This window comes from Podarcis filfolensis (assembly GCF_964270895.1).
Source record: "Podarcis filfolensis genome assembly, chromosome: 5".
Taxonomy (NCBI): Eukaryota; Metazoa; Chordata; class Lepidosauria; order Squamata; family Lacertidae; genus Podarcis; species Podarcis filfolensis.
The window spans coordinates 63784273-63856361 of NC_139608.1; the positions used below are offsets into that span (position 1 = coordinate 63784273).

Sequence of the window (72089 nt, forward strand, 5' to 3'; positions counted from 1 at the left end):
TTTGAAAGCAAGAATACAAATATCTAGCCAGTTTCGCAACATTGCTTGTTGGGGGGGGGGGAATAAATCTGTATGTTTAGGGAGAAGACCAATGCGTTGTGGGTTCCTGTGTGGGTTCCACTGTACAATTCTATGGTTCCATACGTGCAGAACTGGTATTATGGGGTACCTGTAAAATGCAACAGGGCTGGTTCAATAGATCAAACTGCTGGAGTGGACATATACAGTATGGGGAAAGGCAATCCTGGAAGTAAACTGCTCCCTAGCTGTGACGGGCTTTATACAGTATACAGTACTAATAATGATACCTTGAGCTTGGCCTCGTAGCAAATGGGGAAGTAGCGCTGATCTTCCGCCGCAGGTGTTCTATGCTGACAGGATCTCATTCATGAAAGCAGCACGTTGTAATATACAATCCAATGCAAATTTAGCGGGGAATAAGGGTCATCGAAAGCCACGGGACTTACAGTGGTACCTCTGGTTACGTACTTAATTAGTTCCGGAGGTCCGTTCTTAACCTGAAACTGTTCTTAACCTGAAGCACCACTTTAGCTAATGGGGCCTCCTGCTGCTGCCGCGCCGCCGGAGCACGATTTCTGTTCTCATCCTGAAGCAAAGTTCTTAACCCGAGATACTATTTCTGGGTTAGCGGAGTCTGTAACCTGAAGCGTATGTAACCTGAGGTACCACTGTACTTGCAGGACCGGCGGACTTGGCGGTGGGGGTGGTTGCTGGAGCCTCGTCTGTCCTTTCACCCCCGCACCCACCGCGCACCCCTTCCTATGCCACTGGTAGCTAGGCGAGGCGGGGGGCAATGGGCGCCACACCTCAGTGCCTGCAGCGTGCCTGAGCCATGCGTCTGCGGGCGAAGTGCCCGCAAGCTCCGCGCTGGCCTCTGCCCACCGCCTCAGCCGCCCTACAGCTGAGGGGGAGGCTGCAGCGAGGCTCCACGCAGCGCGCCCTGCCTTGGCTCGCCCCCATGACAGCTCGCCCCTGGCTTCGCGCCGCCCCGGGCACCCGAGCAGCTACGCCGCTGCGCGGAGGTGCTCGTGAGATGCCGTCTCCCCGGGGCGCATGGAAAAGCCACCCGCCCCCTGAAGGAGCCCGAGTGGCAGCGCCGCCTCTCCCTGCCTGCGTCGCGAGCAGCTTCCCTTTTCCCTGGGGCAGCTTGGGTCTTCATGGAGCTGCAGCCGCCAAGCGGAAATGCGCTCCGACGGGGCGTTTCAGTCTGGTGCTGCCGACGCGAGCAGCGGGAATGAAGTGGCTTCTCTCTCTCTCTCCTCCGGAGCGGGGGGTACGGAGGAGCCGAGCGGGAGGAGCTTCTCGGGCAGGAGGGCTGGGAGGGAGCGTTGCCTGCTAAGGAGGCGAGAAACCGAGGGGAGAGAGCGAGCGAGCTTCTGAGGGCTCCCGCGGCAATTTCGGTTTCATGGGCTTGGATTTGCTGCCAGAGTACTGTCAAGGCCGGAGGCAAATAACGGGGTCGGAGGTGGGTGGGGAGGAAGGGGGGCGTGGGGTTTCCCAAATCTCCCACTACAATCCTAACCATGTTTACTCCGATGACTGCCGGGCAGGTGGGGTGAAGTCACCTTGCAGTTGTAACCATCCTCAGTCAGAAACCACCCCCATTCAGTTTGTAATGTGGCCTGCAATTGCAGCCTTGTAGAAATGATAATCTCACCACTTTAAGGGGAAACTTTATTTTATAGCAACCAATTTTTTTTTTAAGTGTTTGACGTTTCATTATGCTTTTATGTGTTGGAAGCCACCCGGAGTTGCTGGGGCAACCCAGCCAGATGGGTGGGGGTATAAATAATAAAATTATTTGACTGGAGGACAGTTACTAGACAATAAAATTATTTGATTGGAGGACAGTTACTAGACAATTATTTGACTGGAGGACAGTTTGACTTTTTAATGTAAATGGCACAATCCTTCACACATCTACTCCGAAGTGAGTCCCTCTGTGTCTTAATGGGGCTTATTCCTGAATAACTGAGCATAGAATCACAGCCTTGAACAACTGAATTCATTCTCCCCCTCCCTTTTATTGATGCATCAATAAATAATATAGCATTTAAAATAGGTCTGTTAAAACTTCATTGTGTCATCATGGGACTCTTCTGCTACTTTCCAGAATCGCGTTATCAACAGATTACATAAATGCTGCTTAAAACAGGTTCTAAACCCATGTGACATGGATAATAGCTGTTGTCACAACTGTAAGAACTTGATGGTTAGGCAACACAGTGCATGGCAGCCATAAAAAAAAATATTGGAAGCTTTGGGCTTTGTTGGACAATAGTTACTGCTTGAAGTTGAGATGTGTCTCAACAGGTTTGCTCAAAAATAACTTTCATCATTCAGCAGAGCTTGCTCTCAAGTAAATGTGCGTAGGATTGTAGCCTTATTTTTTTTAATCTTTCCTTTTTATCACACCTTTCCTAGAAAGAGCTCAAGGCATCATACGTGCCCCTCTCCACCACATTCCAAATTAAGTCACATATCCCAGCAAAGTGAGCTCCAGTTTCCAAAAGCTGAAGCTACCACATTTGTTACTAAACCTATGCAATTTCAGCCACTATTGAATGCTTAACAACACGGGGGGGGGGGTCAAGTCTTTGGTCCTCCATATGCTGCTGGAAATTGGGTAAGGCCAAACTAATCATATTAACTGGAGAGAACTGGCTGGGGTTCCCCCACCCCATCCAGGAAAGCACTGTCTGTTCATGATGAACAGTTAATTGCAAGCTATGTAAGCCATGTTATCTGCCACTTCTTTCTGTGAAATATAATATAGCTTTCAGTGCATCTTTTTGACAGCTGGTTTAATCTAGCTGTGTGGAGGACCAGTCTTGTATATTTGTGTTGAAAGATGGATTTGTTTCCACACAGATCAAGGATGTGGTTCCTCATAAGAGGGGCAGCTTTGGTCCAAGCCCTTGTTACTTCCAAAACACTTCCAAGAAGAAAATACCTGGATCCAGAAGCTGCTATGAATATTGTAAGCTATTTATCTTTTTGTGTTGTATTTGCTTTAGTTAAGGCATATTTGGCAACAAGTGCTGGATTCTACAACTATTCACTCTGCCTATGCTATCATCTATCTATCTGTCTGTCTCTCTCTCTCTCTCTCTCTCTCTCTATCTATCTATCTATCACCCGTCTATCTATCTAATTTCAAAATACTATTCCGACCATCCAAATACAAATGCTCAAGACAGCTTACAACATGTTTTCTTCTTTTTCCCCCTAAGCCAGTCCAAAAGGGTTACCAATCTGTGCTCTAGTACGGTATATTGCAATTATTCAACAAAAGGCAGAAAAGTAATTTTGTAGCCCACCGAGACCCTGAGCGATATTCAGGTGGTCAGGGGTTGGGAACCACGGCCAGCACAACAACGAAACAGCAGAAATAGGCTGGGCTACAACAGAAGGCTCATAGTTCCAGCAGGGGGAGACAGGTGCCAGGAAAGTTCTCTGCCCTTGAATATCACACTTCCCTGAAAAGCCAGAGCAAGCTGCGGAGCTCTCGCTCTTGCTGTTCTGGCTTCAGTGATAGCTGCACAGCGCCTCTTCAGCGAAGCGGGAGGAGGAACGGAAGGGGCTCCGTAAGGGCTCCCTTCCATTCCTCCTCCTGCTTCACTGGGAAGCCAGCAGAACAAGAGGTGCTGCACAGCTCTTGCTCTGCTGGCTTCAGCAATAGCTGCACAGCCTGCATTCACTCCATAAGATGCACACACATTTCCCCTTACTTTTTAGGAGGAAAAAAGTGCATCTTATTGAGCAAAAAATACGGTATATTTTTCTCACAGTCCAGCTGGGACATCAGTCCAGACCATGCTTCACTGGGCTCAGGTAGCACCTAAATCCTCAGTTATGTTAAAATAAGTTTTGTTTATAGATTTCAGCTTTAAATGGCTGATCATATTCATGAGAACAGGCTGATAAAGAGGTGCAGGACTTCTCTGACCACATATGGCACATGTCGTGGACTTGTGACAGTGAAGGATATGGATCTGTATTTCCTCTGCCCGTGAGAATTTGAGTGTTTTTGTAGAGAGGTATTGGAAATTGGCTTGTTTCTTTGAGCCATCTGGAGTTGTCTCTTCCTAAATGCGGCTTGCCATGAACCTCTTCTCTGTTTAGGATCAATTGTGGTACTGTAGGATGATCCTTACGGCTCTGGTGGCTGCAGTAGGGTTTGAAGGAGTTGGTCTTTTCTGACTCTAATTTTGTGACTTGGGCTGCAATCCTAGACATGCTTCTCTGGGAGTAAGTCCTGTTGAACTGTTTGGAATAGGCACAGAGAGATTTGTGCTGGTGGGGCTCTGTTTGCTCCACCACTTTCCCCTAGGGAAACCTGATCTTTAGAGCTGAATCAGAACAAATGGCAATCAGGTGTTCTGCAGATTGTCATTTGTTGTGATTAATAATAAAAATAATTTATTATTTATACCCCGCCCATCTGGCTGGGCTTCCCCAGCCACTCTGGGCGGCTTCCAAAACAATATTAAAATACTATAATACATCAAACATTAAAAGCTTCCCTAAACAGGGCTGCCTTCAGATGTCTTCTAAAAGTCTGGTAGTTGTTGTTCTCTTTGACATCTGGTGGGAGGGCGTTCCACAGGGAAGGTGCCACTACCGAGAAGGCCCTCTGCCTGGTTCCCTGTAACTTGGCTTCTCGCAGTGAGGGAACTGACAAAAGGCCCTCGGTGCTGGACCTCAGTGTCTGGGTAGAACGATGGGGGTGGAGACACTCCTTCAGATATACTGGACCAAGGCCGTTTAGGGCTTTAAAGGTCAGCACCAACACTTTGAATTGTGCTCGGAAACGTACTGGGAGCCAATGTAGGTCTTTCAATACCGGTGTTATATGGTCTCTGTGGCTGCTCCCAGTCAGCAGTCTAGCTGCTGCGTTCTGGATTAGTTGTAGTTTCTGGGTCACCTTCAAAAGGTAGCCCCACGTTTATAGCTAAAGAGCAGGTTTTCCGGGGGGGGGGGGCAGTGAGGCAAAGGCAAAACCACTCAGACCTGTACCTAGAAAGTGCAGGATAAACAGAAAACTTCTTTTCTGTGTACGGGACAAGACGAAGTGTGGACAAGCCCTTAGACTAAAGTCCTAAATACACTTTGAAATGGCTCTGTTTAAGATTTTTATTCCTGTATGTCAGGATTGGGTAACCTATTTAGCTCCACAGGCCAGATTCTTATTAAGATAAGTTTTATAGGCCAAAATTAAGAGCGGGGTAGGACCACGCATTTGTCAGTAACCTGATGTAACAATGAATGACTTCAAAACACTTTGCACAATGCTCTTGAAATAATTCTCTCTCTGTTTTAGTTGAAGATTCCAATGCAAACCTCTTCCTGATTCATCTGAATGAAAACTCCTTACTCATTCAGGATCTGATTTACATGGGATCCCACTCACCAGCTGGCTTATCCTTAAGTATCCCTAAGTAATGTGGGAGTCCCTAAGTAAAATAGGAGACATAGGTGAATGAGCAATATAGAAGAACACCAAAAGCTTTAATAAACCTGCTTTCAGATGGTTTTTTGTATCTTTGGGTGGTTAAAATACCAACCTTTGTTTTCCCAAAGGGAAGAAGCTAATACATTATTGCATAGCCTTAATTATAGCTTGAACATGGAAGCATCCACTGTCCTTGTTCCTGTTTGTTTGTTTTTAAAATTCAACACATCTCTTTTTCAGGGTGTGAAGACTGGGAAGTTCAAAGCCTTTGACTTGGGGTAGCAAGGAAGAAAATCTGGCTCACTACAACCAGGGAAAAATTTATCAGTAATTGCTCATGTCCCTCCCTCTGTTTACATAATAGTAAAAAATGGAAATGTATCACACAGCTACTGGTGACAAAGACTGCTGTCCAAACTTAAATGAATTTTATAATCAGGCTAAATACTAAATATTTAGTTGACTATAGAAACCTCTATAATACAGTAATGGCAATAGATGAAACCATGAACTGAACACACACAATAGAGCTACAATGTGTGAGGAACCATGCAATAATCAGAATAAAAAGAAACAGCAGATGGGATTCTCTCAATGTTCTTCAGTTAGATTTCCTGGATAACTGAAATGCAAAATGTATTTTAGCTCACAAGCCTTTTTCGGTGGACTATTCTTTTATGTAGCATCCTTTATGCATGAGCTCAGTCTATCACAAATTTGTTTTATTTTTTAATATGTGTAATTAATATCCAAATAAACAAATGCTTAAACTAAAAAAGACCTTAATCAGATCCAACTAGCTGCTTTGAGTCCAGGTCAAAAACCAGTATCTCCAGTTCATACAGGTTTGCAGCAATTTGTACTCACCTGTCAGAAACAATGTATACAACATAGATGTCATGGCTAAAAATTGGTCGCTGTTTCTTTAGTGCTTAAAAAAGCTGGGTCAGCATGAGTCAGCGGCCTGCACCAGGTTGTATATATAGAGTGAGAAATGTTAGTTTGGTGTTGAGTTGGTTGGGTTGGTTAGTGAAAGCTGGTAGTGTTGAGGTGTGTACAGTTGGTCAGTCGCTTTTGCAGAAAGATTTTAAGAATAAAAGCAGAAAGTACTCTGCAAAGATACTCTTCTTGTGGACTCTTTTATGCCGACAAGGGTCCGAGGACCAGGCTGAGGCAACAAAGGGAGGTCAGAACCTTTTTTTTTTTACAAACACTGACAGGTTATGGGCCCATTGTTTCTGAGCGTGTGCAGACTGCAAAACAACTGACAGCATCTCAGCAGGGAGCTGGTGAGTCCTGGTGGTGTATGGAGCCAGTGGCTGTGTGTTGGAGCAGTTGGTGACAAGCTGTAACTGTCTGCAGCAATGCTGGAGCGGCTAGGATCTGAGGATCAGGAAAGCACTCAGCGTCGGCTACTGGAACAGTTTGAATTGCTAAAGGACCACAGTAGGTGACTCACAGAGCGGCTACACCAGTTGCAGAGCCAGGCGGGACCTGAGGGTCAACAGAGGCAGCAGCTAGAAGCCAGTGAGCGCCAGCCAGGACCATCCAGTAGGACTCTAAAGAGAGAGTCAGGAGAGATTGCTGGAGGCCCCACAGAAGGGGCTCAGCAAGCACCAGCAGAGATGGCAGATTTCTAGTCTTCCTTAGTTATAAATATTGGGGGAGGCATCCCGTTTGAACTTCTCTCAGAGACCAACTAGCTGAGTTGGTTAATTAGAATACAGCAGTTGCTAAGGAGAGATGGACTATGGGACTGTGTTGAAACTGAGGTTTTGAGACGGGACTCTGCTGAGAAAAAACGGCTGGATGAAAGGGCTCGTGCCCAAATTATGCTGTGTTTGAGCAACTCTCAGTTGTTGCATGTAGCAAATGCCAGCACAGCGTTTGAGTGCTGGAATTTATTAAGGGCAATGCATGTCAGAGAAACTGCTGGAACTATAATTTCTCTGACCAGAAGGCTGTTCAGGACTGTTATAAAAGAAGGTGAGAGTTTGGCAACTCATCTTCAAACGCTGAAATCTCTGTTTCTTCAACTACAACAGAGAGGTAAGCATTATGAGGAGACAGACCAAACCTACATTATCCTTTCAAGTTTGCCTGAAAGTTGGTTGCCTGTGATTAACAGCATGGAGAGTATGCATCCCCAAGATCTGGCCCTTGAGTATGTGGTTGGAAGATTGACTGAAGAAGCAGAAAGAAGGTCAGATAGACAGGCTGAACTCCAAGGTTTGGACTTGGCTATGGTGGTGAGGAGGTGCTATAGATGCAACCAACCTGGGCATCTCCAACGTCAATGCAGGGTGAGGCTTCCAGGAGACGACGTGGAGCAGAGACAGCAATCAATGCAGAAACGTAAGCAGAAGGGGTTCTCTTCAGGGAAGAAGAACACACATTCCTCTCAGTTTGTGCCTGCATTCTCTCGAGAGGAGAGAAAGATACGTCAAGGAACATGGTTGCTGGACTCTGGGAGCAGCAGGATTTTCTGCAACAGTTGAGAGGACTTTAAGACCCTGGGGAAGCCAGCCGATGGAAAAGACTCAATCTATCTTGCTGATGGTCGTAGAAGCAAGATTGATGGCAGGGAACATGTTTCATGCAGTGCTTGAACACTACTCTACCAGAGACTCTGTTTGTCAGCAGTTTGGACTATTGTTTACTGTCTGTAAGCTGTTTGATTAATGCAGGGTATAGTGTTAAGTTCACGCAGGATGGTTGTCTGATAAAGAATGGAACTCAGGTATGTGGCCATGCAAAGATGGAAAATGGGTTATATGTAATGCAGGACAAGCCTGTTAAAGCAGCCCAGGTTGTTCAGGATAATTTGCCAGTTCATAAGGGGTGTGTACATGAACCGCACAGGAAACTGGGTCACGCAAATTTTCGTGTGCTTTCAGAGATGCAAAGGTGTGCAAGAACCTAAAAGTAAGGGGGAAGCAAGATGGCGTCGTCGTTAGTAGTAGCGTTGACTTGAGCTCCGCATCAGTTGATGCTGTTTTTATTATTTTTATCAGTTTTTATTAGCTTTTTATCAGTTTTTATTAGCTTTTTATCAGTTTTTATTAGCTTTTATCAGCCTCAGTATTATCTTTGTTAGTTGGCAGCTATTAATTTACAAAGCCTAGGTCAAGGGCCTGAGTTACAGAAAGTCTGGAAAGCGCCAGAGAAGGCCCTAATTAGCTCCGGCTCAGCAGGAGTGGAGATCAGACGCCCTATTGTGGGTAGACGCCGAGCTTCCTGATTTACAGCAGAAGCTGCTCTGATTTACAGCAGCTCGAATCTCTCTCTCTCTGGAAAACCAACTGCCGTTGGTCTCAGCACAGCTGAGCCTCGCTGCTTCCCCTCTCCTTCGGCGGCTGAAACTGAAGGCAAGTTCTGCTTCATTTTATCCCCTGGCACAAGCCCTATTACTTTGCTGCAGTAAACAAGCCCTATTACTTTGCTGCAGTAAACCATTCTGACTTATTAGTCATTTATAACTTCTCTGAGGGTGACGAGGGTACTGGAGACAGCCTCGGCATTTCTGCTCGCAAATATAAGGGGGAAGGCACCACAGGACAGAAGCATTAAAAGCCCTAAAGCTGAGAACTAAAGACGGAAAAGGAGCAGAAACCCTAGAGGCCCACCGAGATAAGGGACAAGCACGAATCCTTGCTTGTAAAACAACCCTCCCCGCCTTTCGAAGGTGGGGAACTGGAAGATAAACATAATCCGTCTTGTGATTGAGCCAAGTGAAGCCAAAAAACCCAGGACTAAGAGATCCCAACAAACGGCTCCCAACTACCTTTTTCCACGCTCAACATGGTCCTCACAAGAAAGAACTATATGGACCTGGGAATTGCACCAATATCACCTCAGGGGGAGAGGGAGCCCCGAAGGAAGCAAAGTAAAATCACCAATTACTTCCCCCATAAAGAAGGGAATAAGAATCCACAGCACGAGAGCACTCCAAAGGAAATTGCCCCTACTGTGCTGGATTGGTCATTACAACGCAAAGACTTACAAACTAAGCATGAAAGACCAAATTATTCCATGAGTTGGGCGCAGGAACTGGACCTAGCTGAGAACGCCTTGATAACCAATTCCCCCCTACCCCAATGACCTCGAGCACCAAAAATCAACTCAGAATCTCAGGGAAAACCAGCAAGACCCCCAGAATCTCAGGGAAAACCAGCAAGACCCTCAGCCCTCAGCAAATGCCAACAGTATAGAAGAGAGGGGTGACCAGTTACACAATCAAAGAGATCAGATACGCACAGACCTCTACAATATAAAAAACTTCCTAGCAGTAACAAATGGCCTACTCCTGACGCTTGTGGAGAATTTCAAACAAGCAAAAAGAGCCACAGATCAGACCCTGGACACAGTTGCTAGAATCCACATACCACCCAAAAAGAACTCACACAAAAGAAAACCGGAACCCAAGACGAAGAAAACTAAAAACATCAAAAACTTTAAGCCGTCTAGAAAAACCCAACATATCAGCAAAAAACAGTGGCAGAAACTCTTCAACTTATTATCATCACCTCCTATAGCCACAAAAAAATCAAAGCTCAAGGCACCAAAGAGATCAACAAGGGAGACTCGTCAAAGACCAAACCCCTCCCCATATGTGAAAATAATTCCCCAAGAACATTCCAAGAAATAAGCCCCCCCACGGCTGTTCTCCCCCTATGTTCGCCCAGCCTGACAAAAGCAACCAAACCACAGCTGAATGCTCCTGTCTTGAACCCACCTAGGACCCCAGTAGCAACTGCAAACAGAAGTAAGTCGGGGATCTCCAATACAGACGGGAACCCGCGGGAACTCCAAGCCCCCAGCAGAAAGAAAGAATGGATCCTGGTCCTAAGCCCGGAAAAGATGGTATTCACGAACTATCCAAAACCACTGGGTCCTCGCACAGGGACAGACCGCGTGAGGCACCTGCTGACTATTATAAACAACATTCTACCTGGGGCAGTTAAAGCAACCGACATAGACAGTATAGACTACCTATATCAAGATGGTCATTCAGTCCGTGCCCTGATCACTTTCACAGATCATAATCTGGTCAACTTCATCTTTAGAACAAGAAATCTATTTTTAAAGAAAGGAATAGATTTATTAAGAATCTTTGAAAACAGAGCTCCGCTAACTTCCCTACTGGCGGTCAAGGGGGAAGGGAGACCAGGAACAGAGGAACAAAATGATAGAGTGCATATGCAACAAAACCAGCAAAACCAGAGCCTAGTGCACCAGCAGGAAAACATAGCCCCCACTGAGACTCAACTTCATTTGAACGACAGAGAGGACTTTTTTTCCATAGAAGAACATGCCCTAATAAATCGGTTCTGGTCACTGCAGATGCCAGCCCAAAAGGAAATCTTGGTTAGACTGGACACCCTGAGAAGCAGACTGACCAAAAAGGAGACCCATGTTGAGACTACGGAAGGCTCACACACACAGCCTATATCCCCCAAGTGCCTAGTGGACAAGAGGACGGTGGGAGGCGCCTTTAAATGTGTAGATTCGGAAGACCAATCGCAGCCCCCGCTGGTGTATGGTAAGGCAAAACTAAAACAGACTGTCACACCTCCGAGTACCTGGTTCAACTATCTAAAACTCTCCCCAAATGAAATAGCTACTCCCCCAAGACCAAAACACCCCCTTAAGTCCCCAAGAGTTATGGATAATCATTCCCTTATGCAGCAGATGCCTATTGACAAACTTAATGGGAGTGTTTTTTTAGATGTAAAGGGGTCACTGGACACCGTGGACCCAACAAATCTACACCATGGAGGGACAAAGAATTAAAGCTGCTGTCCTGGAACATTGCAGGATGGCGCGCTAAGAAAAACAATCAACAACTTGCAATGTTTCTTAAGCGATTTGATATCATCCTCCTGCAGGAGACCTGGCACAGCGACCCCATTCTGTTTAATAGGTATTCTAGTCACTCCCTATTTGCTACTCCATCTGCGAGGGGAGGTAGGCCTAGTGGAGGTTTAGCTAGCCTTATCTCCACAGAGCTTGAACATTCCTTAAAAGCCCACCCAAACTGCAATTCACTAGCCACGGCAGTCCTACTCAAATTTAAGAGAGATGCACTGGTAGTGGTCAATGTCTATCTGCCCCCCTGCCAAAAGAAATCTATAGTGAAAGCTAACTGGGCAGAGTTAGAGGCATTCCTAGAGTCCACAGAATCTTCCTACCCTTCTACACCGATTATAATTGGGGGGGATTTCAACGCCCGTATGGGAATTGATGATAACAATCTTTACAGCCAATATAATCAGATTCAGGAAAGTCCAACTGAAGCAGGCGTTTCACGACTTTCTAAAGATAATAAATGCAACTTCTCGGGGCTATGTCTAGCCCAGGTCGCAAAAAGAAGGGAGCTGATGATATTAAACGGTAGTAACGAAGAGGATCGCCCAGGGGAGTATACCCATTTTTCAAAAATGGGAGGAAGTGTGATAGACTATATACTGATATCAAGATTCGCCTATAACTCTGTGTCGAAGTTTCAAGTGGGACACAACACCGAAAGCGACCACCTCCCACTAATTTTAGCACTCAATGGCCCATCGTTCAACAAACCCACGGCTAACCTTTACTACACCCCCATCGTTAATCTGGGATCACTGGCCCCCAGAAGAATTAAATGGACCCCCATGCTCAATACAGAGCTAACTTATCTCCTCCATTCGGAAGACGTGAAGACCATCTACTCAGCCATTGTATCAGCTAATACCGGGGAAAAGGCCATGGACTCGTTCAATGAGTTATTAGCAAGACTAAAGACCTTCATAACAACTGAGATACTTAATTCTGTTACAAAGCGGGCAAAGGATCAAGAGAGATGGTTTGATTTGGAGTGTAGACAAGCAAGGAAATGTCTGAGATCAACCTATCGGAATTATAGAAACACCGGAGCACCCTCGCTATTTATGGCTTACATCTATTTAAGACGAAATTACAAACAGCTATTAAAGGTAAAAAAACAAAAAGCTGAGAGATTGGCCTGGTGTAATTTAGTGAAGGCCTCGAATGAGAAAGACTCAACCTCCTTCTGGCGTACCATTATGGGCCTCCTGGGCCAGGAGCGGATTGGTCCCACATGTACTGTAGAACCCCAGGAGTGGATGAAATATTTTCAAACCTTCTTCTATGACGACAAAGCTCAGCACAATGATCCAAGTGCCTACCCCGAGAATTTACCATATTGGCCTCCTGTCTCCATAGAGGAGGTGGGGAAACTAATTGCCCAACTGAAAAACAACAAAGCCCCGGGCATAGACCACATTCCAGCAGAGCTCATGAAGAACAATATCAGTTGGTGGGCTCCTATAATGGCGTCAATATTTACATACATCGATTCAACAGGCATAATACCTGGTTGCTGGACAGAGGCAGTAATTATTCCAATCTATAAAAAGGGCCCAATGGCAGATCCAGCGAGCTATAGACCCATTAGCCTCCTTACTATCCCCAGCAAACTGTATGCCAAACACCTCCACATCAAACTAATTGACTGGATGGAAACTGAGGCAGTTCTGGCAGAGGAGCAAGCCGGCTTCAGACAGGGCAGAACAACAATAGACCATTGCTTCGTATTAGCACACCTCATTGACAAATACGTCAATAAAACACGTGGGATTCTATACGCAGCATTTATTGACCTGAAGGCGGCCTTTGACTCGATCTCACGAGTCAAACTTTGGGCTAAACTCAATGCTACCAACATTGACAAAAGATTACTTTTCTTGATAAAAAGCTATATAAAGACTCCACGTTATATGTAAGAACCTCAGTAAATGGGCAACTAATTGGCCCTGTACCAGCCACCAAAGGAGTCAAGCAGGGCTGTATTTTAGCCCCGGCCCTATTCTACTTATATATAAATGACATGGTCAAATACCTAACATCCCCGGAGTTTCATGCCCCCAAATTGGCCGAAAAATCAATTTCAGCGCTCCTCTATGCGGACGATGCGGTTCTCTTATCACGAACTAAAGTAGGCCTCAAAAGGCTACTAAGAGAATTCTCAGCCTACTGCAGGAGAGATCAACTGGTGGTTAATCACCAAAAAACCAAAGTCATGGTCTTTGCTAGGAGACACAGATATCACAGATGGGAGATGGACAATCAGCCAATAGAACAGGTCAAAATTTTCAAATACCTTGGAGTAGTTTTCCAGTCAACAGGGGCCTGGGAGGCCCATCATAAATATGCTAGGGGAAAAGCATCTCAAAGTGCCAAAATACTGTCTCGCTTTTACTTTACGAAGGGGGGCAGACATATTCCAGCAGCTCTGGAGGTCTTTCAAGCAAAACCCTTGGCGCAATTACTCTACGGGGCCCAAATCTGGACAGGAAATCATTGCCGCACACTTGAAACGGTCCAGTCTAAATTTTTAAGACAGATTCTAGCCGTTCCACCATGTGTAGCAAATGCGGCCCTACGGCTGGAGACTGGCCTCCTCTCCGTCAAAACCCGGACCTGGCTAAGAACATTCAACTATTGGCTTTGCTTAGACTTAAACCCATCTGGACTACTACCTCTAGTAGCACGAGATGCTCATAGAAGTCGGTGGTCCAAAGTAGTGCATCAAAAACTACTTACATGTGGCCTCCAAGCACAGCATCTCCTGAAAATGGGTCTACCCAAGGCAAAAACCGTTATTGACCAGCGCATGAAGGATATTGAGCAACAGAATAATCTGGCCTATATTAAGAAATTTAGTGCTTGGTACACTTATCTGCCCCCCCTCCCACTTTGATTTTTGGGCACCTTATTTGTCTACCTTAACTATTCCAAAACTTAGGCGGGCCTTTACACTGGCCAGACTAAATATGTTACCATCAGCTGTTCTTGAAGGTAGATATCAAAAAATTTCATTCGAGAACCGGCTCTGCCCCTGTGGAGCTGGTTACGTAGAGACCGTGTCACACGTTCTCTTGTCCTGCTCCCTATATGAAATGAAATGAAATGAAATTTCATTTATTACGGCCATAGGCCCATACAGGTAAAAACAACACATAAATAACAGCTTGTGCCGTAGGGGAAAAAAAGCAATCGCTAAAACACCACTATAACAATAAAATACTATAAAATGGAAAGGCATACTACGCCTTAATTAGCTTGTAGTGCTCCTTGGCGTCGCTTTTGGGAAAGGACAGCAACTAGGAACCTAGCCACCTTCAGGGTCGTGTGGGTATCCTTGTCCTGCAAGATTTGGGCAAGGTGGAATTTTGGTGGGGTACCCTCTAGTTTCTGTATGATTGATCCCAACAAATTTGCCCGTGGCACATTAAACAAGGGGCAAGTGAACATAATGTGCTGGAGCGACTCCAGCGTCACCTTATCACATTCGCACACGGCGGGGGCTTGGCCCTTTGAGAACCTATGTCTCAGGACATTGGAGGGAAAAACGTTAAACCTCGCTTTGGTGAAGGCCAGTCTATGGGCAACAGTCGAAAGGGAGGAGAGGTATGATGGAACGCAGTAAGTTAAAGTGATACCAATGTTCTGGGGCGAACAAACACCTCCCCCCAGCGTATAATTTCGCTGTAAATCGATGTCATCCAGTCTTTGGCGGATCAGTCTTTGAGCAGTGATTTGGTCTAGTTTTAGGGAATCTGAGGGAGAGATTCCATAACTCAGGAGTTTGGCATGAATTCTACTAGTCCAAAGGCTAGAGAATTCGTCTCGCCATAAGCATTGGACAAGGTAATGGTTTGGTAATCTATGCCACAATGATAACCAGTAATTGAAGACTTGCTTCCACAGGCAAGCCTGCTCCCTATATAAAGATCTCAGGGACGAGACCATCACGCCGCTACTATCTGCCATCCCGGGCCGCTCTTGTGAAGCCAAATTGTTCTCACTCCTAGCCGACCAGAACAGCTCGACAACAGAGAAGATTGCCAAATTTATCGAGAGAGCAATGAGACTGAGAGCTGCTATCTGAATGACATCAGTGCCGTCACCTGGATTCCTCGCCTAGGATCTTATTATTATTATCATTACCCCTGCCAAGTTTTAAGTACTGAGATTATTTTATGATTTTTGTTTTTGTCTGTCCTTTGATGCTATGGCCTGTTGGCTATGCAAATAAAGTCTATTCTATTCTAACCTAAAAGTAAATAGCTGTAACTGTTTCCTAGATTGCAATATATGCAAAATGGTCAAATCTAAGAGGAAGCCTGTGGCTTCTAAAAGTTACAGAGTATCTAAAGAGGTTTTTGAACTTGTCCATTGTGATGTGATAGGCCCTTTTCCACAGAAGACTGAAGGGGGCGTCATATATGCTTTTCTGGTAATAGATGATAAATCACGTTTTAGTTGGTTGTTTTTGTTAAAGCAGAAATCAGAGTGTTTCCCCACATTCAGAGAATGGGTTGCCCAAGCTGAAAAGCTCTTCGCTCCCCCTGTTGTGCAGTTGCAAACAGATAGGGGCAGAGAATTTCTGAACAAACAATTTGGGGCATGGTTGTGACGTAAGGGGATCACTCACTGTTTGACTAATCCTTATAGCCCTGCTGAAAATGGTCTGTGTGAAAGACATGGGGCTGTAATACAGTGGATGCAGGATTGGGTCACAACCATGGGCTGTGGGGTGAGGCTTTCCTCACAGCAAACGTTTTGATTAATAGAACCTGATCTAGCTCTATAAAAGATATTCCTTATTGTGTATTGTTTGGGAAAGAACCAGAGTGGACAATGCTCCATAACTGGGGTTCTTGGGCACATGTAAATAACCCCAAAGCTCAGAGCCAGAAAGGGGGCGCTAGAGCACAGAGACTGCAGTTTGTGCGATACCAGCCCTATGGGAAAGGGTGGTGTTTCAATTTACACCCAGGACACGTGGTTCTGTCTAATTTGGCATATTCTGTCAGCTTTTGGATCCAATCTTGTATAGAGGGGATTTCATTACTCTTCCATTTTGCTGCGATCAAAACTCTTGCTGCTGCTGTCGCATATATAAAGATACCCTTCCTCTTTTGTGGAATGTCCAAATCTGTTATTCCCAGGAGGTAGGCCTCTGGTTTTTTATTGAAAGAGATCTTCAGCATTTTTTGCAGTTCTGCATGGATGCTCTCCCAGAATACCTGTATTTTCCTACATATCCACCACATATGGTAGAAAGTTCCTGAGTCTCTGCATCTCCAACAATTACTTGACACATTTTTATACATTTTTGAAAGTTTCCATGGTGTTAGAGACCATCAATGTTGCATTTTTTGAAAGTTCTCTCTAATCGTGTAACAATTTGTGAATTTCCAATTGATCTTCCATAAGTTGTCCCATTGGGCCATGGTTATTGAATAGCCAAAATCCTGGGACCACCTCACCATTGCCACTGTTACCTCTTCCTCCTTGACTGTCCAGTCAAGGAGGAGTCGATAAATTTTGGATAGAGTTTTTCTTTTAGAATTTACAAGATCAGATTCGAATCGGGAAATTTCTGTTGAGAACCCGTTTTGGTTATCAGATTTAAATTTTTCAAATAACTGATGGTATTGGAACCAGTCTGAGATGTGTTCTCTTATTTCCTCAAAGTTTTTAAATTTTATTTGGTTATCTTCATTTTTTAAAAGTGTTTTATATGTTGGCCAGCTTTCCTGAGTATTTTTCTGTTTTACTGCTATGGCTTCTATTGGAGAAGTCCACCACGGGACCTTAGGCTCCATCAGGTCTTTATATTTTTCCCATACAGTGACTTTCTTATTATATGGTTGGTAAATTTTTTATGAATTTTCGCTTTTCCATATATCAGGTAGGCGTGCCATCCCCAACGGTTGTCAAAACCTTCCAGGTCCAGGAGGTCTGGATCCTGCAATGTGCACCAATCTTTTAGCCAGGTGAAACAGGCTGCCTCGTAGTAAAGTTTTAGGTCGGGTAGAGAAAAGCCTCCTCTCTCTTTTATGTCTATTAAGATCAGGTGTTTAATCCTAGGTTTCTTCCCTTCCCACAGGAGTTTGGAAATTTCTTCTTGCCATATCTTGAGACAGCCTGCTTCGCCCAGCATTGAAATCATTTGAAATAAAAAGATTAATTTTGGAAGCACATTCATCTTTATAATGGAAATCCTACCCAGAAATGTTAATTTTAATTTACTCCATGTTTCAAAGTTTTTTCTAATCTCTAACCAAGTTTTGGTGTAATTATCCTGAAATAAGTTTATGTTCTTGGGGGTGATCCAAATACCCAAGTATTTCGCTTTTGAGGAGATTTTCAGGCCCAATATTTTTTCTAAGTCGTCCTTTTCTTCCGTGGTTACATTTTTAACAAGCATAATAATAATAATAATAATAATAATAATAATAATAATAATAATAAATCTTATTTATATCCCGCCCTCCCCAGCTGAAGCCGGGCTCAGGGCGGCTAACAACACTAAAACAGTGCAACATTATAAAAACATTATAAAAATTAATTAAAATCAAAATTGATGGCAACCATAAACTAAAGTTTTGTAAAGATTGCCAAAGGAGGGAGTCAGGCTGCGCCCTGACCAAAGGCCTGGTGGAACAGCTCTGTCTTGCAGGCCCTGCGGAAAGATGTCAAGTCCTGCAGGGCGTTCCACTAGGTTGGAGCCGCAGCCGAAAAAGCCCTGGCTCTAGTTGAGGGCAGCCTAACCTCTCTGTGGCCTGGGACCTTCAAGATGTTTTTATTTGAAGACCGTAAGTTCCTCTGTGGGGCATACCAGGAGAGGCGGTCCCGTAGGTACGAGGGTCCTAGGCCGTATAGGGCTTTGAAGGTTAAACCCAGCACCTTAAAGCTGATCCTGTACTCCACCGGGAGCCAGTGCAGCTGGTATAGCACCGGATGAATGTGATCTCTCAGCGAAGACCCCGTAAGGAGTCTCGCTGCGGCATTCTGCACTCGCTGGAGTTTCTGGGTCAGTCTCAAGGGCAGCCCCATGTAGAGCGAGTTACAATAATCCAGTCTGGAGGTGACCGTCGCGTGGATCACAGTGGCTAGGTCAGGGCGAGAGAGGTAAGGAGCCAACTGCTTAGCTTGGCGGAGATGAAAAAATGCCGCCTTTGTTATAGCTGCAATCTGCGCCTCCATGGAGAGGGAGGTATCGAAGATTACACCCAAACTCTTAACGGACAGTGCTGGCACTAATTGCACCCCCGCAAGAGATGGGAGTTGCCCCCTCAATCCCATATCGTCCCGTCCCAGCCAGAGGACCTCTGTCTTCGAAGGATTTAACTTCAACCGGCTCCCACGTAACCATCCAGCCACAGCTTCCAAGCATCTGATCAGTGTGTCTGGGGCCGAGTCAGGATGGCCATCCATCAACAGATAGAGTTGGGTGTCATCAGCATACTGATGGCAGCCCAACCCAAAACTCTGGACAAGCTGGGCGAGGGGGCGCATAAAGATGTTAAAAAGCATCGGGGAGAGTATCGCACCCTGGGGCACTCCACACACCAAGGAGTGGTGGGGTGACAATTCCCCCCCAAGCGCCACCCTCTGTCCCCGACCAGAGAGAAACGAGTGCAGCCATTGAAGGACTGTGCCCTGGATCCCCACGTCGGCAAGGCGGTGGTCCAGGAGTTCATGATCGACCATGTCGAAGGCTGCTGACAGGTCTAGAAGAATCAGCAGCCCCAACCAGCCTCGATCCAGCTGCCTGCGGAGATCATCTGTTAGGGCGACCAGAGCCGTCTCGGTCCCATGACCAGCGTGGAAGCCGGACTGGAATGGATCCAGAGCCGATGTTTCATCCAGAAACCTACCAAGCTGTTCAGCAACCGCTCTCTCAATCACCTTACCCAGGAATGGAAGATTCGAAACCGGGCAGTAATTGGATAGATCTAAGGGATCTAATGATGTTTTCTTTAAAAGCGGGCGCACCACTGCCTCCTTCAGTTCCCCTGGGAATGTCCCGGTGCCAAGGGACAAATTGATGATATCCCCCAGGGGGTCCCGCACCTCGTCTGGACACGCTCTAATCAGCCAGGACAGGCACGGGTCGAGAGGACAAGTGGTGGGCTTTCCAGCTCGGAGGAGTCTGTCCACATCGGCTGGGGATATCCGGTCAAAGTGGTCCAATATTGGACCCGTGGACAGTCGAGGGGCCTCCAGTTCCTTTATTGTATCCAAATTGGCAGGGAGGTCATGGCGGAGCAACAGGACCTTCTCCGCAAAAAAGCTCGCAAATGCCTCACAGCTGTGTGTCAAATTGTTATTTAAATTTGGCTGTCCTTCGAGGGACGTTAAAGACCGAATTATACTAAATAATTGCGCTGGGCGAGAGCTAGCGGATGCAATGGAGGCCGAGAAGTAGGACTTCTTAGCGGCCTTCACTGCCATCTCGTAGGTTTTCATAAAAACCCTATAAGATGTTCTTGAAGCTCCGTCACGGGCACCCCACCATACTTGCTCTAGCCGTCTGAGGTCCCGCTTCATTTTCCGGAGCTCCTCGGTAAACCAGGGAGCCCAGTTTCTGCGGGGTCGCAGAGGGCGCTTAGGTGCGATCTCATTGATGGCTGCCAGGAGCTGGGTATTCCAGCCCTCAACAAGCTCAGTCAATGAGTCGCCAGGGGGAGAAAGGTCCCGCAAGGCTTGACGGAATCTATCAGGGTCCATCAGCCTCTGCGGGCGAGCCCAAATCGGCTCGCCACCTAAGCAGGGTGGGGGTGGAACATCAATCCTGGCTTTCAGAGCGTAGTGATCAGACCATGGCACCTTCATCGAAGGAAACATGATCACATCTATACCGACACCAAAGATCAAATCCAGCGTGTGGCCTGCTTGATGTGTGGGGCCCGAAACAAACTGGGAGAGCCCTAGTGTCGCCATGGAAGACACCAGGTCCAGAGCCTGTGAGGAGGGAGTGGCATCAGCATGGATGTTGAAGTCCCCCAATACCAATAGGTTAGGGAACTCCAAGGCCCAGCCGGCCACCGCCTCCAGCAGGCCTGACAGGGTGGCTGCTGGTGCGCTACCAGCATTTTTGTTTTTGTTATGTTCAGCTTAAAGCCTTCCACTTCTCCAAATTCTTTAATCAATTCCAGCACTCTTTTCAGACTTTCTTTAGGGTTTTCAGTCATAACAAGTAAATCGTCCGCAAAAGCTTTAATTTTGTATGTTTTGTTTCCCAGAGTGATGCCTTTAACAAGCTGATCCTTTCTTATCTGATTGTTCAAGACTTCCATCACCAAGATAAATATCAGTGGTAACAGTGGGCAGCCCTGTCTGGTTCCCTTGTTTATTTTGCACTCCTCAGTAATTCTTCTGTTGATGATCAATTGTGCTCATCAGATATCTAAAGGGGACATTAAATGTATGTTTGAAGATATCTAGTACACAAGACGAAAAGCTAGAAGTATTTGTTGATGTGGACTGCGGAAGCTGTGTAGCTGCTAGAAAATCTACAAGTGGAATGGTTATGATGTTTGCCAATTCCATAATTGGATGAAGGTCAAAGAAACAAGGATTTGTTGTGACCTCATCCTGTGAGGCAGAATATGGGAGCCTGTCGCTAGCATGCAATGAAATCATGTGGTTTATACAGATACTAAAAGATCTAGATTGTAAAGTAGATGTTATGCCTATGAGGGTTGCCTGCATTCAGCATGTATGTTCTTTCAAATTTTTCTATACATTGATTAGCTGACTCAGATGTAAATGTGATACTTGCTGGAATAGGTAAAGGTAAAGGTACCCCTGCCCGTACGGGCCAGTCTTGCCAGACTCTAGGGTTGTGCGCTCATCTCACTCTATAGACCGGGAGCCAGCGCTGTCTGCAGACACTTCCGGGTCACGTGGCCAGCGTGACAAGCTGCATCTGGCGAGCCAGCACAACACACGGAACGCCGTTTACCTTCCCGCTGGTAAGCGGTCCCTATTTATCTACTTGCACCCGGGGGTGCTTTCGAACTGCTAGGTTGGCAGGAGCTGGGACCGAACGACGGGAGCGCACCCTGCCACGGGGATTCGAACCGCCGACCATGCGATCGGCAAGTCCTAGGCGCTGAGGTTTTTACCCACAGCGCCACCCACGTCCCACTTGCTGGAATAATGTTGTTTAAATTGAAATTTTGTTTGGTTAGTGCTAGCTCCGCTAAAGCACAAATGAAACTGGTGTGTATGTGTGTGATACCTGCATTTTGCTTTGAGGATCCTCAGTCACTAGTGTGACTTCCTGCTGTGGAACATTTGTGTGACATGAAAATCCACAAAACACTTTGTTAGAAAGAGAATGATGCAATAAAGGACATAAACAGACAAATTTTGCCTACAACAATGTCCCTAAAGCTAGTTACATAATTTTCCCATAGCAGTTAGTGAGATGAATGATATTTGGGTGGAAGGCAAATTGGAGGAGAATGGGAACAGTGCGGCATGTGATGAACATAGGGTGGAATGGAAGATGATGCCTTCTTACATCCATAGGTTTTATACATGCCCTTTGAAAAATGTAGAAAGAAATGAGCTGAAATCCAGTAACTCTGCAGTTCTGTCTCAGGATTCCCCCTCCCCTTCTTGTACATTTGTCCAGTGGAAAATAAACAAAACTGGTGGGACATGGAGGAACACAGAGATGGGTATTTCTTGTCATCAGTCAATGACATTGAGCTAGTTTGCAGGTAATGGTAAGCCAAACCATGGCTTGGTGTAAATGCTGGTGTGGGAGGGTTCCTAGAGAGGAGCACATGGCCTCTGCATACCTCCCTTTGATCGCCTACTGAGCTAAGCCATAGTTTGTCTTTCCCAAGACACTCAATGAGTTGTAAATCCAAGAACAAACCTTGGTTCCACAGCTTGTGGTTTGTTTGGAGTGAGGCAGAACAGTACATACCCGGGATGTGTGATTAATGTTAAGCAAACTATGGCTTACCTCACAGCAGAGCAGCAACACCGGGACCAGAGAAAGTTCAGTGTCCTCTTTAGCAGGTTGCACATTCATTCTGTGTCATAGTTGAGCTTAGTGTCACATGTAAGTCAGTTCATTTCTCCAGAATGCCCAGAGAATGTACAAAATGCAGTTCACATATGGACATGCCCCAAGGCCTGTTGAAATATATTAACTGGGTAATGTACACAATTTATTTTTTATGGTTGGATTATGTTCTCATTCTTCACAACACCATGTGAATCTGCACAATGGTAATTTCTTATGCACGTTAACTGCTCAACTTACATTCCTCTTAACATATATGTGCTTGTGTGTGTTTGCTTTGATCGGGAGGTCTTTGCAGAGTTATAAACAATGAACTGTTTTTAAAATGGTTATTTCTCCCTTCTCTTTTAGTCAACACCACCTTTCTGCAATGTAAAACAGATGACTGTTACAACAGCTTTCTGGAGTCGTGGTCATGAATGGCTTGCAGACCAAAGGGCATTGCCCTGCTGCTACCTCAAGTCCCAAACTTAGTTTACCACAAGTATATTCCTGAATGGGAACATCTGGATTTCATTTGGAGCCTTGATGCCACACATCGCACGCACATAGAGATAATTGAATTAATGCAGAAGTATCATTGAGTCTGTGTCATCTCTGGAGCTCGGATCCTGAAACATTCCTTCAAGAAACTAGCACTCTCAGTCTATGGCGAAGACGATGACGACTACACACAGGTCCTGCTTTCCAAACACAATGCATTCCCAGGAAATCATTTGTTAGGCGAGCATTTGCATAATGAACTGATGATTTCCATTATTTCCTATGGAAGCATTTCTAATCCATGCTTTCTGCCTCAGACTGCTGCAGCTAATCAGCAAAAGCCAAACAAAGGAAAAACTGACTTGTCCGATCTCTGTCCCTCCCTCCTTACTTTTTTCCTGAAATGGCTGCTACCAACCTGCAAATCACAAATAGGTAAAGAATTGGGAAACTCCAGCTGTTTGGATATCTGAATCAGCCATTTGTGTAGCAAGGTTTGGGTATTATTCTTTGTGTTTGGCTAATTGAGATTTCAGATAATGACCATTCCAATAGTGGGTACTTGAAAACAACAACACCATCACTATGGAAAGAAGTCACTGCCATCTTAAATACATAAAATATTCTAAGTTGTCTATGTGTGGTTTAGTAATCCATCAGACACTTACATTTTTACATTGCTCTTAGGTATTTAGATTCATACATCTTGGATGGAAGTATTGAGATGGTATTCTCATCACAGTAGGAAATGAAGTGCTTTCCACTAAACTTGTATAGTAGTATATATCTGAAAGTAAATCTGATATCCCCAAACTCTGTTATGGAGAATGGGATTGAGACAAGTTCTTATTATAGTGGTACCTCGGGTTAAGCACTTAATTCGTTCTGGAGGTCTGTACTTAACCTGAAACTGTTCTTAATCTGAAGCACCACTTTAGCTAATGGGGCCTCCTGCTGCTGCCATGCCGCTGGAGCACGATTTCTGTTCTCATCCTGAAGCAAAGTTCTTAATCTGAAGCACTATTTCTGGGTTAGCGGAGTCTGTAACCTGAAGTGTATGTAACCTGAAGCGTATGTAACCCGAGGTACCACTGTAATTTGAAAGCTATTTTTAGGAAGCTTTTTAAAAACAAGATGATGTGTGATAGTCAACTTAAGTTTTACTCAGAGTAGTCCCATTGACAATAATGAACACAATCATATTGGGGGCCACCCCACTTCCCATAACAGAGTTAGCAATACCAGTTTTTCGCACAGACAACTGGGAAACACTGGCCTGCGAGCGCTCCAATTGGAGAACAGCCTTTACCAAAGGTGTCATGGGTTTTGAAGATGTTTGAACTCAGGATGAAAGGGAGAGGAAGGCACGTTTGGCAAACCCTCACCATGATCAACTCCCACCCCGAAACCTATGTCCCCACTGTGAAAGAACGTGTGGATCCAGAATTGACCTCCACAGTCACTTGCGGACTCATTGTTAAAACCGTGTTTATGGAAGACAATCTTACTCGGCTACAAGTGATCACCAAAGAAGAAGAAAGGAGCAGAGTAGTGGTCAACATACTGTGGTTCTTCACATCCTACAGCTCCTTTCTATTTGCGATGACTCTTGGCACAATTTGTGAATGGATTATTATTAATCTTAATCACATGAAAATATTTAAAAAAGAAAAGGGAAACTTTTATTCCTTAAATTCCTGCTTTATTCAGAAAATGTTTATATGTTTATCACTGCCAAAACACAACACTCAAACTATGACAGATACACTCCTTTGTTTTTTAAATGAAACACAGTAGGAAGTGCAACCCAAACCCCAGTTCCCTGGGAATTAGAGCAACTGAATTCAGTGGGGCGTCTAGTCATCTAGTCATCACATAAACAGTTCTAGATCAAGGGATGCTTTTCTTCCTTTCACAATATTAATTGCAAGTAACTTTTTATAAACACCTCTTTCTGACGGAAGACCAGCCGTCATTAAAATGGTGCTTAGCATAGAAAAAAGACACAGAGAGGCAGCAGTATTCTCAGGATGGATGAGCAGCTCCTTCGACTTACTCTCCTGTGCAGTAATTTTTTTTACCCTTTGTCTCTCTCTCTCAGCCTGCATGGCTGTCTGTCAATGTCTCACGTTACATCATCCGGTCATGGCTTTTACTACACCCATCACCATATAAGGTAATCACTGCCCAGAGGGAACACAACTCCATATAAGGTCAATACATTCAATACATTACAAGGCACAGACATGCTGGTCACCGAGGTCAGCAGGCACCAGGCAGCATTTACAAGCCTCTGCCATGGCTTTATGACTCCCACATGCCCCCTTTCTTTATTTTATTAATCAGAGTCATATATTTCATTACCAATACGGTTATACCGAGCACGATAGGCAACCCTTGTGAGGCCGGAAGCAGGCCGCTGACGGGAGAACCATGCAGTACATACAGAGATTAAAGAAGGAATACATTGTATACAGCAACACAAAATAACGCAAATAACTACTATAAGGATCACTAAAATCAATAAATAAGCCAACTTCCATCTGGAAGCCAAGAATATAACCATGCCCATGGATAAATGGAAAGGGGGGCGAGCGGATTGTGGGCTACCATGGTTTCCATATGGTCGATCGTCACAGATATGCTGACATTATTATCAGGAATAAACATACAACAATGAGAATGAACAAGTGCACATACGCCTCCTTTTGAGGCTAAAATGACATCCAAAACATAACGATTTTGTAAGACCACCTCTCTCATTTCAGACACCTCCTGGTTGAGATTCTTCAAAGCTTTTATGGTATCATTGAATAATCCTTCTGTCCAATTTGCTAGCCGATGGAGGTCCCTATAGTTCATTGCTGCGCCCACTGAGGGCAGCAAGGCCCGAGAAATCTGGGTACCGGTATATTGATTTATGGGTGAATTAACCTCCCGACGATTTCGTAGTCTAAGAGAAGATGGTAACTTATCAACCTTATACAACAACGGAACCATGATACCCAAGGTACATGTGCCTGTGAGGTTTTGAGGAATGGCTTTGTATGCTTTTTTGCCACAAAGCAACCATAACTCTCTTTGGAGTAAATAGCTGATATTACTACTCTGTTGGGACCAATTAAAGGCTGCAGTAAATAAAGAACTGATATGAAATTGCTCATCTGTGGCATTTGCTAAGCCAGGGATAGAAGAATTCAGACTCCAATTTGCATGGTACGTTTCTTTTCTAGTTTTTAGCCATGCACTGGTGTCACTCCTATAGCACTGAGATTGGTCACTGTATGTTCCTGTAAGAGAACAAGAGCTATTAAAAGTGAAATTCAATGTATATTGACAGTTTGGATATATGCCCCACGATTCTTTTCCCTGTTCAATTTGAAAACAAATGGGGGCAGGCTCATGGAGGGTCAATTGTACTGGAGGCCAAAAAGATTGCTTAGGGGATATAACATTTGTAAATTGAAAGGATCCATTAACAGGCACACCATGAAGCATTAAGCCTGAATGACGGGCAAAAGGGGGCATGTGCATACATAACCAACATTTAGAAGCATGCAATAAACTGGCAAACATAATCATATCTTGTACAAAAATATTATCCCTCCAAATCTTATGATAATTTTCTCCCCTAAAAGTCTTACTCAACAACGCTGTTCTTCTAATTCGAGAGTGGCTGAGCTGTGGATACTGCCAGCCAGAGTAGGATTCTGACGACAGCGGCTTGCCAGCTGATAAGGTGAAATATGGTGGTTTCAACTGGACTGGGTCGTCTGCTTCTCTTCCTTGTATAACGGTGCGGCAAAGGATGGCGAGGCAGATGGTGAGGAAGGCGCTTCCGAAGTTGAAGGGACTCGCCATGGCCGTACGCATCGAGCTGGAACCCACAAAGGCTTGTCCTCGACGTCCACTGCCGCGTACCCTCGCCCCATGTGATCAGCGGAACAGGTCCATGCCATGCGGGATCAGGCAAGCGTCGGTACACCACCAAGGGGCGGAGGAGTGCCTCCTCCTTCCTAAAATGCAATTCAGCGGGGGTATGGGTCCTATTATGTGGATATAAAATATGATTAAGTACAAAAAAAACCTGGTGGACTGCCAAAGGGATACCTGCTGTTGGTATGCTTCGGCCGCCAAGCTGCTTAAGCAATAGTGCTTTGAACGTCAGGTGGGCTCTTTCCACTATAGCTTGCCCTGTGGAGTTAAAGGATATACCATGAGTTAATTTCACATTCCACAACATACAAAATTCCGAAAATGTTTTAGAAATATATGCTGGACCATTATCAGTTTTGATGCGCGCAGGTTTACCCATGACTGAGAAACAGTGAATAGTGTGCTGGATGACATGCCGAGCTGTTTTCCCCCTCATGGGCGTAGCCCATATGAATCCAGAGTGGGTGTCCACCATGAGGTGAACCTTGGAGAGTGGAGCCAACACAGGTGTGTGTGTGACATCCATCTGCCAACACGCCAATGCAGACGTGCCCCTAGGATTGACAGCATCAAAAGGAATGGCCAGCGGTGATTTAGAACAAGAAGCACATGGGAAACAATATCCCTTGCTTGGGCCAAAGGAATAAAAAACTGCTTTGCCAATGCTTTCGCAGGGAGGTGAAAGGTGTTATGACATAGTACAGGATCAGAAAAGAGAGAAAAGGCAGAAATGTCCCTCAACGCTGCATCTGCTCTTGCATTGCCCTCTGCTAAATACCCTGGGTGTGATGTGTGGGAGCGAAGATGTGCAACATAATAAGGGAACTCTCTGTGCTGAAGTAAGGCCTGCAGGGCAAGAAACAAAGAAAACAAGTCAGAATCCAAGGAAGGAGTTATATAAGATATTGGTAAAACAGTAAAAATGCGATATACATACTGTGTATCCACAATAAGATTGAAAGGTTGAGTAGAAACGGATTGAAAGGCAAGAATCACAGCCGCTAGCTCAGCTCGCTGAGCAGAAGACTGTGGAGGGGTAAATAAACATTTCCATTTTCCTCCCTCCTCCCATGTCACCACCCCCTACTTTTTGTTCCATCCGGGAGGAGGGTCAATGCAGAGGGGAGAGGTGTTAGAGATAAGGGGGTGGCCAAAACATAGGTGACCTGTGTCAGAAATGTCAAACGGTCATCCTTTGGAGGGTTAAAAATGATGACACCTATAAAATCAGCCAAATCGATTTGCACGGCAGCATTAGTTATGAATAAGTGCTGCTGTTCAGTCTGCGAGAAAGGCAAATAAATTGATGCAACATCAAAACCGCTCAAGGCCATGGCACGAGAACGTCCTTTAATGACAATGTCTGATGTGGATTCAATTACTGAATAAATGTTTTTTGGTGGAGTATTTGGTAAATGTAACCACTCTATAATGCAGATAGTCTTCCTCTTGTCCGTCTGAGCATATAAAATTCCTGTTGGCAACAATGGTGTAGCAAACACTGCCAGATGCAGCTTGTGTGCAGAGGCTTCTGTGATCCTGTCCACGAGAATAGATCGCAGGTGCTGATTAACGGTTTGTAATGCAGTGATCATTGCCGAAGTGACCTGGATTACATCTGCTGGATCCTTGTGTCCCGCGAGCGCCGAAAACAATGGTGATAATGTGCTGGTAGGTAATGCAAGGAAAGAGTGAGCCCAATTCAAATGCCCAAGAAGTTGCTGTAATTGCACAAGCTTCATGCTTGAAGGGATAGTCAATTGGGGAACAATAGGTAGCGCTGCTTGTGCAGTGACTTTATGTGCCCAGTAGGTGGCGGGCAACGTCAATTGAATTTTTTCAGGCGCTACGCAGAGTCCCGCTTCCGCTAACGTGGCAGAAAGTTCTTGAAAAATGCCAGGCAGGAGTTTCTTCGCAGCAATTAAAATGTCATCCATGTAATGATAACATATCACCTCTAGGTGGCGCATGCGGAAAGGTTTCAATGCTTCACCCACAAAATGTTGACAAAGTGTAGGGGAGTTCCGCATGTCCTGAGGCAGGACAACCCACTGATATCGCTGGGTGGGCTGCGAATTGTTATATACTGGCAATGTAAAAGCAAACCGTTCCCTGCCTGCTGGGGTCAGTGGGATAGAAAAGAAACAGTCCTTTAAATCAATCACTGCCAACTGATATTCTCGCAGGAGCATATTTGGATTTGGCATGCCAGGTTGTAAAGTTCCCATTGGCTGCATTTGTTCATTGACTTTTCTCAAATCCTGCAGGAGACGCCATTTCCCTGATTTCTTTTTAATGACGAAAATTGGGGTGTTCCAGGGGGGATGAGGACGGTTCAATGTGGCCGAAAGTCAATTGTTCAGAAATAAGCTGGGCCACCACTGCTGATTTTTCTTTTGGTAGGGGCCACTGTTCTACCCATACTGGGGTAGTGGTGATCCATCGTAACGGCAGTGCCGTGCGTGGAAGTGCAGAATAAATTTGACTCCAATTTGGTGTCTGCAATAGCCAAAATATCGCGCCCCCATAAGGAGACTGGAATGTCCATTATTAACGGATAGAGGGTGATCTGAACCCCACTATCACTTTGGATGAGTATTGGGTGGAGACTGCGCCGTGCCTGTGATTCACCTCCCACACCAATAACTTGAGTGGCTGGACAAGTGGGCCAACTGGATGGCCAAGCAGATATTGCCACGACTGTTACATCTGCCCCTGTGTCCAGAACTCCCTCAACGCGTCGACCTCCCACTGTCAGAGACACAGAAGGGCGTGAGGCTGCAATGTTCATGGCTGCTGCAATTAGGGGTGGTTGTTCGGATGGGGGAAAAATGATAATCTTCGCCACTGAAGTATTTGACTGTATTCTGCATGGACGATCCGCGTATAGCGTGATCTCAGGGAAATTCACATACGGTCCGTGTGTTAGCATTGGTACCGCATGAATTCCTGCTGCTTGTGCAGATAATAAAGGCAATACCAGACAAGTGGCATGATTGTCCAACCCTGCTTCAGTGAGGACATGAGTCTTTAAAGGGCAGAAAGGCAAATGGAATTCCACTTCCTGGGTCAGGCGAAGCCGTGGTGCTGTTTCCCTGGACTCTGGGGGGTCCCCTATTGATTTGTCTGGGCCCGGGGTGGGCCTGGCTGCCGGTTTCCCTGCTGTTGTCCTTGCTGATTTCAGGCAGTGTACTGACCCTGCTGTTGGTTTTGGGGAAGCGATCTGCATTGATTGGCCCAATGAAAGCCTTTTTTGCAGATTGGACATTTGGTAGAAGGACGCCTAGGCTGTTGCGTGGATCTACATTGCACCTTAAAGTGTCCTGGTTTGCCACAATGGAAACATGTTTTATCGGTGGCTACAGGCTGGTTTTTATTTAGCGCCGCCGCTAACAGATGAGCCTTATGGGTGGCTGTACCTACAGACTGACAAATGCAAAGCATGGCTGCTGTGTCTGTGGTAGGATTGTGTATTATTGGTCGTAATGCAACTTTACAATCCTCATTGGCATTTTCAAAGGCCAATTGTTTGATAATTATTTGTTTGGCTTCAGGATTATCAATTTGGCGACTCACTGCTGTAAGCAGCCTGTCCATAAAAGAAGAATATGATTCTCTTGCCTCTTGCCTGATTGAACCCCATCTAGACTGAATACTGGTGGGTTCTGGAATTTTTCTCATTGCTTGATTAGCAGCAAGGGCCGTATCCCTCAATAAGATTTGCAGCAGTGTGGCTTGCACTGAAGCCTGAACAAAGGGACCATGCCCCATCATGGCATCTATGACATCTGCGAGGGTAACATTAGGGTTATTCCCTCTGATTTGTTGTAATAAAGCCGGAGCATAAACACGGCAGGCAGTTTCCCATTCGTGGGCAAACAATACGCCCGCTGATGGAGGTAACACTGTACGGGCCAGAAGCTTTATGTCATCTGGAACCAAAAGCTGGGCTAATGTGGCTTCCAAAAGCGCCTGCGTATATGGGGCTTGGAGTCCATTGGTCTTTACTGACAGTTACAACTCTTTCAAAATCTTAAAGTCAAAAGGTTGATGTTGGGCTTGGGTGCCTGCTGGAGCGCCAGCAGGGGGCACTATAACGGGAAATGCCACAGTATCCTGAATTAAGGAAAAGGCAAGAACTGCACGTTGAAAAGGGGTAGCTGGTTCTGTTGGTGAGGGAGTAGGATCTTTGCCAACCAGACCATGGTATTTTTGCAGGATTGGATCCTCTGGTGAGGAACTATAGTCCGGAGGCTTGGGGTCTGGTGGTGCTGGCAAAGCGAGTGCCGGAACAGACGGCATCACGGCAGGCTGAATTAAAGAAGCCAGAGGTGATGTTGGCAATACAGCCATGGAGATATTTTTTGGTGATAAACAGCCCATGGCGTAACGAACCTTGCACCATGCATTCAGAACACGAACGCCAATGCTAGGGTGTCCATGAAAATGTGCTCCAATTTTGTCCCAGTGTTTTAATTCCCAAGTTCCATCCTGGGGATACCAGGGGCAATGTTCATTGATGGCCAGAATAAGCTGTATCAAATCACACTCAGGAACTTCCAATTTGTTGGAGGAGAGGAGAAATTTTAAGTCTTTTAAAAATTTCTGTTGGGGAATAGACAAAGAGCTGCCCATTTTTCTAAAATCAAGATAAAAGGGATTGACTCATCGGGGATCCGAAGATGATTAGCACTTGTAACCCTTGCCGGACGTGGTGAGTCAATGATGCCGTTGCGTGGATCGAAAAGCCTCACACGGTTTTCTTTTAGTCAAGCCTCAGACTGTTTTCTTTTAGTTAAGCCTCACACTGTATTCTTTTAGTCAGCCTCACACGGGGCACCACTTGACGGAAGACCAGCCGTCATTAAAATGGTGCTTAGCATAGAAAAAAGACACAGAGAGGCAGCAGTATTCTCAGGATGGATGAGCAGCTCCTTCGACTTACTCTCCTGTGCAGTAATTTTTTTTACCCTTTGTCTCTCTCTCTCAGCCTGCATGACCGTCTGCCAATGTCTCACGTTACATCATCCGGTCATGGCTTTTACTACACCCATCACCATATAAGGTAATCACTGCCCAGAGGGAACACAACTCCATATAAGGTCAATACATTCAATACATTACAAGGCACAGACATGCTGGTCACCAAGGTCAGCAGGCACCAGGCAGCATTTACAAGCCTCTGCCATGGCTTTATGACTCCCACATCTTTCAGGTAGGATTGAGGCAGTGCTTTATCATAGTAGTTGCTGTATTGATTACAGTCATGCAGAGAACCGGTGGATTCCACAATTCATTCATTCAGGAAGCAGATTCATCTGAGTGATTGGGTGACGACCACCTCTCAGTGTTTTTTTGCAGTTATCATGCAATCAGTTTTCTCAGAAAATGTCACAATGCAGAATGTCCAGTGTGGAGGTTAACCAAACAGGAATATTCAAAGTGTCCCAAGTGTATAGTAGGTGATATACAGTAGCTTCCAGTGAAGTGGCGTGTGTGGGGTACCATTGCTCTCCTGATTTCTCAACACTTCACTGGAGCTCATTGAGAGGAAGAGGGGAGATGCAGGGTTGGGGGAGCTTGGCCTGGTGTGGCAAGGAGTTGGGAGAATTGGATTGGCTGTGCTGATATGCACTGCTTCCTTCTCTCTCCGTAAGCACCAGCAACCCATTTGTTGGGAAGCCACGAGAGCAACAGTGCCCTACCTGCACCACCTCACTGGCTGCTACTTGCAATATGGAATGATAACAATGCCATTCAAGGTTCTGATGGATCACTGTCTTGTTGGAAAGAAACACAGAAGTTACCTCTTATAACTATACTTAAACGACTTCCATTTCAGATCCGAAGCCCGTAGTGTTTCTGCAACATGACTTGTTTTGCTCTGGCAGTAACTGGGTGGCAAATCTGGACAACAATAGCTTGGGCTTTATACTGGCTGATGCTGGCTATGATGTTTGGCTAGGAAACAGTAGAGGAACACCTGGTCCATGAAACACATCAACTATACTGTGGAGCAAGAAGAATTCTGGCAATTCAGTTAGAGGGAGGTTTCTAAACTTCATTATGTGTTTCTGGTTCTTAGTCTTCCTTTTAGGATGATAAATCTGCCATGCTCTTTCTCCTCTGTTTCAACATTGAACAGTGCCCTAAAAATACAAGATATGCAGGTATAAAAATAAATTTCCAAATAAATATAATTGGTAGTTGTTTCTTAAACAAACAAACAGCATACATTCTTCAAGTGAAGAATTATATGCTCTTATGAAGAATGGAAGATGGCAGGGTTCCCAAAAGATGTGTTCTACAGTGAGTTGGCTTCTTGCAGCAGGCCCATTGGCAGACCAACTCTGCATTACAAAGTTGTCTGCAAATGTGACAATGAAGGCTGGCAGTGTTAAACCCACTGTGTGGGAATCCCTTGCAGACAGTCATTCAGGTCATGCATCCACAGCAATGACTAGAGGAGGAATGACCACTGAAGGAGCATAGAAAGAAGTGCCATGGTATAGCTGCATCAGTACAACGTGATGCCCCAGCAGCAACAAGATATGTGTATCAGATTCTGCATCCACAGCAGGCATTGTAATGCTTTGACTTCACAGCACAAGGCACACTCTTTAATTGTCTTCTGAGACAGACGGGTGTCAACAGCAAAATGAAGCTGGATAACCCCAGTCATGAAATATGACTTTGGTGAGCTCTGCAGACGTTAGCCGCTTTGAGACTCCTTAGGGTAGTGATAAAGCGGGATACCACATCCAAACTTTTCTTCTTCTTCTTCTTCTTCTTCTTCTTCTTCTTCTTCTTCTTCTTCTTCTTCTTCTTCTTCTTCTTCTTCTTCTTCCAACAGATCAGGTTAACTTTGGGTGCCATTAGATTTTATGTGGGAGGATCAAATGTGATTCCTGCTGATTCCCAGTAAACTTACTAGGCCAGACATGGGGAGGGGGGAAGGGAGGGGAAGCTCACATCATAAATACTGTTACTCGTGAAACTGGCATTTTAAAAAGCTTTTAAAAGGAGGATAATTAATTGCTTAATCATAATTACTATGTTTCACAAATGTTTATGAAATTGGTAGTTGATGAGTACATGGAGGAGGTGACCTCTTGTGTGCCAGATCCAAATCTGTTCTTGTATTGCGCTGGGTGGAGAACATGGCATGCTCGGCTTACACAATGCAGATCTCACTGCATATTCAAGTCTGTAAATATTCCTTTTCCTTTGCAGTTATGATGAAATGGCTAAATACAACCTTCCAGCTTCTATAAATTTTATCCTGAGTAAAACCAGGCAGGAGAAAATATTTTATGTTGGTCATTCCCAGGGCACCAGAATGGGTAGGTTTGAAGGCTTCTTAAACACATGTTGGCCATTGTAATAGCTACACATTTATTTCTATGGTTGGTGTTATATATTAATTTCAATACAGATCTTGTTTATGGTACAGAGATTTCACTTGGAGCCTATGGAAACCTATGGAGAAGCATCATGAATAACAATCTCTGTGTAAGTTTCCTACATATTCCTACTTAGTAATGTTTCCCATAAAAGTAATGTTTCAAAGCTGCTATGGACTGACAAAAAGTGATATATGGAGTATAATAATCCCTATACACATTAACTGTGTTTTTTGTTTGCTTTGGTTTACCTGAGCCAACAGAGTTTGCTTTGGTTTACCTGAGTTTCCCAGTCTGGGTGTAACAGGAAGCTGTAGTTTAACAACCCCTTGCATTAAGACCCCCAAGAGAAGAGAGAAAAGTGTAGGCTGAGTGTGGGTACCTTGTTTGAGGGGTCCAGGAGGTTGAAGTCCATGGGGGACTGATGGGCCAATACACTTCTCCCAAGCCTGTGTTGGGTTGTGGAACCCAGTCCATGTCAGGGGTGACTCAGCACAAGATCCACCCGACCAGGTTTCTATCAGATAGCGGGCAGGCTGCCTTTATGCTGGATACTTGCCCAGTGCCTTGGCCATACCTACTCTTTCCTATAATCAATAAAGTTGTGGTGTAATTCAACCCAGTACCAGTCTCGGTGTCCATTCTTTAGGCACTCCCTGTACTGGTCATGGCCATCATCTGCCTGTGATGGCAAACACTTCTTCACAGGCCTTACAATACTGTGGACTTTACTATTTTTGTGAGCTAAATTTGTATTCTTCAGTATTTATCAAGACTACATTGGTTGTTATATTCATTTTGCTTCTATTTCTGTTTCTATTTTCCATCGTGTTTCATAGCATTCATTGCATTTTCAACCATGCCACAACTCACCCAGAAGATAAAAATATTCTTTGGATTGGCACCACTAGTCACCGTGAATTATTTTCCCAACCCGATAGCAACTAAGCTCCTTCAGATTTCTGACAACACGATCAAAGTATGCATTTTGTACCCATCATTTGACCTGAGACCATTTGTCATTCTCTTGGACACCTAAACTAGCTAATGCTGCAACTTGGTATCAGGGTGTTGTATTAACTACTCTGTACCCAGGACTATCAGTATTTTGTAGTAAAAAATGAGGTGCCCATTTTCCCATCTTGCTGTGTCCTGGGTGCCAGCAGAAAGTATCTGCTGTGGGTAACGAACAAAGGGGTGCTGGTATAAGAACAACCCTCATACCTATGTTTGCATTCAGGGCCCAGGGTTTGGTACAGGTAACTCCGCATTTATGCATGCTCTATTTGAGTGTGGCCATGCACCCAAGGAACCCGCAAGTGGATCTCAGAAATGGGGAGCACCCCGAGAGTCCTCCTGGCTTGCGAGTAGACCCTTCCCAGCGCCTGAAGAGGATACTCTTCAGGCTCTGGGGAGGGTCTCCTTGAGAGCAGGAGGCCTCCCTGCTTAACAGCTGGCGTATGGAGTAGCTCAGCAGCAGACAGGCTGACAGGCTAACAGGCAGGGAAGGTTCTTCCCCATGCTCAGCTGATCTCATACAGATGACTCCCCATTTTACACAATTTCACTGATGTGTGTGGGGGTGCATAATGTAACCCCCTCATAAATAGAGAGTCACCTGTACAAGCTTACAGTTCCTGCTGATGGGGAAGATCCATGAGGATCTTGACAGTATGGTGGCATTTAACCCTTTTTTCTGGACTCAAAAATACTTGGAGCCTGTTTGGTTGGGGTCCTGAGTTGGCCAGTGCTCCGCTCCTCCTGCTTTGAGCTCAGTGACCCATTCCACAACATTGTAACACGGTCAGTTTTATTCCCAGATTAGAGTCCTGTTGGTGGGAGGATTGAGAATGAGCAATTTTGGGTTGTTTAAAGCCACCTGGTGGCTCAGGGGATATTTGATCACCTTGGGGGCTTTATGATTCACAGCTCACGCTTGGCTGTTTGCTACACTACTTCTACCCTTGGCAAAAGCAGACTGAATGCTCCTTTCACATTCCTTGGAAGGGCGCCAGTTGCACATTGCATACATGGCAAGATGCACTTAAACTCTTAGACAGCTGTAAGTAATTTCTATGCTGCCCTTCAGGTAGAGAACAGGGTGGTTTACAATATAAAACCACAAAAATACATACCATAATAACAAACAAAAACAAAACACCATTTAAAAGGCCATAGATTGTTTAAGGGGTATTCTGGCACCAACAAGCCAACCCACATAAATGATACATCCGGAATCAATAAAGTTTTGGCCAATTTCTAAAATCCCATAATTTTGTCTTGTCCAGTTTGTTCCCTTTTGGGGCTGAGGCCTTGCTTGGTGGTGGTGGTGGTGGGGTCACTGTGAGTGGGCAATATTTTTTGTGGTATTTTGTTGCTACTTGATATTACTTGATATTATTAGATATTAGACATTAAAGGTAAAGGTAAAGGTACCCCTGCCCGTACGGGCCAGTCTTGACAGACTCTAGGGTTGTGCGCTCATCTCACTCTAGAGGCCGGGAGCCAGTGCTGTCCGCAGACACTTCCGGGTCACGTGGCCAGCATGACAAAGCTGCTCTGGCGAACCGGCACCAGAGCAGCACACACGGAAACGTCGTTTACCTTCCCGGTATAAAGCGGTACCTATTTATCTACTTGCACTTAAGGGTGCTTTTGAACTGCTAGGTGGGCAGGAGCTGGGACCGAACGACGGGAGCTCACCCCGCCGCGGGGATTCGAACCGCCGACCATGCGATCGGCAAGTCCTAGGCGCTGAGGTTTTACCCACAGCGCCACCCGCGTCCCTATTAGACGTATCTCTAGGAAAACAGGCTTGAATAACAAAATGACCTATGTACTCATGTGAGTAGTCATCCAAAGTAAAGGGACCCCTGACCATTAGGTCCAGTCGTGACCGACTCTGGGGTTGCGGCACTCATCTCGCTTTACTGGCCGAGGGAGCTGGTGTACAGCTTCCAGGTCATGTGGCCAGCATGACTAAGCCGCTTCTGGCGAACCAGAGCAGCACACGGAAATGCCGTTTACCTTCCTGCTGGAGCGGTACCTATTTATCTACTTGCACTTTGACGTGCTTTCAAGCTGCTAGATTGGCAGGAGCAGGGACCAAGCAACGGGAGCTCACACCATCGCAGGGATTCGAACCGCCGACCTTCTGATCGGCAAGTCCTAGGCTCTGTGGTTTAACCCACAGCGCCACCAGTGTCCAAATCAGCATAGCTTGGGCAAAGTCAGCCATTCTGGTTGAAAATGGCACCTGCATTCAAACATTGATGAAGACCCCCCACCCCCACATGGGAATCCTTATGCCAAGTTGGCAACAATATCTCTAGAGGTGACCAAACCTGTGACCAAAAAATGGGTGGTCTGTGTATGATGACTATAAATTAAAAGATGGACTTGTTGATGGTGTCTCATTCGCTGGGTGCAACTTGCAAGGGAAGGGTAGTCTTCGCTACAACTTGTAGTTTTTATTTATACATTTGCTCCTTTTGGATTTTTGTTTTGTCCCTAGTTAGGGGTCGCAATGCTTCCCCTGCAGGTGTCTTAGTTTTGCTGAGATCCATTAATGTGCAATGGAGCCATTAAGAGTTACAAGAAGGCTGTGACATCCTTGCCACAATGATGCAACATGTCTATAGCTAAGAGCATTCCTGAGTTCATAGTTCCTGATTAGTCCTGGAGTGCCCCTTAACTATGCTTGGTAACACAATTGGACATGACATTGGAGCAGGGTGGGGTGAATTCATGTCAAACAGGAGGAATATACACAATGCAGTAGCCCAATGCAGCAATGGATCTTATTTGTCATGTCTGAATTGGTCTTAGTTGTACTGTATAATGAAAAGTATTATAGTCAGGGCTATAATCCTGTGCATAGTTACCTGGGAGTAAGCCTGGCTGAACACAGTACAATTTACTTTTTAGTAAATGTGCATAGGATTGCACTGTAAGTATTTTGGAATGTACAAAGTAAAAATGAATTTATTTTGTGGAGCAGTTACATGCTTTGCTCTAAGCGAATTTCCCTCTTGTTTGGTAACACAATATTGGGACTGGCAACTAGTTTAGAGTGTTAAGCTGATCTCCATAAAGAGGTTCATGTAACTACTACTTAAACAAGGATTCTTGCATGATATCCAGATTATGAGCTCTGGTGCACTGCTTTTCTTCAAACAAACCAAATGGAAGTGAAGTGGCTGTTGCACTTTGTGATAAATTTGGCTAAGCGTTTTGCTCTTTCATACAGAGTCAAATCGAAGTATACGTATCTCACTCGCCAGCTGGGTCATCGGTTCAAAACATACTTCACTGGAGTCAGGTAGAATATTTAACAAATGTATTTAACAAATATATTTTGCTTTTATGCTAAAGGATTTAAAGCCAAATAAGATTTTTGGGTTTTTAAAGTTACCAAACAGCAGTATTTCACCAGCAACAGATATAATCATTCCCCCAGTGGATTTTTTTTAAAATTGAAAATATATTTCCTCTGTATGTAGATGAACATATATTAATTTTCTGTGGTATTTTGTTGACATGTGTTTTAATAAATAACCCAGGTGTTGTTAGTGCAACTGCAACCTCTGCCAACCTGCTTGGACTACAACTCCCATCAGCCAGGCCACGCTGGCTGGGGTTGATGAGAATTGTAGTCCAGAACATCTGGAGGACTCCAGGCTAGTGAAGGCTGTGTGTTGTAGCATAAGGCAGGCCAAGAAGGGCTATGATTTGGGAGTACATGGTCTTGAATGTAGTCACTGGTAACATTTGCATGGCCCTGGGAAAAGAACAGGGTTGGGGAATCCTTCTGACACCACAGGGCAGTTTTTTATCAGGATTAGTTTCATACCGGTGGAGTACAGGATCAGGTTTAAGGTGCTAATTTTAACCTTTAAAGCCCTATACGGCCTAGGACCCTCGTACCTACGGAACCACCTCTCCTGGTATGTCCCACAGAGGACTTTACGGTCTTCAAACAAAAACATCCTGGAGGTCCCAGGCCACAGAGAGGCTAGGCTGGCCTCAACCACGGCAAGGGCTTTTTTGGCTGTGGCTCCGATCTGGTGGAACGTTCTGTCACAAGAGACTAGGGCCCTGCGGGACTTGACATCTTTCCATAGGGCCTGCAAGACAGAGCTGTTCCACCAGGCCTTTGGCCAAGGCACAGCCTGACCCCCTCCTTTGGTAATTCTTCACAGAACTCTAGCCCAATGGTTGCCATCAATTTGATTTGAACTGATTTTATAATGAATTGATTTTAGAATGCTGTATTACTTTACTGTTGTTAGCTTCAGCTGGGGAGGGCGGGATATAAATAAAATATTATTATTATTATCATAGGCCACAGTTAACAGCAGGGTGGGGCCGCCTACCTGTCAATTACCTGATGTAACAATGGAGGATTTCAATGCATGTTGCAAGTTGCAGCAAGTCCCTCCCTTTAGTGTTAGTTGGGGATTCTGATGCAAACCTCTTGCTGATTTGTTTTCCCAAGTCTTTCAATGAAAACGCCTCTCTGAGCTGCAATCTCAGCTGGTTAGTAGGTGGGAGTCTTTGGAGAAAGTGTGTGGGCCAACCTGGGTCCCCTGGCAGAATAAGGTTGTCTTGTGGAGTGAAAGTTCCTGATCTCTGCAATATATTTCACTTCTGCACAAGGGGTTACCCGAGCTACTTATCCATGTAATCTAGCTGCCGGGAGGAGAAAGGAAAATTCAGATTACATGACAAAAGAAATTTGCAGCCCATAAATTAAATGGGAATTACTTCCAAGTAAGTGTAAATTAGACAACTCCTAAGTGGCAGTATATCTCACCATCATTCTCACAACAGCAAGTCAGTTAAGAATGAATAGTCTAGAAAAACTTCAAAAGCTGAAATGATACCAGTGGCTTTTCAATGGCTTTGCAAATCTTTCTTTGGATGTTTACAACATTGTTCTGCTCCCTAAAGGGAGGAGGTTAAACATTATTGCATAGCCTGAGTTACAGCATGACTATTGATTCATTCACTAATTCCTGTTTATGTTGGGAAATTCAAGCCCTTCTCATGAGAAGCTGGCAGCCATCCCAGGCACCCGGCTTGATTCCCTGTTGACCTCCCTGGCTGCATTCCCCAGCATACGCAGGCAAGGTCTTGATCAGCGATTCTTCTCAAACGTGAGAAGAACACACCCCCTCTTCCCCTGCCCCCCCCAGGCAGGGGAAAGAGATAGACAGAAACGTATTTACATGCTTTTATTTCTGTCTTTGCAGCATTACAAAAAACATGACTGCTCTCTCCAAACTCCAGCAGTGTTGTGACAAACACTTCCTGTACATCCCGGACAGGAATAAACGGAAGAGCTCATATTTCACTCTGAGCTAATTCCGGTGCTTCGCACTGTGAAATGACTGTCCCTCTTTTTCCCACGAACAGTCCCAACATTCCCATCATGTTTACATTTCAAGCTAGGACTTTGCAGCAGCATTGCTTCATTATCGTAACAGTTTATGCCCCGGGGATATTCTAGATCCACTTCAGTTGGGGTTTAGGCCCAGTTTTGGCACAGAAGCTGCTTTGGTTGCCTGATATGATGACTTCTGTTGGAGCTAGACAGGGGAAATGTGTCCCTATTAATTCTCCTGGACCTCTCAATGACTTTTGATACCATTGACCATGGTGTCTTTTTGGAGCGGCTCTGTGAGTTGGGGCTAAGCAGCACTGCTTTGCAGTGGTTCTGGTCCTACTTGCATGGTGATTCTTGGGAAGTGCTATTTGGTCCTGTGGATCCTTCAATGTGGGGTTCCTTAAGGTTCGATTTTTTCCTGCATGGGATACATTCCCACTGAAGGAGCAAGTACATCACTTAGGGGTACTTCTGGATCCTTTGCTGTCACATGAGGCTCCGGTAGTTTTGGTGGTGAGGAGTGTCTTCCATTAGCTTCAACTGATGGCCCAGCTGTGCCCCTATCTGGGCAGGGATAGCCTAACTTCAGTTGTCTATGCTCTGGTCTTCTTCCATCTGCCTTGCCCCACCCCCCAGCCCTGGAAGTCCTCATAAGGAAGCAGTGCCTGGAGGAAGAACTGTGACGGGAGAGACTTCATCAGGCAAGGCCTTCTTCCACCTGCCTTGCCCTCCCTCCAGTCTCTGCTTCTCAAGTTGTATTGTATTATTTTACGCACTATGGCTTGCTGTTGTTTTATTGATTATAGTTTAGAAATTATTTATTGTAATTGTTAAGGGTGGATTTCTGTTTAATTTTTATATGCTGATATTTAATATTGTTCTATACTATTCTAATGAATATTGAATATTACTTTATTTGACTTAGGTTGCATATTTTAAAGTTATGTTTTATTATCACATTTTTGTATTGCATTAGATTGTATAATTAGAATGTATTAGATTGCATTATTAGATTGCATTAGAATGCATACATTCTTTGTTTCTTCAGCTTGTAAACTGCCTTGAGTATTGTAAGATAGAAAGACGGTATACAAATTAAAAGATGATGATGATGGTAACCTATAGGTTACAATCCTGCAACGTTACACCTGGGGATGCCTTTGAAGACAGTTCAGAAACTTCAGTGGGTGCAGAATTCAGCAGCCAGTTTGCACACTGGGGCAAAACAGTTTGGGCAGATAACACCAATCCTGGCCCAACTGCAATGGCTGCCAGTCGGTTTCTGGATCTAATTCATGGTACTGGTTTTGACCTATAAGGCCTTGAAGTGACTCAGTACCACTATACTCAAGGATTGCCTCTCCCCATAGGAACGGACCCAGACCCTGAAACCATCATCTGAGACCCTTCTTCATGTGTCCCGTCCACAAAAAGTCTGGAGGATGGCAACATGAGAACAGGCCTTTTTTGTGATGAATCCACACTTGTTGAATGCTTTCTCCTAGGCGGCTCATTACTTACCTTTAGGCACCAGGCAAAAACTTCCCTCTTCTCCCAGGCTTTTGGCTAATTACATCACCGATGGCCTTTTAAACTGTGTGTGTGTGTGTGTGTGTGTGTGTTTGTTCCTTTGTTTTTATGTTATGTGTTTTTGTGCTTTTGTATTGTAAACTGAACTGTGTTCCTTGGATGAAGGGTGGTATAGAATTATTATTATTATTATTATCATCGTCGTCGTCGTCATCGTCATCATCACCACCATCATATTCCCATTTGATTTTTCAAAATATGGTACACCTCTTTTTCAGTGTAAGAAGACTGGGAAGTTCAAAGGCTTTGACTGGGGAAGCAAGGAAGAAAACATGGCTCACCACAATCAGGTAAGAATTTCTCATTATTTGCATTTCTTTCTCTCTCTCTCTCTGCTTATATGAGGGTAGATACTGGTAAGGCTTGGCCATAGCTACTGGTGGGAAAAGCTGCTATTCGTATAACACATGGTGGATAATATGAAGTTCCAATGCAAAACATGAACGTCAAGAGTTATAAACTTAAATGAAGTTTATAACCAGGCTGTATATATGTACATACAGAAAACATAATGGTTGTGATGCCCATAAATATGTTAGCAAAATCTATATTTAATTCCATAAACTGAACATATATCAAAAGAATATAACCACACCATGTGAAAAACTATGTAGTAATCTGAATAAAATGAAGCTTTTTGTACAGTGCATGAGGTGTTTTTATACTTCTTCCATCATATTCTTTAGATAATTTAAATGCCTGCATAAGATGTTCATAATGTCCTTCAATCAGACTTTCTGGATAAGTGAAATGCAAAATGCATTTTGGTGTTCTATGCTTCTCCAGTGGACTATTTTGTTATGCAGCATCATTTATGTATAAGTTCAGTCTCTCACTTTAATTTATTTTTATAAAAAGAATGTACAGTGTTTAAGAACAGCTTAGTTTGTGAACAACTTGGATTAAGAACGCTGCAAACCCGGAAGTAGGTGTTTTGGTTTGTGAACTTTGCCTTGGAATAAGAACATGTTCCGCTTCCTGTTGAGTGTGTTCCATTTGTAAATTGAGTCCCCCCCTGCTATGGGAAAGCACGCCTTGGTTTAAGAATGGACTTCTGGAATGGATTAAGTTCGTAAACCAAGGTACCACTGTGATTAAATTCCAAATACAGGCAATGACCAATTTAAGCACTTTTCATTGACTCGTGACTGTGCACACGCACATTGCGCCAAACCTGGACATCACTAGAAAAATGCAAAAATGGCCATAAAAGAGCCCAGAAAGTAAAAAAAGAGGCACAAAACAATGCCAAGCAATCCTAGGAGCCCTTGCACTGACCGTCAAGGCATGTGGAGAGTTGAAGTTTGAGCAAGGAGGTTTAGAGGGAGCAATTATGGTGGAATTTGGCAGTGTTTGGAGATTATGCATAATGGCCAGACAATGTACAAAGGTCACTCAATCTATGCACATTCCACTAGGCCTGCTGGAGCCTTTATATATATTAACCAGGAAATGTGCACAATTTCCTCTTCATGGATTATGTGCACATTCTCTATGATGCCTTGTAAATCTGCACAATTGTCCAGTTGTTATGCACATTAACTGCTCAATTTATATTCTCCTTATATGTGTGTTTGTTTTGATCAGGAAGTTTTTGCAGAGTCCTAAGCTACAAACTATTTTTTAAACGGTTATTTCCCCCTCTCTTTTAGGAAACAGCACCTTCCTATGAAATTAAACAAATGACTATTCCAACAGCTCTCTGGAGCAGTGGAAACGACTTGCTTTCAACCCCAAAGGATGTTGCCTGGTTGCTGCCTCAGGTCCCAAACTTATTTTACCACAAGTTTATTCCTGACTGGGAACACATGGATTTCTTCTTGGGCCTTGATGCCCCACAGCGCTTGTATGAAGAGATAATTGAGTTTATGCAGAATTATGAGTGAGTTTGGGATCCTGAAATAGTCCCCCAAGAAACCAGCACTATGAGTCTGTGATGATGAGTGAAACTGCTACTACTTTGAAAAATTCACCATGGAAAGAAATCCCTATGTTTATAAATGCAAACACTATTACTAAGCTGTCTATGCAAAGTACGGAAATCCCTCAGGAAATAACATTTATGCACCACATATAATTATCTAAACCCATGCATCTTTAGTGGAGGTATTTCCTGTTTTCCCTCTTTCACTACAACTTATTCACAAAGCTTCCCAAGCTACAAAAAAGTGGATAAAATAAAAAAGGAAGCCTTTAGACCCAATTTTGCCCCTTCTAAACTCAGACAGAGGTTTTACAAGTCTCCTTTTTCATTCACAAAAAACCATGTCTCTCAGCTGTGTGACTCTTTCTTCAGCCTCTTCAAAGGCCCCTGAAATTATCCATTTATTTATGTTAATTCTGGGGTCTTTCAAACTAAATCTCCTTTTCCCTTTTCTTCAGTTTCTTCCGAAAGCCCACCTCTTAATCCATATATAAATAAAAGTAAATTACACCTGCTCCAGTTTATATCTAGTCCCCATCAGATCCAAATAAATAATAATAAAGAGAAATTAACCATCTATCTTGATGGCAAAAAAGCAGAAAACAGACAAAATACAATTCAATCCTACAGTGTCAGTGTCTTTTAAATTGTAAAAAAGGAGCAAAGGAAATAAAAAATAGTCCTTAGAATATATATTAAAAACACTTCTGGGAAAGCTGCTAAACGGAAATAACATCTCGTCTTCAGGGTGTTTTCTTTTTTGTTTTTTTAAAGGAGACAATAGATTTTTCTATTGAAGAAAGGAAGGGACTGAACGTAAGGTTTTGCCCCTGGATAACAACCATCCCTGCAGACTTACCAAACTTTCGAATTACAACGTTTTAGCAGCGGAACAAAGGGAAATTAGACTACAACCTGGAAAGAACAATGGAGGGAGTTCTATTACAGTTTTATTAAAGACTGAAGTTAAAGTTTTGAAAAATAATGATAATAATAATAATTTTGATTTTCAAAAAATTTATTTTTAATTTTAAAAAGAAAAAGCCAGCAAGGAGTTGGGGAAAAGTTCTGATTTATGGCCTTAAGAATTCCAGGCAGACACTAGGGGTTGATGGTCAGGGGGAAATTAAACCGGAGACAGGGGGGGGAGAACTAAAACTCCAAAGGCTTGCCAACTTTGTTATTTTTTGCTGAATTGGTCTATTATTCATTATATTTTTTTTTATTTTCTACCTTTTCTGTTTCTATTGTCTGGGGTGTTTCTTTTATTAAAAAATGGAAATTGTGGAATGACACGGGGTGGGTCTTGGGGAAAGAACACTGGGTTTTTTTCTTCTTTTTTATTATTATTAAGGGTAAAACAAATTAAGTTTCAATTTGAATGGGGAACTTGTTTGGCCAACAATATGAAAGGGGAATATGGTAGGGGTGGGGGAAGGGGGGAGTCCCGTAAAGTGATATTTTTTGTATTTTTGAAAAATTTTAATAAATATTATTTAAAAAAAAAAAAAGAATATATATTAAAAACACACACAATGTCAACATCCCGCTTTCTACTCTTTCCCTCCATAATATTTAGAAATCTTTCCAGTTTGGCTCTCTTGTTAGAAAATATTTATAAAGTCTAAAAATTCTGCATCCAGTGCTTTAGGCAAATCACAGATTAAACTCAGCTCATCGCCTGGAATGCTTGTTAAAAATAACCATTAGCCAGTATTTTTCTCATACCTAATTTAGTCCCTGCAGATTTTTTTCATGCAGATAAATACCCACAGCCGGAGGGGGGGGAGGTTTTGGAGGCCCTTAAGGCAGTTTGCTATGGGTCTCGATCGCGCTGTGTGTCTGTGCTCAATCTTGGATCTCCCCTGGCTCCCTTGGAAGTTTTGGGAGCTCCTAGAGAGCGTCCTTTGACACTGGTGGACCCCTTTGAAACCCAAACTTTTCCTTCAGACTTTTTTGAGGAGGTGCTTTGCCTGAGCACCCTTCCTACTTCCTCACAGCAATCAGGGTGCTCAGTGTGAGCAGTCTGCCTGCAGACCCAGAAGTGCCTTTAATGGAGGTGTTGAAACATAAGTGGACTTCTCATCACAAATAGTAGTCATGGAGAAGGGAAATGACTTGCCCCTAATTTTGCACAGTAATGTATATTGGAAGGTATATCTGATCTTCCCAAATATTATGCAGGGTAGAGTGGAGATAAGTTCCTTGCTAGCACCTGTGGTATTGTATTGATGATGTGCAAACTATTTTAATGAATTTTTTCTGAAACATGATCTTGGATTGAACAAAATTTTTCTCAGAGAAGTATTGAAATTAATTACCATGACTAAATTGAATGCCACCCCACTGGCCATAACACAGTTAGGAAGACCAGCTCTACATTCAAGTGTTCCAAAACACTAAATCTGCATCCTGAAAGCAACCTGACATGTCACAGTTACTGAAAGACTGGCACCTTGAGACTAAGCACAATTGGAAATAATTTTTGAAATATGCACTGATATCAGTCCCTACTTGTTGGAATGCAGGTTTTGTGCATGTATTAGAATGCTGCCTTCCATGGTAGAACACCTGCTTCACACCTAGGAGGCTCCATGTTCTGCCTGTAGTATCTCCAGGTGGGATCAGGAAAGAGCCCATTGTGAAGCCCTGGAGAACATCTGCCAGTCTGTGCAGAGCAGTGGTGGGGAAGCGGATGTGATCAGGAGGCTCAGGCCTTATCTTCCCCAACTGTCAATCACCTGACATCACAATCCTGTCAGGTGATCCAGCTGATTGTCATGGCTTGCAAAGCACCGTGTGTAGCGATATGTGTGTACCAATTCCAGCAATCGGCTGATAGCGAGGCTTTCCAAAGAGTGCCAATCTCTGCTAATATCTTTGTTCTAGCAATGTCTGAACCTGTTTACATCTTCGGGCATTAACTTTATTAGAGTAATATTTTCAAGACTGAAATGTTGTGAATAGTTTTCCTTTACTTGTTCTGCAGAACTAACTTATGGGAAGCCACTTTTTGTAACTTCACAGCTCTACATGTTTGCAACTTGTACTTTGTTCTTTAAAGGCATACCTGCACTTGATGAACTATTTTAATCGCTCTGTCCCCGAACCACCCCGCTCTGTCCCCGAACCACCCCGATCGCTGCTGCTGCACCGTGAGTGTGGGGGAAGGCCGCTCCCTCCTCAGGCTAATTCCATCTGGCCTAGGGGGCGGGGCCCAGGCTTACCTCCGTGACAGCTTTAAGGACATTGGTGCTGCTGCAGCAAATGTTAAAGATGTTTTTATATATTTTAAGGTGTTTTAAAGGTGTTTTTACTGTTTACTCTGTTGTACCACCGTGAATGGTGGTTTTTATCTATGTATTTTTGTTTTGTTTTGTTTTGTTTTGTTTTGGGGTTGGATATTGAGTGGGGTGGGGATTGGTTTTGTTTGGGTATAATTGTTTTTGGTTGTTTTGTTTTTCTATTTTGTAAATGGAGGCAAGTATGAGGCTTGGGATTGCTACCGTGGAGGGGCGAGGGAGGTATGGCGGTGGGGGCAGATGTTATAGGCGAAGGGGATCGAGATACGGATATGCTCGTACCCCTTCCAATCTGTGCCCCATCGCAAGGGACGAGGGTAGGGTGAGCAAGGATTACTCACCTCCTTCACTGGTGTTGTGCAATGCCAGGTCTATAGGCAACAAAACCGCCACCCTGCGAGATTTCTTTACCTCGCAGGGGGTTGATCTGGCTTGTGTGACGGAGACCTGGGTGCGCGAAGGGGAAACTGTTACCTTACGAGAGATGGCGCCCCCGGGTTTCTCCGTCCTCCACCAGTCACGGACTGTGGGCAAGGGGGGAGGGGTGGCATTATTAATCCGGGAAGATTGTTCTTTCAGGGCTCTACCATCGCCATTGATCCCCGGCATTGAATGTGTTGGCCTAGTGTGGGGCTCTGAGGTGAGCTTGGCTGTCTGGCTGGTGTACCGGCCACCTAGCGCACCAGCAGCCACCCTGTCAGGCCTGCTGGAGGCGGTGGCTGGCTGGGCCTTGGAGTTCCCTAACCTATTGGTATTGGGGGACTTCAACATCCATGCTGATGCCACTCCCTCCTCACAGGCTCTGGACCTGGTGTCTTCCATGGCAACACTAGGGCTCTCCCAGTTTGTTTCGGGCCCCACACATCAAGCAGGCCACACGCTGGATTTGATCTTTGGCGCCGGTATAGATGTGATCATGTCTCCTTTGATGAAGGTGCCATGGTCTGATCACTACGCTTTGAAAGCCAGGATTGACAGAGGGTGGCGCTTGGGGGGGAATTGTCATCGCGCCACTCCTTGGTGTGTGGAGTGCCTCAGGGTGCGATACTCTCCCCGATGCTTTTTAACATCTTTATGCGCCCCCTCGCCCAGCTTGTCCGGAGTTTTGGGCTGGGTTGCCATCAGTATGCCGATGACACCCAACTCTATCTGTTGATGAATGGCCATCCTGACTCGGCCCCAGACACACTGACCAGATGTCTGGAAGCTGTGGCTGGATGGTTACGTGGGAGCCGGTTGAAGTTAAATCCTTCGAAGGCAGAGGTCCTCTGGCTGGGACGGGACGATATGGGATTGAGGGGGCAACTCCCATCTCTTGCGGGGGTGCAATTAGTGCCAGCACCGTCCGTTAAGAGTTTGGGTGTAATCTTCGATACCTCCCTCTCTATGGAGGCGCAGATTACAGCTATAACAAAGGCGGCATTTTTTCATCTCCGCCAAGCTAAGCAGTTGGCCCCTTATCTCTCTCGCCCTGACCTAGCCACTGTGATCCATGCGACGGTCACCTCCAGACTGGATTATTGTAACTCGCTCTACGTGGGGCTGCCCTTGAGACTGACCCAGAAACTCCAGCGGGTGCAGAATGCCGCGGCGAGACTCCTTATGGGGTCTTCGCTGCGAGACCACATTCAGCCGGTACTATACCGGCTGCACTGGCTCCCGGTGGAGTACAGGATCAGGTTTAAGGTGCTGGTTTTAACCTTTAAAGCCCTATACGGCCTAGGACCCTCGTACCTACGGGACCGCCTCTCCTGGTATGCCCCACAGAGAAACCTACGGTCTGCAAATAAAAACATCCTGAAGGTCCCAGGCCTCAGAGAGGTTAGGCTGGCCTCAACTAGAGCCAGGGCCTTCTCGGCTGCGGCTCCAATCTGGTGGAACGCTCTGTCACAAGAGACTAGGGCCCTGCGGGACCTGACATCTTTCCGCAGGGCCTGCAAGACAGAGTTGTTCCACCAGGCCTTTGGTCAGGGCGCAGCCTGACTCCCTCTGGCAACCTGCACAGAATTTTGCTTAATGGTTGCCATCAACTTGATTTTAATCAATAATTAATTTTTATAATGAAATATTTTTAAAATGTTGGATTATTTTGATTGTTTGACTATTTGATTGTTGTTAGCCACCCTGAGCCCGGCTTCGGCTGGGGAGAACGGGATATAAATAAAATTTATTATTATTATTATTATAATGAAGCTTCTCAAAAACATGATTTGGATGGTATTGAACTAAGTTTTACAAAGAGTAGAAGTATTGAAATTAATTACCATGACTAAATTGAATGCTACCCACTCTAGATTCAGAGTATCCCAGAACAATAAAGCTGAAATCTGAAAGCAACCTGATGTGTCACACTGACTTAAAAGCTTGCACCTTCAGATGAAACACAATTGTAAATGAGTTTCAATACCTGCATTGATATCCGTTCCTACTTGTTGGACTGCAAGTTCTGAGCATGTATTAGACTATTGTCCTCGGTGGACCTTAGCTCAGTAGTAGAGCACTTGCTTCACCCCAAGGAGGTTCCATGTTCTGCCTGTAGTATCTCCAGGGAGGCGCAGGAAAGAGACACTTTGGAAACCCTGGAGAACTGCTGCCAGTCAGCCTAGAAGGCCGTGAAGGTCCTGTGTGAGTGTCTGGAGGTGGTTGGAGGATGGATGGCAGCTAACAGATTGATGCTGAATCCTGACAAGACAGATGTATTGTTTTCGGGGGACATGGGGCGGGCTGGTGTGGAGGACTCCCTGGTCCTGAATGGGGTAACTGTGCCCCTGAAGGACCAGGTGTGTGTTGCAAGGATTTTAAGGTACCAGTGACCAACTCAAATAGTGTCCAAGGATTGACAGACGCAGCAGTGGAGAAAAAGAAAGTGATGTTTATTGCTGAGCAGTAATTGACCCAGTGGAATCCTTTACAAAAGACTGGGCTCTAGTGCCCATAGGCTTTACACCTGAGTGCATACATCATAGATCATGACATAATCGGATACAATCGCAAACGGCAGCAAAAATAAACGAATGAGCGCATTCAAGCTTTGCTCCCTGATCATGTAAAGAGTTCCCTCCCAACTTCTGCTTTTACAGTCTGAACATGCAGTTTTAACCTTTCCCCCAGATTTATGGCAAGAAACAGAAACTTAAGGCAAAAAGGGAACTTCGGCTGTTGCTATACTGCTGCTATACCATCTGCTATACTGGGACATACTGGGGTTAGCATCGGTTAGCATCATCCTGTTTAGCTGCTCAGGACCCTGTCTGGTACAGGGGGGAAGTGCCAGCACATCAGATTTATTGCTCCCCCCCTTTTGTTCAGTGAGACATCGAAGAGAACAAGGGAGGGTACTAGGGCAGAGTTCATTTAGGACCTTTCATCTCTAAGCAGTTTGCTATAAGCTAAGCAGAAGCTTTCACGATTCAAACATGGTTTATATAAAATCATCATAGAAATATCTGGTTATATATGTATATATGGATAACTGATAACTGATTATATGGATAACTGATTATATGAAAAGCATAAGGGTAAAATTCCTCCAGGTCCTGCTTCAGTGAAGCCTGGGAGTCATTTTGGACTCACAGCTGTGCATGGAGGTGCAGGTCAATTCTGTGTCCAAGGCAGCTGTCTACTAGCTCCATCCAGTATGCAGGATGAGACCCTATCTGCCCACAGACTGTCTCACCAGAGTGGTGCATGCTCTAGTTATCTCCCTCTTGGACTAATGCAATGCACTCTATGTGGGGCTACCTTTGAAGGTGACCCAGAAACTATAAGCAATCCAGAATGCGGCAGCTAGACTGGTGAGTGGGAGTGGCCGCCGAGACCATATAACACCGGTCCTGAAAGACCTACATTGGCTACCAGTAAGTTTCTGAGCACAAGTCAAAGTGTTGGTGTTGTGTTGGTGTTGACCTTTAAAGCCCTAAATGGCCTTGGCCCAGTATACCTGAAGGAGCGTCTCCACCCTCATCGTTCAGCCCGGACACTGAGGTCCAGAGCCGAGGGCCTTTTGGCAGTTCCCTCACTGCGAAAAGTGAGGTTACAGGGAACCAGACAGAGGGCCTTCTTGACAGTGGCACCAGCCCTTTGGATTGCCCTCCCATCAGATGTCAAGGAAATAAACAACTATCTGACTTTTAGAAGACATCTGAAGGCAGCCATGTTCAGGGAAGTTTTTAATGTTTGATGTTTTATTGTATTTTTAATATTCTGTTGGAAGCCACCCAGAGGGGCTGGGAAACTCAGCCAGATGGACTGGGTATGAAGAAGAAGAAGAAGAAGAAGAAGAAGAAGAAGAAGAAGAAGAAGAAGAAGAAGAAATTAGTGCAGTGGTGGGAAGTGGATCTGATCCACAGGCTGGAATCTTATCTCTTCCATCTTTCAATCACCTGATGTCACAATGATGTGAGGTGATCCTTTTTCTGCACATCTGCACATCTTAAGGTATTAACTATATTAGAGTAATGGTCACAAGACTGAAATGGTGTGAATAGGGTTTGTTTGTTTTTTTACTTATACTGCAGAACTAACTTATGGGAAGCCACTTTTTGTAACTTCACAAATCTATATATTTGCATCATGAACTCTGTTCAAATGATTGTACCTGGGTTGTTTTTTTCTTGCATTGATGAGCTGAAGTGCATTTTTTCCAACTGCTGCACAGAGATGAAATTCACAGCTGAAAATGGGGACCATAAAAGTGAGAATTCTTCATAATCCATGAATAAAATAGCATTTAAAAATGGTTTGGTCTGTGGTTTGATTTTTAAAGCATTCTAACTACTTAGCTTATGAAACTCTTCCCTTAAATCTATGCACATTTTTTAATCTCCATTGCAATTCATCTTCTGACCTAGTGAGTAAATCACACCATGCCAGTGGCTTCCCGGTAAGCGTATTAGAGTAGGAGGAGAGGTCATCTTGTGGGTTAGTAACTGTTAAGAAACAGGAAGAAAAGAGTAGGAATAAATGGATTCAAAATGATGTCTTCAAAGAGGCAGTGAAATGGTAAAGGCATTTCAATCCAAGCAAGTGTAAACTGATACACACTGGAGCAAATAAAACAAAATCTTAAGTTTACATATATATGCTCAAGGGATCTGGAGTCAAAGAAGTGATCTTGCATGCCATCGGATGGGATCTAGTTAAATTACAGCTTGCAAATTTAATTTCTGAAATTGCGACCCCTGGTCGACAGAAAAAGAAATTATTGTTTAAATTTGTGTTTAGTGCTTATAATGGCAGGAAATAAAGGTGTAGTTACACCAGGGGGAAGAAGGCCATCAAGACAAGAGGAGGGGAAGGATGGGAAGGCCAGCTCTATCTGGTGACAGCAGATAGCATCAACTTGCTTAATATAATAGCTTGTTTCAGAGAGGTATTTGGAGTTAAGCAGAAACTGGCAACATTGCGTGCTGAGGTCCCCCAAAACACCCCTACCCCAATAACTCACACATCACTCATAAACTTTTGTTTAAGGTTTTTGGCATAATTTTGGCCACAACTTTATTAAACATATAAATTGTGAGTGGTTGCTTAGGCATTGGTTATGACTATCTGTCCCCCCCGCCTTGGGGGACAGCACTGACTCCCGGATTCCAGCGACAGCCAGTGTGGAGGAACAAGATCAGGGATAACTGGAGCTGCGGCACAGACCCTCAGCTTCTCCCCGCATGCTCCCAGGGGCTTACGCAGCCTGCACCCGATTCCAGGGGTTTGGACGAGAGGATGGTAAGCCCCTGAATTCCTTTAACGGAATTCCCGTGCAGCAGCAGCATTGGAGGGGCAGGCACAGCCAATCCATATCCCTCCACCAACCAATTTAAACCAATGCCTAACCGCCAACCTTACAAGTTGTGACGATTTGCTACGCAGTAGGCAAAAACCAAATGGCACACACTAATCAGCCAAATGGAAAAATTCCTACCAGGCCCCCGCACCAAGGCAGACGACCCCATGACAGGCATAGCAAGGTCAAAGCACAAGCCCAAAAGGGAGGGCTGGCGGGTGATCCGGTTCCCACATTGAAAGAGAAAGCAGCTTGCTGTGAACCTTGTTTAAATAACCTGTTCCCACCCCCAAATTGGCAACATCAATTTTACCCCAGCAACTCAAACAGCCAATCCTTGCCAGGCCCCTCTATCTTATCCTGCCTGGCAACTACGGGGTGTCTTGCTAGGCCCCATCCGCAACACGTGCTCTCCTTTAGTGAGAACACGCTTTGTTAGATTCAAAAGGCAATAGGAACTTCCCAATCTAGGATCTTTCTAACTAAAGGTTTTGCATATCCTGTTACATTGTCCCTCAAGACAGATGGCTGCTCACAAACCCTTCTCCCAACATGCTGAGCTGGCAATTTTTCTGCCAGTTTCCCACAATACAAGAATGTTGACTTTTCAGGTTTAAATTTTCTGCTGATGAGGGACCTGCTTGTAAGGAGCCATTAGGTAGCCTAAATCCTCTGGAATGGGGGAAAAAACCACCCCACTAGGCTTTCACTTTCACTTCCACCTAGAATGGCATCTCCTGAATTGCAAACTTCTCTGCTTTCCAAATACACACTGGTACATAAGTTAACTTCCATGCATACAAACATCACCTTTTATGCACACCAAACCTTTAACCTGAGCACTTTAAAAGAAAATGTATATCTCAGATGTCAAAGGCCAGGGCAAAAAGACATGTCTTCACCATATGATGGAAACTATACAAGTAAGATGGCAGATGCACTTTTGTGAGGAATAGAAGCTGCCAGGGAGATTGTCCTCTGCTAGGCACTCACCACCAAGCAGGCCCCATCTGCTGAGATTAACATTTGCAAGGATCTGTGATATTTCAGATATTCTGGGGCCTAATTCATTCTGTGCTTTAAACACTAATGTGGGCACCTTGAATTGGGTCCAGATGTCTGTACCCATGTGTTTTAAAACAGGTTGTATACGCAATCTTAGCCAATATCCTGACTGCTTCTTTTTTGTAAAGTTGAGGTTTCTGAATCATCTTCAGGGGCAGCCTATGTAGCACAGATTGAAATAATCCAGGATAATCCCTAAACAATAAGTCTATTCCTTTCAGGAGACTGCAACTCCATCTTGAACAGTCCATCTTCACACTTTCCAGACTGGAGAACTTGAAACACATAGCACTTATGTTCTTTCAGAATTCAGTTTTTTAAAAATTGATCCACATCCTGCCTGTCACTGTCTCCAAATACTGGTCTAGCACCTCAGCGGGTTCTTGGATCCTCATGCCATTATGATATTGGGAGCTTTATCTACAGCCCCTTTCCTAATGATCCCCAGCATGAAATCCACCTTTCCCCCCTTCAAAGCAGCCACACACTGGGTCAACATCTTTAGCAAGCGATCTACTGTGACCCCATGATCTCAATCACTGTCAGGACAGACCCCAGGAGCTTATACAGTATATGAAATTAAGATTTCCTGTTTCTTAGCAGTTTCCAATCCACAAGAGGATCTCTTCTCCTACTCCCTGAGTGCTCTGCTTACTTGGGAGACTTTGGTGTGGTTTTTCTGTTTGCTTTTTACTCATCAGGTCAGCAGATGAATTGTGATGGCAAATGAAAAGAGAGCATAGATCCAAGGAAAGAGTTTCGTAAGATTCGTACAACTGTTGAGTTGGAAGAGACCATGGAGTTCTTCTCGTGAAACCCAGGAATCTTTTTGCTCAATATGGGGATCAAAAGCATAATCATGAGATTAAGCAGGTTTATCAAGGCTCACTTGTGTGAAGTCAGTGGAAATGACTTCTGAGTAGGTTGGAAGTTGAGCAAGGGACAATTCCATCACATCATTACATAATTTTTTTTCTTCTCACCAAGTGGGTATTGCTTGTAATTGACAAACAATTGCAAGCTATTTAAGCCACCTGTAATTTGTTCCTGTGGAATATAATGAAGTGCATCTCATCGACAGTTGCTTCAATCTAGCTCTGTGGAGCAGCAGTCATATATCTGTGCTGGAATATGGATTTGTTTCCAGGCAGGTCAAGGATGTGGCTCTTCATATTGGGGGCAGGCCTTGTCCTAGTCCTCCTTACTTCAGAAATATTTTTTAAAAGAAGAAAAGTAAATCCAGAAGCTACTATGAATATTGTAAGCCATTAACCTTTTCTTTCCTGTCTTCTTACCTCAAGGAATCTTTGGCAATAAGTGATGCTTAACGGTGCTATACTCCATATAACTGGAGTTCATTTTTTTAATGGGCTGCTGGGATTTTAGAGGGCAAGAAAGTATTTATTATTATTTTATTTTGAATACATACTTTGTCTTGCCAATGCATGATTGCTCAGCATAGCTTACAACATTTTCTTTAAAAGAATAAGCAGCCTAAAGTAGTTCCCAGCTTGTGCTTCATGGAACGCCAGTGCTCTGTGAGCTTCATTTAGTTGCTCCAACAGTGGCAACTTTAGCATCTTGCAGAGTTCATTATAATTGCTGAACTGCAAGAAGAAAAATATTTAAGTGGTACACCAAGACCCTCAGCAACAGAAGGCTCCCTTCATTTCTAATTATGCCAGAGGGAGGCAGGAAATCAATTCTTAGATTTCTTTTGAACTGGCAAACAACTGATTGTGTTTGACACATTCACAATCTTACTACTTTAACTGGCTTTTCACCTATCTGCGTACTCTAATTACCAATTGTTTTCTGTGAAAATAAGTGTTTAGGCATTTTTTTAGCCACTTTATAACCTTCTCAACCAAACTCTCTTGGCCTCGCAGAGCGAAATTATTTCTTTCAGAGGCTATCCCAGTGAGGAATATGAAGTGGTGACAGATGATGGATATATCCTGAGTATTAACAGAATTCCTCATGGGAAAAGAAATCAGTCAAACAAGGGTGAGTTTGTGTTTGGAGTTATAATTTGTGTGTGTGCATATATATAAATGTTCAATAGTGTGGGGAATTTTCATTATAATTATAATATGACAATTTCTTGCTTTGCAAAAGTTTGAGTTATTGCAAGAACACATAGTGAATTTTTTTGGTAATGTGTGACTATTCTTATGATTTCTGAGTGTGTCCTTGTTCTATTTTTCCTATAAATTTGAAATAGATAGGCCGTATAAATTGATGTGCTCAAGCATATTTCACTTTTTTCCTGAGCTATTAGAGAAATGAAAAAGTATGGTGGCAGGGAGAAAGGGAAGCTCGAGTAAGTGGTTCACAGTCCATGTTGACTGCAAGTCATGAATTGGTTGTTATATTTTTTATTTAATTTAGTTTTTTGTGGGAGTTGATTTAGTTTCAAAATAATAATAATAATAATAATAATAATAATTTATTATTTATTATTTATACCCCGCCCATCTGGCTGGGCTTCCCCAGCCACTCTGGGCGGCTTCCAAAAAAATATTAAAATACTGTAATACATCAAACATTAAAAGCTTCCCTAAACAGGGCTGCCTTCAGATGTCTTCTAAAGGCAGGGAACCGCCAGAAGGCCCTCGGTGCTGGACCTCAGTGTCCAGGTAGAACGATGGGGGTGGAGACGCTCCTTCAGATATACTGGACCGAGGCCGTTTAGGGCTTTAAAGGTCAGTACCAACACTTTGAATTGTGCTCAGAAACGTACTGGGAGCCAATGTAGGTCTTTCAAGACCTGTTTTATATGGTCTCAGTGGCTGCTCCCAGTCACCAGTCTAGCTGCCGCATTCTGGATTAGTTGTAGTTTCCGGGTCACCTTCAAAGGTAGTCCCACGTAGAGTGCATTGCAGTAGTCCAAGTGGGAGATAACCAGAGCATGCACCACTCTGGCGAGGCAGTCCGGAGGCAGATAGGGTCTCAGCCTGCGTACCAGATGGAGCTGGTAGACAGCTGCCCTGGATACAGAATTGACCTGTGCCTCCATAGACAGCTGTGAGTCCAAAATGACTCCCAGGCTGCGCACCTGGTCCTTCAGGGGCACAGTTATCCCATTCAGGACCAGGGAATCCTCCACACCTGCCCCCCCAAAACAGTACTTCTGTCTTGTCAGGATTCAACCTCAAATAGTGTTTTTTATCTGTTAATAGTTGGTATTTTATTCTTGGTTTCCCCCTGTTCCATATGAATCTTGCCTTATCTCTTTTCCATTCCTGAAAACACTTCATCCCTCCCAGTATCGGAATTGTTTGAAATAAAAAGATCATTTTGGGAAGTATATTCATCTTAACTACCAAGATTCTGCCCCATAGAGAGAGTTGTAATCTTGTCCAGTTTTCCATATTTTCCTTATTCTCTTTCTTTACTTTGGTGTAGTTATCTTCATAAAGTTTAATACCCTTTGTTGATATCCAGATCCCTAGGTATTTTACCTTGCCTTTAATCGTTAATCCTGTCAGCTGTTGTATTTCTCTCCCCCCTCCATATTTAGATTTTTAGTTAATATCTTAGTTTTTTGGTAGTTTACCTTCAGACCTGCCACTTTTTCGTATGCTTTAATTACTTCTAGCGCTTCTGGGATACATTCTTTTGGGTCTTGTGTTGTTATTATCAAGTCATCCATGAATGCTCTAACTTCATATAATTTCCCCCCCAATTGTAATTCCTTTTATCTTTTCTAAGATTTTGCAACAAAACTTCCAAAGCTAATATAAATAACAGGGGTGAAAGGGGGCAACCCTGTCTTGTGCCCTTTGTAATTGGAAATTCTTCAGTCAGGTTTCCATTTATAATTAACCTTGCTTTTTGTTGTTGGTATATCGCTTCTATTGCCTTTCCCATTTGCCCTTCTACTCCCAATATTTCTAGTTGCTTTTTCATAAAATGCCAGGAGACAATATCAAATGCTTTTTCCGCATCCAGCAGGAAAGTGCTGCTTTTTTATCAGTTTTAAATTCTAAATAGTCCAAAATATCTACAACATTCCTGGTGTTACTCAATATTTGTCTCCCTGGTAAGAAATCTGCTTGATTGGGGTCTATTATTTCTTTTAATATATCTTTTAATCTATTTGCAATTATTTCAGCAAAAAGTTTATAGTCACAATTTAGTAAAGATATTGGACTGTAGTTGGGAATTAGTTTGAGATCCCCGTCTGCTTTGGGTATTAATGTAACATATGCTTCAGTCCAGGAGTCTGGTATTTTCCCTTTTTCAAAGGTTTGGTTCATTATTTCCTGTAGTGGGGCTAGTAATATTTCTTCTAGCTTTTTGTAATATTCTTTTTTAAAAAAATTAATTATTTTTTATTATAAAATACACACATACTGCGAATATACAAGGATACATTTCATACAATCCTTAAATATGTACAAACATACCTACATTCAGCCCCACAGATAATTCCTTTTCCTATCACCATCCACCACCCCTCACCCCACCTTTGTGTTAGACTTCCAATCTATTCAGTTGCAATTTCTTTCCACTTCTATTACTTTCTTTCACACACCTTTAACCTAATTTCATGCTTTTTTCACTATTCACTAACCTCTCTTTCACTCTCTTTCACTATTTTGTCTTCGTCACTACCTCCTTCTTCCTCCTTCTTGGTGATTACTCAGCGTCTTCAGACCCTTGACACCATCTTATCTGTTAAATTCCCCTCCTTTCCCCCACAGCGTTCCTTATTCCTTTGTCTTTATCTTTCCTTCAAGGACCTTCAATTTCAAAGCGGCTGCTTTACTCTACCCAGCTCCAATAACAGGCAATAACAATAACAATAACAGGCAGCCTGCACCGCTTTGCACTTTCTAGTAAGTCCGTTTCAGATAGTGTGCTTTTCAAATAGTTTAATTGCAATCTGAGTGATTTCTTTACACTCTCTCTATATTTTTTCTGTTCTTCTGTCTTCCCTTTACTTTCATGGTAGCATTATTTCCCCTCTGCTATTTTTACTCTTTATTTTGTTTTGGGTTTACTCACTCCGTGAGGGGTTTTCCCCCCTGAGTTCCTTTCTTCTTCTTCTTGTCTTATTTCCTTTTAGGTTTTATTGCTGCTGCTACCACTTTACATTTATTTTAATATAGAAATAGAGATTTTACCATCTTGTCATTGCTTTAGTGATGTGAGGCTTTTCACCGGTCTGCTTGATGTTCTTCTCTGTGCCTGGATTCCCCCCTCAGCCGTTTTTCTTTTGGTGAGGGGTGCCGGGACTCCAAAGAGACACTGCCGAAGTTCCTTTGGCTTGAGCTTCCTTCCAAGCCTTTTCAGGGGTCGTTTAGCCAAACGTTGCCCCTCACAGTACCGGTGTACGCCTCGACTTGCTTACTGCAATCGGAACTCACATTGTTGCAGCTGTGGTAAAAGCAGAAGTTTTCTAGCGAAAATTTCTGACTCTTCTACTGTTTCGAATTTCCTTCTTTTCCCTTTAAAATTAAAGGACAGTCCTTCAGGAAATTCCCATTTATAAAATATTGATTTCGCTTTTAGGGCTCTAGTCAGAGAGTGGTATTTGTCTCTTTTTCTTAGTAAACATAGTGGGACTTGTTTCATTATTATGATCTCTTCTCCTTCAGTTCTGAATTTCTTTTTCCTTCTTGTTTGTAGGATCTTGTATAAAGGGTAATGGCAGACTTAGACTGAGCCTTGTAGTATATAAAGCTAATTGACAATTTAAATAGAAATATGATAAAAAAATAAAAGAAATAAGTAACTGTGCGGTAAAAGTGTATTTAACAGATAATGTACAATGTGAATGTTTGGAAGTCTTTGTAAAACCTCAACTACCTTTTCTTCTTCTTTGTTTTATTTTTATTTTTTTCAATTTCTTTCTTTTTTTTTCTTTCATAAATTATAGTGTCATGTGTATTGTGAGGTATACAATGTATCTTTGCTTCAGTTGCTGTCATTTTCTTTTTTGTTACAAACAAAAACAGAGTGTTGTATAAATGTTGTATAAATGTATATTTTTTAAAATAAAAAGATAAAAACTGAAACGACTTAAAAGTTAAATGCAATTAAATAGACATTTGGTGCTTCTATGGCAGGTTGCTGGAATGGTTCAGTATTGACTGTTACGTCTTTTACAAATAAGTAAAAACAATAAAACATTTCTTTGGAGGGAGGGACCTCTAATTTTTCATATAGCATTCAGGAGTGATTTATTCCAGACATGTGAAATTGCTGGCCATGCATGCTCTGTGCCCCAAGTTTATAGTGGGTGATATGCAGTAGCTTCCAGTGAAATGGCATGTGTGGGGTACCATTGCTCTCCTGATTTCCCAACACTTCACTTCACTGGAGCTCATTGAGAGGAAGAGGGGAGGTGCAAAGTTGGGGGAGCTTGTCTTGGTATGGCATGCAGAGATGGGAGAATTGGATTGGCTGTGCCAATATGCACTGCTTCCTTCCCTCTCCCTCTCCGTAAGCACCAGAAACCCAGTTTGTTGGGAAGCCACGAGAGCAAACAGTGCCCTACCTGCACCACCTCACTGGCTGCTACTAGCAATATTGAAATGACAACAATGCCATTCAAGGTTCTGATGGATCACTGTCTTGTTTGGAAAAAGGCACAGAAGTTACTTCTTGTGACTATACTTAAAACACTTCTGTTTCAGATCCAAAGCATGTAGTGTTTCTGCAACATGGCATGTTTTGCTCTGGCAGTAACTGGGTGGCAAATCTGGACAACAACAGCCTGGGCTTCGTACTGGCTGATGCTGGCTATGATGTTTGGCTAGGAAACAGTAGAGGGACCACCTGGTCCATGAAACACATCAATTATACTGTGGAGCAAGAAGAATTCTGGCGATTCAGGTAGAGGGAGCTTTCTAAACTTCATTATGTGTTTCTGGTTCCTAGTCTTCGGTTTTGGATGATTAATCTGCCATGCTCTTTCTCTTCTGCAGGGGGTTGGACTTGATGGCCCTTGTGGTCTCTTCCAACTCTATGATTCTATGATTCTGTTTCAACATTGAACAGTGCCCTGATAATGCAAAATATGAAGGAGTAGAAATGTGTGTGTGTATATACACACACACACACATTTCCAAATATATTATATAATTGGTAGTTGTTTCTTTAAACAAATCACATATATTATTCATTTGGGGAATTACATGCTTTGATCAAGAATGGAAGTTGGCAGGATTCCCAAAAGATGTGCTGTATGAAGAGCTGGCTTCAGGCACCAGGCCCATTGGAAGACCAACTCTGTGTTACAAAGTTGTCTGCAAATCTGGCATGAAGGCTGGCGATGCTAACACTGCTGTGTGGGAATCCCTTGCAGATGGCTGTAGTGCCTGGAGACAGTCATTCAGGTCATACATCCACAGCAGAGGAGGAGAGCAGAAAGAAGGAGCACCATGGTACACTTGCAACAACACATCCAGATGCCTTCATTTGCCCCAGCTGCCGCAATATATCTGTATCGGATTCTACAGTCACAGCAGGCATCCTAACTCTTTAATGGCTTGACTTACCCCACAACTCACACCCTTCCATTATCTCCTGACGTAGACGGTTGCCAACAACAATATGACCCACACCGTTGGGGTAACTCAAGCACCAAAGGATGAAATATGGTCTTGGGTGAACTCCACAGATATTAGTAGATTAGCTGCACTTTAGGTGTAATTAGATTGGGTGTGGACGAACCCACTGTGGGTCCTGCGAATTCCCAGTACAGTTACTGGGCCAGAATTTGAAGCTCCTCAGACCTGGGAGGAGGGGAAGCAGAGCCATTGGCTGCCCACAGGAAAAACATTTTTCCTCCTGAAACTCCCATTTTTTAAAAAAGATGGTTTTTTTCTCTTTTTTCTTCCTGTATTAGAGTTGTGCTATATGTTTTTTCATGAAGAAAAGTGTCAACAACAGATGGACTCATTTCCCTCTTCTAATCTGTTTGTGTTGCATTTTTATACTGCCTAGCTGCCTAGCTGGCACTCTGATGGCAGCCCCTATTCTGTGCAGGGGTGTTCTGCAGGTTTGCCTTATTTGGCTCTCTAGGTGCTGATATTTGCTCTTAACTATGTAGTGAGCTTTTTTAGTTTGCAGTGAACAACTCATAATGTGGCACAGACTAATAGTGAGCAGTGCCAGTGGAAATTTCTAAGGAGGATGAGTTATTGCTTAATCATAATTACTATGTTTCATAATGTTTATAGAAGTAGTCAGGAGAACATTGGCTTCCACAATGTAGATCTCACTGCATATTCAACTCTGTAAAACATAGCCTGTTATTTCTTTTCCTTTGCAGTCAAGATGAAATGGCTAAATATGACCTTCCAGCTTTCATAAATTTTATCCTTAACAAAACCGGGCAGGAGAAATTATTTTATATTGGTCATTCCCAGGGCACCACAATGGGTAGGTTAGTAGGCTTCTTAAACACACAAAAGCCATTCTAATAGCAACATGTTTATTTGTATGGTTGGTGTTGTATATTAATTTCAATACAGATCTTGTTTATGGTAGAGATTTCACTTGGAGACCATGGAAACCTATGGAGAAGCATTGTAAATAACAATCTCTGTGTAGGTTTCCTACATTTGCCTACTTAGTAATGTTTCCCATAAAAGTAATGTTTCATAGCTGCTATGGATTGACAAAAAGTGGTGTGTGGAGTATAATAATCCCAGCTATGCCTAATAAAGGATGTTATTCTTCTTCTTCTTCTTCTTATTATTATAATCCCTACACACCTTGCTAACTGTGTATTTGTTTGCTTTGGTTTCCTTGAGCTGACAAACTGTTGTTCAATGTCATTGAAATCCTGGATTTCAAGCGAGGATCAACAGGTTTGTACTTGCAATTTAAACAAAAGTTTCCCAGTCTGGATATAACAAGAAGCTGTAGTCTAGCAACCCCTGGAAGTATTGCATTAAGGCCTACAAGAGAAGGGGATATGAGTGTGGGCTCAATACTCTTGCCATAGTTTATTTTGGCCTGAAGTGTGTGACCATAATATCTGGTCACCTGGGGCTCTAGGTGGGTAGCTTTTGCCACATGGCACAGCTGTGGTGGGTCCATGGAGGGTCCAGGATGGCCACCTGTGCCACTCCCTGTGGCATTAATAATAATAATAATAATAATAATAATAATAATAATAATAATAATAATAATTTATTATTTATACCCTGCCCATCTGGCTGAGTTTCCCCAGCCACTCTGGGCGGCTCCCAATCAAGTGTTAAAAACAGTACAGCTTTAAATATTAAAAACTTCCCTGAATAGGGTTGCCTTCAGATGTCTTTTAAAGATAGAATAGCTGCTTATTTCCTTCACATCTGAAGGGAGGGTGTTCCACAGGGTGAGCGCCACTACCGAGAAGGCCCTCTGTCTGGTTCCCTGTAACCTCACTTCTTGCAATGAGGGAACCACCAGAAAGCCCTCGGTGCTGGATCTCAGTGTCCGGGCTGAACGATGGGGGTGGAGATGCTCCTTCAGGTATACAGGACCGAGGCCGTTTAGGGCTTTAAAGGTCAGCACTAACACTTTGAATTGTGCTCGGAAACATACTGGGAGCAACCAGGTGTGGGTGGGCAACACCCCAAGGCCTATCAGGGGCAGGGGCTTGGAGGCTGTGCTCAGCCCACCCCTGGCCTATTTAAGGGGGCAGCCAGGTGCAGGCTGCCTGCTTGACTGACCGTTGTGATTTCTCACCCACCCATTGGGCTACATTCTTAGTTTCAGGGGCACCCTGTTAGGGGGGTTTCTCTGTCTGGGAGTTCACAGGGGGACTGATGGGCCAATACACTTCTCCCAAGTTGTGGAACCCAATCCATGCCAGGGTGACTCCCCAGGCCAAAGTCTACCCAACTAGGTTCCTGTCAGATAGCAGGTGGGCTGCCTTTATGCTGGATGCATGCCCAGTGCTTTGGTCGTACCTACTCTTTCCTGTAATCAATAACGTTGTGGTTTAATTCAACCCAATACCAGCCTCAGTGTCTATTCTTTAGGCTGCCCCTGCACTTGTCATAGCCATCATGCGTCTGCGATGGCAAACACTTATTCACAAGCCTTACAATATGCAATACAGTGGTACCTCGGGTTACATACGCTTCAGGTTACAGATGCTTCAGGTTACAGACTCCGCTAACCCAGAAATATTACCTCAGGTTAAGAACTTTGCTTCAGGATGAGAACAGAAATCGCGTGGCAGCAGCGGAAGGCCGCATTAGCTAAAGTGGTGCTTCAGGTTAAGAACAGTTCCAGGTTAAGAATGCACCTCCGGAACAAATTAAGTACATAACCAGGGGTACCACTGTGTAAAAGCAATAATGTTGTGAGAAAAGTGGGCTAATCATTTGTTTTTGGATTTTGATCAAGACTGCATTGGTTGCCATATTCATTTCTCTTCTATTTCTATTTCCCATTCTGTTTCTTAGCATTCATTGCATTTTCAATCATGCCGCAGCTCGCCCAGAAGATAAAAATGGTCTTTGGATTGGCACCACAAGTCACCGTGAAAGATTTCCCCAACCCAGCACTGACGATGTTCCTTGGGTTATCTGAACACAAGCTCAAAGTATGCAAAATGCTTCTTTAAACTACAGTGTGCAAATATCTTTGGCTGTAGCTAAGAACTTGGGAATATACCCATCATTTGACCTGAGGCCATTTGTCATTCTTTTAGACACCTAAGCTGCTCAATCTGGCCAATGCTGCAGAGTGTTGCTTTAGCTACTCTATACCTAAGGCTATTTTTGAGTAAAAAAAAAAAGGGAGGGTGTGCCTGTCTTTTTATCTTGCTGTGTCATGGGTGCCAGCACAAAATGTCTGACGTGGGCAGTAAAAAGAGGTGCCAATGTGAGGACGATCCTCATACCTTTGTTTGTATCAAGTGCCCATATTAAAGGGTTTGGTACAGGTAACTCCCCATTATGTGTGTTCTATTTGCGCCCAACCGTGCGTACAAGCGGGGCCAGCAAATTAATCCTGCAAATGGGAAACACCCTGGAGAGTTCTCCTGGCTTTAGGAAGGGTCTCCTCACAAGCAGGAGGCCTCCCTACCTAACAGCTGAAATGTGGGGTGGCTCAGCAGCAGCTACTTCCCCACCCATTTTCCTACTTAGTAATGTTTCCCATACAAGTAATGTTTCAACTGTGAGCTGGAGGAACAGCAGAGCTTGCATCATTGACAGGGCGAGGAGGTCTTCCCTGCACTCAGCTGAACTGAGACAGGCAACTCCCCTTTTTATGTGATTTCACTAATGCAAACACACCTATTTCTACCCTTGGTAAAAGCAGACTGAATGCCCCTTTCAGATTGGTGGAAGAGCCATTCCTCGCATTCTCAACCTGGGAATGAAGACGAGAGGCATGACACTAAATTCATTCTCCCTAACGTCACCATGCTGACTATAGAGAAGTAAAGCACTTTTGTTGAAATTAGTGAGGAATTATGCAATTTATAGCACAACTGTTTGGCAAAATGGCAAGCAGTTTAGCAAGCAGTGCCCCTTGAGGCTATGTTTGCATAACTACAAGTCGTTTGCATATTCAAGCTCCTATTGAAATGATGTTAATGTTATGGGGACCACTTCAGAAGGGTGCCAGTTGCTCATTGCACACATATCAAAATACATTTGACCGCTGTCATCTTGTCTCTTAGCTACAATTACGATGTCTGTGTCTTGAATATAGAAGGGTTTCTTTCTGCCTGACTGTGCATGTAGTATTTGAATTATCAATTAATGAATTAATTAGATTTCTATACTACCATTCACGCCAACATCACAGGGTGGTTTACAATATTAAAAACACAAAAAGACATACCATAATAACAAGCAGAAACAACACACAGTTTAAAAGGCCATAGATTGTTTAATGGGTATCCTGGTGCCAGCAAGCCAGCCCACAAAATGGTGCCCTTGTGAAGATTAATCAGACACTGTGTCAAGCAATGATGGGTCTTGGTGGCTGTGTTATCCAACACCTGGACATCAAACCTGACAGAATGGACTTATTCAGGCCTGATGGCACACATCTGCCCCCTGCAGGAAATAAATGTTAGTTGAAGGATCTTTGATTGGTTGCAATTGTAGGTTGGTTTGGTGGCGAGTTGGCAATTTCACTGTCTGGGGTGATGGGTAAGGCCTGGGGGTGATGTGACGTATCATCCCTAACCCAGACTAGTGCAATAACAGGGAACTAGAGGGGTCTAGTAGGAAGTCTCTGTCCAGAAGCTAAGGGGTGCAGCAGATGGGCCATAGAGCTTGCTTCAGCAGCTTGGGAGGTTTATATGTGCAGACCTGCAGTTTGTGGATAACCCTTTAATCCTGGGCTTGACCCTGTCGTCACTGGCGGAGGAAGAGGAGTGTGGGGGAAGTGCACTGCCCCCTGCAGCGCGATCCTGGTGGGGTGCCATCGCAGCTGCTCCCCGCCCGCGCTGGGCGCCACGCCCCCATGGGCGTCATACCATGCCCCCAGGACACGCATCATGCCCCTGCGGGCAGCACGCCACGCACCCAGGACGTGTGCCATGCCCCTGGGACGTGCACCAACCCTGCCCCTGCCTGCTCTCCACCCCCCGGTGCTGGAGCATGAACCTCCGCCACTGCCTGTCATGGCACAGCTCTCTACCAGGGGGCTATGAGGGATATACACAAAACACCTAAGCCAAATCCAACCTACATCTGGAACCAACAAAGTTGTGGCCAGTTTTTAAAATCCCAGAACATTGTCTTGTCCAGTTTGTTCCCTTTTGGAGCTGAGGCCTTGCTTGTGGGGGGGGGGGAGTCACCATGAGTGGGCAATATTTTTTTTGTGGTATTTTGTTGCTACTTGATATTATTAGACGTATCTCTAGGAAAACAGGCTTGAATAACAAAATGACCTATGTACTCATGTTTTTCTTTTGGCAGGGAATATTTGGAACTAAACAGATGTTTCCTCAAAGCAAATTTGTAAAATGGATGGCTACTCATGTGTGTAACCGTTTCTTAATTGAATATCTCTGTAGCTTTATTATCCACCTAGGAACTGGCTTTAATATGAAAAATCTAAATATGGTAAGATTTCTGATTATTTACAGGAGTGTGTGGAGGCATATAGAAGAACAAGTGAAGTTGTTGAAGAAAGCATATACTATTCTGCTAGAATTGGAAATGAAAAATAAGGAGGTTAAATCAGTCATGATTAAATGGGCACAAGATATAGGACAACCTAGCAGTTCGAAAGCACAAAGTGCAAGTAGATAAATAGGTACCGCTCCAGCGGGAAGGTAAACAGCATTTCCGTGTGCTTCCTCTGGTTCGCCAGAAGTGGCTTAGTCATGCTGGCCACATGACCAGGAAGCTGTCTGCGGACAAACACCGGCTCCCTCGGCCAATAAAGCGAGATGAGCGCCGCAACCCCAGAGTCGGTCACGACTGGACCTAATGGTCAGGGGCCATTTTACCTTTTATACAATTTGAGGATTGGGAAAAGCTGTGGAAGGTAGATTGGAAATTTACAGATTGTCCTCTTTTGAAAAAAATATATATGAAAATGATGTATAGATGGTATATTACACCAGTGAAAATGGTAGAAATGTATAAAACTGGATTAAGTGTATGTTGGAAATGTAAAGAAAAAGAAGGTACTTTGTATCATATGTGGTGGGAATGTAGAGAAGTTAAAAAATTTTGGGAGATGATATACAATGAATTGAAAAAAATGTTCAAAATAACATTTGCAAAAAAACCAGAAGCATTTTTGTTAGGGATTTTAGGACAAGACCTGCCAAGAAAAATAAATTTATGTATGCAACAACAGTGGCCAAAGTCTTGTTAGCACAAGGATGGAAGAATGAGGAAATCCCAACAAAAGAACAATGGCAAGAAAAACTGATGAGCTATGCGAAGTTGGCAAAGTTAACACATAAACTGTGTGAGAAGGACAACCATGACTTTAAGGAGGAATGGGAACTATTTACAAACTATTTAAAAAGACAAGAAAAGGATTTGGACTCCTTGGCAGGTTTTGAATAAACATCCACAAATTTATTAGTAGAATATATGACACAACTTTACAACATGCAGAGAATAATATGTATGAGCAAATCAGAGAGGGGAGCTGAGGGAAGTCTCTGGAGGGTGGGAGAGGGAGGGAGCGGGAAAATGTAATTGGTTATATTTGATTTATAATTTGATTTGTTAAATCTGCTGAATAAAAGTATTTTTTAAAAAAGAAAAAAGAAAAAAGAAAGAAATGCATTTACATTGTGGAACAGCTAAAAGTGAAATGCCAAATTTCCATTTTGTCTGGTAACATAATATTGGGAATGGCAGCTAGTTTAGAGTGTTAAACGGATCTCTATAAAGAGGTGCATGTAATTGCAGGCCAGGCATCGGGCACCTCAGTCCCCAACCCCCTGGAGAATTAATGGACAACCGAGACTGCTTTGGATTGAAACAGGCCACAATTTTATTGAATACAGATGAAGGGTTTGGCTTGGGCATGGGGCAATCAAAATACTTCTGTCCTACCTGTTGGAAGTGATGCCGTAGGTCAATCTGTGCTACGGTTCCTAATACTTACATCAAATAGGGTGACGCCAACAGGGACCGCCGTCTGGGAGAGAGCTCTGGCCCCTGACTGGGCAGAAGGACATGGCACCTTCCTTTGGATCCCTTTAACTGAATACCCCAGGGTTTGGAGGAGCAGGCAGAGACTACAACCTCCCCTCCATCCAAGACTAAGATTACCCCAGTGACCAACCCAGTAATAAATAATAATAGTAATAGTAATAATAATAAATAATAAATAAATAATAATAATAATAATAATAATAATAATAATAATAAATAGATTTATTACTTATACCCTGCCCATCTGGCCAGGCCTCCCCAACCACTCTGGGCGGCTTCCAACTGAATATTAAAAACAAAATAAAACATCAAACGTTAAAAACTTCCCTTCTAAAACGTCTTCTAAAAGTCAGATAGTTGTTTATTTTATTGACATCTGATGGGAGGGTGTTCCACAGGGTGGCACCACTGCCAAGAAAGCCTGGTTGTGATGATTGCCATCAGGTAGGCAAAACCACTAGGCCAGAGCCAGTTTGCCTGGTGGACAAATTCCTACCTGGCCCAGAAAGTGGTAACCATCATAACCACAGCAAGGTCATTGAGCAGCAACTTGAACCAAGGGTGGGTGGGGACCCCGATGAAAAAACTCAGGTAAGGGCTCCAGGTGCAAGCTGTTTAGATGTCCTGAATACGGACCTGAGGGAAGCTTTCTTCTTCTGTCAGCTCTGCCACCTGGCTTTGCCCACATCCAAGCCTGCACCCCCATTTGCCAATCCCGGGTGCAGGCTTGGCTATGGTCTCATCTGGACAGGATGCCAATGCTGCGCTCCCTCATCAGGGCCTTTGGAAGAGCCTTAGATAGTGAGTGGACTTACTAACTAAACACTGATTCCTTCATAATATCCAGATGTTGAGCTCTGATGTACTTGTTTTCTTCAAACAAACCAAATGTAAGTGAAGTTGGTTGTTGTACTTTGTGATGAATTCAGCTAACCACTTTGCTCTTCTTTCTTACAGAGTCGTAGTGATGTGTATCTATCACACTGGCCAGCTGGGATATCGGTTCAGAACATGCTTCACTGGGCTCAGGTAGAACCTAAATCCTAAATTATGTTAAAAGAAGCTTAATGTATTGATTGAAGCTTTGAATGGATGATTTTCAGGTCTTTTTTTTAGCCGGATCTCACCAGAACTCAGTTCTGGAACCTCTCAGGTGGGCGCCATTGCCATTATAAGAGAACAAGTGATGAGTTCTGGCACCTCTTTTTCTATAAAAATAGCACTGCTGATTGTATTCAAAAGAACAGACTATTAGAAAGAAATCTAGAAATATAACAGAAGGAAGCATTCAACTATATAATTCAGCCTCTCTTTGTACATATTTAACAAATATATTTTGCTTTTATGCTAAAGAATTTAAAGCCAAGGGTGCTTTTGTGTTTTTAACTTCCCTGTTTAGGGAAGTTTGTAATGTTTGAAGTTTTATTCTGTTTAATATTCTGTTGAGAGCCACCCGGAGTGTCTGGAGAAACCCAGCCAGATGGGCAGGCTAGAAATAATAAAATTATTATTATTATTATTATTATTATTATTAATAATAATAATAATAATAATAATAATAGTAGTAGTAGTAGTATTTTACCAAACAGAAGTATTTCACCAGCAACATATAAAATCATTCCCCCAGTGGATTTTTTTTAAATTGAAAATATATTTCCTCTGTATGTAGATGAACATATATTAATTTTCTGTGGTATTTTGTTGACATGTGTTTTAATAAATAACCCAGGTGTTGTGAGTGCAACCGCAACCTCTGCCAACCTGCTTGGACTACAACTCCCATCAGCCAGGCCACGCTGGCTGGGGTTGATGAGAATTGTAGTCCAGAACATCTGGAGGACTCCAGGCTAGTGAAGGCTGTGTGCTGTAGCATAAGGCAGGCCAAGAAGGGCTATGATTTGGGAGTACATGGTCTTGAATGTAGTCACTGGTAACATCTGCGTGGCCCTGTGAAAAGAACGGGGTTGGGGAATCCTTTTGACACCACAGGACAGTTTTTTATCAGGATTAGTTTCAGGCTCTGGACCTGGTGTCTTCCATGGCAACACTAGGGCTCTCCCAGTTTGTTTCGGGCCCCACACATCAAGCAGGCCACACGCTGGATTTGATCTTTGGCACAGGTATAGATGTGATCATGTCTCCTTTGATGAAGGTGCCATGGTCTGATCACTACGCTCTGAAAGCCAGGATTGACTTTCCACCCCCACCCTGCTTAGGTGGCGAGCCGATTTGGGCCCGCCCGCAGAGGCTGATGGACCCTGATAGATTCCGCCAAGCCTTGCTCCCCCTGGCAACTCATTGACTGAGCTTGTTGAGGGCTAGAATATCCAGCTCCTGGCGGCCATTGATGAGATCGCACCTAAGCGCCCTCTGCGACCCCGCAGAATCCGGGCTCCCTGGTTTACCGAGGAGTTCCGGAAAATGAAGTGGGACCTCAGACAGCTAGAGCGAGTATAGCAGGGTGCCCACAACGGAGCTTCAAGAACATCTTATAGGGTTTTTATGAAAACCTACGAGATGGCAGTGAAGGCCGCTAAGAAGTCTTACTTCTCAGCCACCATTGCACCCACTAGCTCTCGCCCGGCGCAATTATTTAGTATAATTAGGTCTTTAACGTCCCTGGAGGGACAACCAAATTTAAATAACAATTTGACATACAGCTGTGAGGCATTTGCAAGCTTTTTTGCAGAGAAGGTCCTGTTGCTCTGCCGTGACCTCCCTGCCAATTTGGATACAATAAAGGAACTGGAGGCCCCTCGACTGTCCTCGGGTCTAGTATTGGACCACTTTGACCGGATATCCCCAGCCGATGTGGACAGACTCCTCCAAGCTGGAAAGCTCATCCCTTGGCACCGGGACATTCCCAGGGGAATTGAAGGAGGCAGTGGTGCGCCCGCTCTTAAAGAAAACATCGTTAGATCCTTTAGATCTATCCAATTACTGCCCGGTTTCAAATCTTCCGCTTGGGGGGGATGGTCATCGCGCCACTCCTTGGTGTGTGGAGTGCCTCAGGGTGCGATACTCTTCCCGATGCTTTTAAACATCTTTATGTGCCCCCTCGCCCAGCTTGTCTGGAGTTTTGGGTTGGGCTGCCATCAGTATGCTGATGACACCCAACTCTATCTGTTGATGGATGGCCATCCTGACTCAGCCCCAGACACACTGATCAGATGTTTGGAAGCTGTGGCTGGATGGTTACGTGGGAACCGGTTGAAGTTAAATCCTTCGAAGACA

General features: G+C 44.0%; 2 protein-coding genes across 5 annotated transcripts in view; both read left to right on the forward strand.

Moving 5' to 3' along the window:
- The first annotated feature begins 1044 nt into the window (after positions 1-1044).
- On the forward strand, positions 1045-44421 carry LOC310762769 (putative lysosomal acid lipase/cholesteryl ester hydrolase). 4 transcript variants are annotated; one of them, XM_083614275.1, is made up of 4 exons: positions 1045-1467; positions 2893-3001; positions 42398-42469; positions 43832-44421. In XM_083614275.1, exons 1-4 carry the CDS (start codon positions 1427-1429, stop codon positions 44063-44065), a joined length of 456 nt encoding a protein of 151 aa, XP_083470401.1. In that variant the 5' UTR covers positions 1045-1426; the 3' UTR covers positions 44066-44421. The 4 variants fall into 4 exon arrangements, 1 of the variants encoding a protein (XP_083470401.1); XR_014548159.1 differs by lacking the exons at positions 42398-42469; positions 43832-44421 and adding an exon at positions 5717-6055 and having other exon boundaries at positions 1448-1467; XR_014548160.1 differs by lacking the exons at positions 1045-1467; positions 42398-42469; positions 43832-44421 and adding an exon at positions 22731-23491 and having other exon boundaries at positions 2688-3001.
- A 10866-nt stretch (positions 44422-55287) lies between these two features.
- Positions 55288-72089, forward strand: part of LOC310762732 (putative lysosomal acid lipase/cholesteryl ester hydrolase) — a 24904-nt gene continuing 8102 nt past the window's right edge. Inside the window, exons 1-7 of the mRNA XM_083614199.1 lie at positions 55288-55512; positions 56142-56259; positions 60900-61098; positions 62540-62649; positions 64671-64810; positions 67149-67295; positions 69813-69884. Of these exons, the coding sequence (XP_083470325.1) occupies positions 55384-55512; positions 56142-56259; positions 60900-61098; positions 62540-62649; positions 64671-64810; positions 67149-67295; positions 69813-69884 (915 nt within the window). The 5' untranslated portion in view covers positions 55288-55383. The remainder of the gene's footprint in view (positions 55513-56141; positions 56260-60899; positions 61099-62539; positions 62650-64670; positions 64811-67148; positions 67296-69812; positions 69885-72089) is intronic.

What these genes read in the sequence shown, in the direction of transcription:
- LOC310762769 (XM_083614275.1), top strand. Translation starts at nt 1,427, where the DNA reads ATGGGCTTGGATTTGCTGCCAGAGTACTGTCAAGGCCGGAG. An exon ending in GAGTACTGTCAAGGCCGGAG is followed by an intron (nt 1,468 to 2,892) that starts GCAAATAACGGG and finishes GTTTCCACACAG; the next exon opens with ATCAAGGATGTGGTTCCTCA. An exon ending in CAGAAGCTGCTATGAATATT is followed by an intron (nt 3,002 to 42,397) that starts GTAAGCTATTTA and finishes CCTCTTTTTCAG; the next exon opens with TGTAAGAAGACTGGGAAGTT.